This window comes from Moschus berezovskii, chromosome X, assembly GCF_049115385.1.
Source record: "Moschus berezovskii isolate FMDL1 chromosome X, NW_MosBer_1.0, whole genome shotgun sequence".
NCBI classification, from domain to species: Eukaryota; Metazoa; Chordata; class Mammalia; order Artiodactyla; family Moschidae; genus Moschus; species Moschus berezovskii.
Genome location: NC_142488.1, coordinates 137,129,652 through 137,201,740, shown reverse-complemented (window position 1 = coordinate 137,201,740; position 72,089 = coordinate 137,129,652).

The following is a 72,089-nucleotide window of genomic DNA, read 5'->3' as shown; positions in this document are numbered from 1 at the left end:
CATGGTCATTTTTTTCAGATTATTTATCCTAATAAATTATTACAAGATATTTAGTATAGTTCCCCCTTTGCTATACAGCAGGTCCTTGTTGGTTATCTATTTTATATGCAATAGTGTTTTTAATCTCAAACTTCTAATTTTTCCCTCTTTCTCTTTTCCTCTTCATAACCATTGGTTGGTTTTCTATCTCTATGAGTCTATTTCTGTTTTGGACATAAGTTCATCTGTATATTTTTTTTAGACTCCACATAAAAGCAATATCACATAATATTTGTCTTTCTCTGTCTGACTTACTCCACTCAGTATGATAATCTCTAGGTCAATCAGTGTTGCTTTAAATGTCATTATTTCATTCTTCTTATGGCTGAGTGGTATTCCATTGTGTGTATATATATATATATATCACATCTTCTTTATCCGTTCATCTGTTGGAGGACATTTAGGGTGCTTCCATGTCTTGACTATTGTAAATAGTGCTTCAGTGAACATTGGGGTGCGTGTGTCTTTTCAAATTATAGTTTTCTCCAGATATATACCCAGGAGTGTGTTTACTAGATCAAATGGTGTGTGCATGCTACATCACTTCAGTTGTGTCTGACTCTTTCCAATCTTATGAACTGAAGCCCATCAGGCCCCTCTGTCCATGGGATTTTCCAGGCAAGAATACTGGAGTGGGTTTCCCTGCTTTCCTCCAGGGAATCTTCCTGACCAAGGGATTGAACATGCATTTCTTATGTCTCCTGCATTGGCAGACGGGTTCTTTATCATTAGTGCCACCTGGGAAGCCCAGTTCATATGGCAGTTTTATTTAATTTATTTGAGGAAACCTCCATACTGTTTTTTCATAGTGGATATCCCAGTATGCATTCTTAGTGACAGTGTACAAGGGTTCACGTTTCTCCACATCCTCTCAAACATTTATTTATAGACTTTTTGATGATGGCCATTTTGAGAGGTGTAAGGTGATACCTCAATGTAGTTTTGGTTTGAATTTCTCTAATAATTAGCAATGCTGAGCATCTTTTCATGTGCCTGTTGGTCATCTGTATGTATTCTTTGGAGCGACTTTCAAGTATATAGACTGGTCTTGTTAACTATGGTCATCACTCTGTACATTAGATCCCCAGAACTTTAATTTAAATAGAAATCACCTGGAGATGTTAAAAAGCAGGTTTTGAAACAGTAGATGTGATGCAGAGCGCAAGGTTCTGCCTTTCTAATGCACTCTCAGGTGGTACAGATACTTCTGGTCTATTGACCATTGGTAGAGTAAGATGGCGGAGAAGGCAATGGCAAGCCACTCCAGTATTCTTGCCTAGAAAATCCCATGGATGGAGGAGCCTGGTAGGCTGCAGTCCGTGGGGTTGCTAAGGGTCGGACACGACTGAGCGACTTCACTTTCAGACATTGGAGAAGGAAATGGCAACCCACTCCAGTGTTCTTGCCTGGAGAATCCCAGGGACAGGGGAGCCTGGTGGGCTTCTGTCTATGGGGTCACACAGAGTCGGACACAACTGAAGTGACTTAGCAGCAGCAGCAGAGTAAGATGGCACCAGTATACTGCATGACTCTCAAAATAGTTTCTTCTTAAAACACACACACACACACACACACACTCACACACACCCATACATATGTTAGTTACTGTAATGTGCTAAGTTGTATGAAGAGAAAACAGGAGACTCTATAGTTCAGTTAAGCAAAAAGTCAACACCAATAATATAGAAATGTGTGGAAAGATATTTAAGTATTTAAAATATACCATCTAAGCAGATAGATATGTAAAATTAATTCCCATACCATAAATTATCTAAATGTTATATTTTGTAAACTGTGTCAAGGGTCTGCTTTACTTACTGAGAGTATGAGTGACAGGAAAAGCATGGCTTTTCTACATTAGTGGAAATCATGGACAAGCACTGTTAAATGATGTCCAGTGGGACCCCGATGTTCAGATTGGATACTTGACACTATTACTGGCTTCAGTTTAGTAAGATTCCTTAAGAGGACAAGAGGGCATATAACTGAAATTAATCACATTTCCAATAGATGAATAAAACTGATTAAACTGAATCTATAAAGAGACTCTCCCAATCAAAGCTGGATAGAAAGCACAATTACTTTTTTAAAGGAACTATGCATGTATATTTGATGATTCTATGAGCTCTTAAAGCCATGAAATTGTGACTTATTATTCATTGAATCTACATTCTGAGAGCTATGTCACGTCTCAGTGTAATTTCCGTTGCCTTTCTGCTAAACTTACCATTTCTAGTCATGCCAATTTTAAATTAACTACAATCAAGATTCTATTCTCTTCCCTCTTTCACGTGACCACCTTTTAAGCTTGCTTGGCTCACAATTCTTGCTGTGATAAAGATGTGAGACTCCAGTCTTCATTTTGAGATGTAATCTCAAATTCGCTCTTTGATTTGCAAAACTACTTTTGAACTTTTCTTTCTGCAAATTAGAGAATCTTTTATTGGTCTCATTTTTCAAATGCTCTTCCTTTATCATTTTATACTGTTCAGATATGGGGGGAAAAGAGATAGCTCCTCATTTAACTATATTTAGAAACTGACATACTCTATCATATTTATTCTGAAGTCTAGTAATTTTTGCCCTGAATAAAGTATTATACTGTACATATCATGGGATACTTCAGGCTAGATTTTAGTGTTAGGTAAGTTATAAATTCTTTACTCTTCCCTCAGTTTGTATATGCCTAAGAAAGGCAAGCAAAATTCTGTCTCCATCAAAGAATATAACATTGTCCTTGTCTTCCCCTAATGATCATTTAATGGTACCTATCCAAGACTTCCACTAACATAGAAAGGTAGTGCTTTCCTACTACTCATGTACTCAGTGGGCAAAATAAACTTTGGGCACAGTTTGAAAGACATCACCTTTTTTGAGAATTAGCTTTACCTAATTGCCAAGACGCTTACTCCTTGGAAGGAAAGTTATGACCAACCTAGATAGCATATTAAAAAGCAGAGACATTACTTTGCCAACCAAGGTCCATCTAGTCAAGGCTATGGTTTTTCCTGTGGTCATGTATGGATGTGAGAGTTGGACTGTGAAGAAAGCTGATCGCCAAAGAATTCATGCTTTTGAATTGTGATGCTGGAGAAGACTCTTGAGAGTCCCTTGGACTGCAAGGAGATCCAACCAGTCCATTCTAAAGGAGATCAATCCTGGGTGTTCATTGGAAGGACTGATGCTAAAGCTGAAACTCCAATACTTTGGCCACCTCATGCGACGAGTTGACTCACTGGAAAAGACTCTGATGCTGGGAAAAGTTGGGGGCAGGAGGAGAAGGGGACGACAGAGAATGAGATGGCTGGATGGCATCACTGACTCTATGGACATGAGTTTGAGTGAACTCCGGGAGTTGGTGATGGACAGGGAGGCCTGGCGTGCTGTGATTCATGGGGTCGCAGAGAATCGGACATGACTGAGCAACTGAACTGAACTGAAATGAACTGAATTGCCTACTTAGATAGTATATTTTAAATATATCTTGAAATTCTTCATTTTTAGTAATGTTCCCTCATGTGATTCTTTTGAAATGTGGTATTGGAGAAGACTCTTGAGAGTCCCTTGGACTGCAAGGTGATCCAAGCAGTCCATCCTAAAGGAAATCGGTCCTGAATATTCATTGGAAGGACTGACTCTGAAGCTGAAACTCCAATACTTTGGCCACCTGATGCAAAGACCTGACTCATTTGAAAAGACTCTGATGCTGGGCATGATTGAGGGCAGGAGGAGAAGGGGACAACAGAGGATGAGATGGTTGGATGGCATCACCAACTCAATGGACATGAGTTTGAGTAAACTCCAGGAGTTGGTGATGGACAGGGAGGCCTGGGGTGCTGCAGTCCATGGAGCTGCAAAGAGTCCAACACAACTGAACGACTGAACTGATCATTTCAATTTTGTCTGAATTCTAATGCGAGTGAACATAATGCAAGTGAACAGACCATCTACATAATTTATGGTGCCAAGTACAAAATAAAAATGTGGGGCCCCTTGTTCAAAACTTATTAATAGTTCCATGAAGGTGACAGCAGAGAGCCCTCAAGAACAGAGCCCTTTCAAATGTGCGGGCCTGTGCAACTACCCAGGCTGCACATCCATGAAGCCAGCCCTACGTGTGTGTGTGTGTGTGTGTGTGTGTGTGTACGCACATTTGCACATTAAATAGGCTAGGATGATACATACCATAATGTCAATGGGCATCTTTGAACGGTGAAATAATGGGTGATTTTCATTTTCTTCTTTTGTTTTCTTCTGAGTTTTATGTTTCCTCAACAGTGAAATCAGATTACAGTGATTAGGAAAACTACCAATTAATATTGTCATAAAAAGATTATGTGTGCATGAATGCTACGTTGCTTCAGTCATGTCTGACTCTTTGTGACCCTATGGACTGTAGCCTGCAAGGCTCCTCTGTCCATTGGATTCCCCAGGCAAGAATACTAGAGTGGGTTGCTATGCCCTCTTCCAGGAGATCTTCCTGACCCAGGGGTCAAACCCACATCTCTTATTTCTCTTGCATTGGCAGGCACGTTCTTTACCACTAGCACCACTGGGAAGCCTAACATATACACACTCAGTTAAGTTCAGTTTAGTCACTCAGTCGTGTCCGACTCTTTGTGACTCCATGGACTGCAGCAGGCCAGACTTCCCTGTCCATCAACAATTCCAGAACTTACTCAAGATGATGTCCATTGAGTCGGTGATGCCATCCAAACATCTCATCCTCTGTCATCCCTTCTCTTCCTGCCTTCAATCATTCCCAGCATCCAGGGTCTTTTCAAATGAGTCAGTTCTTTGCATCAGGTGGCCAAAGTATTGGAGATTCAGCTTCAGCATCCGTCCTTCCAATGGATATTCAGGACCAACTTCCTTTAGGATGGACTGCTTGGATCGCCTTGCAGTCCAAGGGACTCTCAAGAGTCTTCTCCATCACCACAGTTCAAAAGCATCAATACTTCGGCACTTGTCTTTCTTTACAGTTCAATTCTCACATCCATACATGACCACTGGTAAAACCACAGCTTTGACTACGGGGACCTTTGTTGGCATAGTAATGTCTCTGCTTTTAATATATTGTCTAGGTTGGTTATAACTTTTCTTCCAAGGAGCAAAGGTCTTTTAATTTCATGGCTGCAGTCACCATCTGCAGTAATTTTTGACCCCTCCCCACCTCGAAATAAGGTCTATCACTGTTTCCACTGTTCCCCCAGCTATTCACCATGAAGTGATGGGACCAGATGCCATGGTCTTAGTTTTCTGAATATTGAGTTTTTAGCCAACTTTTTCATTCTCCTTTTTCATTTTCATCAAGAAGCTCTTTAGTTCTACTTCACTTCCTGCCATAAGGATGGTATCATCTGCATATTTGATGTTATGATATTTCTCCAAGCAAACTTGATTCCAGCTTGAGCTTCATCCAGTCCAGCATTTCTCATGACATACTCTGCATATAAGTTAAATAAGCAGGGAGACAATATACAGTCTTGATGTACTCCTTTCCCTGTTTGGAACCAGTCTATTGTTCCATGTCATGTTCTAACTGTTGCTTTTCAGGAGGCAGGTCAGGTGGTCTGGTATTCCCATCTCTTTCAGTATTTTCCACAGTTTGTTTTGATCCACACTGTCAAGTCTTTGGCATAGTCAATAAAGCAGATGTTTTTCTGGAGCTCTCTTGCTTATACTGTGATCCAACAGTTGTTGGCAATTTGATCTCCGGTTCCTTTGCCTTTTCTAAATCCAGGTTGAACATCTGGAAGTTCAAGTTTCACATACTGTTGAAGACTGGCCTTGAGAATTTTGAGCGTTATGTTGCTAGCGTGTGAGATGAGTGCAATTGTGGGGTAGTTTGAAAGTTCTTTGGCATTACCTTTCTTTGGGGTTGGAATGAAAACTGACCTTTCCAGTCCTGTGGCCACTGCTGAATTTCCCAAATTTCCTGGCATATTGAGTGTAGCACATTTACAGCATCATCTTTTATGATTTGAAATAGCTAAACTGGAATTCCATCACCTCCACTAGTTTTGTTCATAGTGATGCTTCCTAAGGCCCACTTGACTTCACATTCAGGGATGTTTGGCTCCAGGTGAGTGATCACACCATTGTGATTATCTGGGTCATGAAGTTTTTTTTTTTTTTTGTACAGTTCCTCTGTGTATTCTTGCCACCTCTTCTTATCTTCTGCTTCTGTTAGGTAGGTCCATACCATTTCTGTCCTTTATCAAGCCCATCTTTGCATGAAATGTTCCCTTGGTATCTCTAATTTTCTTGAAGAGATCTCTAGTCTTTCCTATTCTATTGTTTTCCTGTTTCCTTGCACTAATCACTGAGGAAGGCTTTCTTATCTCTCCTTGATATTCTTTGGAACTCTGCATTCAAATGGGTATATCTTTCCTTTTCTCCTTTGCTTTTTGCTTCTCTTCTTTTCACAGCTATTTGTGAGGCCTCCTCAGCAATTTTGCTTTTTTGCATTTCTTTTTCTTGGGGAAGGTCTTGATTCCTGAATCCTATACAATGTCGCAGACCTCCGTCCATAGTTCATCAGGCACTCTATCTATCAGATCTAGTCCCTTAAATCTATTTCTCACTTCCACTGTATAATCGTTGGAGAATTGATTTAGGTCATACCTGAATGGTCCAGTGGTTTTCCCTACTTTCTTCAATTTAAGTCTGAATTTGGCAATAAGGAGTTCACGATCTAAGCCACAGTCAGCTTCTGGTCTTGTTTTTGCTAACTGTATAGAGCTTCTCCATCTTTGGCTGCAAAGGATATAATCAATCTGATTTTGGTATTGACCATCTGGTGATGTCCATGTGTAGAGTCTTCTCTCGTGTTGTTGGAAGAGGGTGTTTGCTGTGACCAGTGCATTTTCTTGGGAAAACTCTATTAGCCTTTGCCCTGCTTCATTCTGTACTCCAAGGCCAAATTTGCCTGTTACTCCAGGTGTTTCTTAACTTCCTACTTTTGATTCCAGTCCCCTATAACGAAAAGGACATCTTTTTTAGGTGTTAATTCTAAGTCTTGTAGGCCTTCAAGATGGTTCTTCATAGAACCATTCAACTTCAGCTTTTGGTCGGGGTATAGGCTTGGATTACCATGATATTGAATGATTTGCCTTTGAAATGAACAGAGATCATTCTGTCATTTTTGAGACTGCATCCAAGTACTGCATTTTGAACTCTTTCGTTGACTATGATGCCTACTCTATTTCTTCTAAGGGATTCTTGCCTACAGTAGTAGATATAATGGTCATCTGAGTTAAATTCACCCATTCCAGTCCATTTCCATCCCAAGATGGATGGGTCATGGTGGAGAGTTCTGACAAAATGTGGTCCACTGGAGAAGAGAATGGCAAAGCACTTCAGTATTCCTGCTTTGAGAACCCCATGAACAGTATGAAAAGGCAAAAAGATAGGACATTGAAAGTGAACTCTCCAGGTCAGTAGGTGCCCGATATGCTACTGGAGATCAGTGGAAATAACTCCAGAAAGAATGAAGAGATGGAGTCAAAGCTAAAACAACACCCAGTTTTGAATGTGACTGGTGATGAAAGCAAGGTCCAATGCTGTAAAGAGCAATATTGCATAGGAACCTGGAATATTAGGTCCGTGAATCAAGGCAATTTGGAAGTGATCAAACAGGAGATGGCAAGAGTGAATGTCGAAATTTTAGGAATCAAGGAACTAAGATGGACTGAAATGGGTGAATTTAACTTAGGTTGGTTAGTTTTCTGTGCTTGTGATTTTCAGTCTGTCAGCCTTCTGATGGAGAAAGATAAGAGGCTTATGGAAGCTTCCTGATGGGAGAGACTGACTGAGTGGGAAACTGAATCTTGTTCTGATGGGTGGGGCCATGCTCAGTAAATCTTTAATCCAGTTTTCTGTTGATGGGCAGAGCTGTGTTCCCTCCCTGTTAATTGACTTGAGGCCAAACTATGGTGGAGGTAATGAAGAAAATGGTGACCTCCTTCAAAAGGTCCCATGCTTGCAGTGCTGCACACAGTGCCCACAACCCTGCACCAGGCCACCACTGACCTCCACCTCCACCAGAGACTCCTGGACACTCAAGGGCAAGTCTGGGTCAGTCTCCTGTGGAGTCACTACTCCTTTCTTCTGGGTCCTGATGCACACAAGGTTTTGTTTGTGCCCTCCCAGACTCTGTTTCCCAGTCCTGTTTAAGTTCTGGTGGCTCTAGGGTGTTATGGTTAATGGCAAACTCCTCCAATAGGGCTTATGTCATACCCAGGTCTGCTGCACCCAGAGCCCCTATCCCTGTGGCAGGCCACTGCTGACCTGTACCTCCGCAGGAGACACTCACACAGTTCTGGCTCAGTCTCTGTGGGGTCTCTGGGTTCTGGTGGGCACAAGGTTTGTTGGAACCCTCTGAGCATCTCTGGCGGGTATGGGGTTTGATTCTAAACATGATTTCACCCCTCCTACCGTCTTGCTGGGTCTTCTCCTTTGCCCTTGGTCATGGAGTATCCCCTCAAGGTTGCTTCAGTGCCATGCAGCCACGCCTCCAGCACCTACAATCTTGCTGGGGCTCTATATATGATATAGAAAATCAACAAGGACCTGCTGTATAGCACAGGGAAGTATCCTCAATACTCTGTAATAACCTATAAGGGAAAAATGAAAGAGAATAGATACATAGATATGTATAACTGAATCACTTTGCTGTACACCTGGGATTAGCATGACATTGTAAATTACCTACACTTCAGTTTTAAAAAAAAACTTAAATGAATAATACTATCTTTCAGCTTTTTTAGTCCATAAAGTAGATAGCATGGATAAAAACCATTGTCCTGATTAGCGGACAGTGTGGTCACAAGAATCATAAAATGATAAATATATGTTAAGAACTCTAAAACCACTATGTTCCTGTGCTCACAAAGTCATTTAGGCCTGTGCCTGTGTTTGTGTAATAAAATCTGAGGGGAACATGCTAGCAATATATATCACTGGTAGGCCCGTGGTTTGGAAGCATACACACAGGGTAATATGATGTATCCATGATGGCTAACATGTGCAGATATTTGATGTTCTTCTCATTCCCACCTTGTGAAGTCACTCATCCAAGAAATCAACAGTGAAACTGAAAATCCAAGCCAGGCAATTTGACCCCAGGTTGTGGCATTCAGTTATAACACTGTAACTTGATTCAAATAAAACAATGCTCTTTCTAGACACTAACCCAATTATTTCAATCCAGGAATGCCTCACCAGGGAGAGAGAGACCTCACTAAGTCCTTAATATGATGTTGGCTTTAATAAAGCTTTGATTATTAGCAGGTGGAAGTTAAAACATCAAAAGTTCATAAAACGAGTGTGCATGAATTTTAAATCTTTCTACAAAGCACCCTCCTTAAATATGTCATGTTTGGATTTGAGGTTTGACAGGCCTATAACAAACGATATTTTCCACCACAATTGATGGCTACTGAATCGTCCTTGCAAATGAAATGGCTCAAAACATAATTAGGTGTGATAAAGCCTTCCAAATAGTAGGTACAGAAATTTTCTCTGATTGAAATGGCAGTCAACTTCCAACTTGGCTAATTAAATACTAATGAAGAGTTGTTCAACTGAACTTTAAACATTTGTTTACAACCTACATTGACAGGTTGGTACCACCAAGTGCCACCAAGACCTGATGGGGCTTTGTGTGGGTTTCCAAAACCTTTCCCTGTTTCCCTACCTGTACCAAAGCTACAGGCACTGCTTGACCAGAGCCCCATGTGTCTCTTTTACCTATTCATCACCTTTTTCTGTTAATTTGATTGTTTGGCATCAGCAATTTTTATTTTTTACATCTTTTTCCTTTCCTCTCTCACAAGAAACATACTCACCTGCTTGGTTCTTTTGATTTCAGGATTTCTCTACCATTTTTTTTTTACTGTCTCCTGTTTATTTTCATTTATTGTTGCTGTTGTTCAGTCACTAAGTCATGTCCAATTCTTTGCAACCCTATGGACTGCAGCACACCAGGCTTCCCTGTCTCTCACTATCTCCTGGAGCTTGCTCAAACTCATCTCCATTGAGTCCATCTCACCCTCTGTCATCCCCTTCTCCTCCTGCCCTCAATCCTTTCCAGCATCACAGTCATTTCCAATGAATCAGCTCTTCACATCAAGTGACCAAAATATTGGAGTTTCAGCTTCAGCATCAGTCCTTCCAATGACTATTCAGGCTTGATTTCTTTTAGGATTGACTGGGTTGATCTTCTGGCAGTTCAAGGGATTCTCAAGAGTCTTTTCCAGCACCACAGTTCGAAAGCATCAATTCTTCAGCACTCAACCTTCTTTATGGTTCCACTCTCACATCCATAGATGACTACTGAAAACAATAGCCTTGACTATATGGACCTTTGCTGGCAAAGTGATTTTCTATTAGCTAGCAAACATAAGTTTGCTATCATTGCAGCTTAGAAACAAAGCTACGATTTAAAAAAAAAGATGGCTTTCCTAAAATGTTGTTTTCTTTCTAGCCTTTCTAATTTAGAAGGCACATTAAATGTGATAATTAGGTGTAATAAAGTTATGGAAACTAAAAGTGGGAGGTTTAAACAGTGATGAACTATTGCATGCATGTTCCACATCTCTGCTCCATTCTTATTTGGCAGCTTAAGGAAAGACTCTAAGATACTGAAAACTAGAAGTTGGAAACTAGGAAGGAGGGGACAGCTCTCCTCAGGGATAAGGAGAAAGAGGGATGCTTAAATTTAGTGGGCAACATTCTGGGGGAATTTGAAGACATTTTTATCTCTTAATAGAATAGAAAAAATAAAAAAAAAAGAATTGGTTCACAGTCTTTTCTCAGGTGGTAAGTAAAATGTCAGATGAGGAAAAAGAGAAAGAGGTGAAATAAGAGAAGCTTATCTTGATCACAGAAAACAATAAGTAGCTACTGAATAGACATTTATAGTAACAACTGAACAGACCTAACTCAAGCATAACTTTTGAGCCATAAACAACACCAGTTACATGAACCTGAAAAAGAGAAAAACCAGCAGGAGACAACTGATTCTCAAGTTTACCCTAAACTAAAATAAAAATCTAATTCATTTGGAGGCAGAGAACACAAACATCAAAAAGCACCTGTAACTATGAAAAGATCTTAAGATTTGTACAAATACTAAGAATAAAAACTCCCCTGCCACTTATATAGTCACCAAAGATCATGTTGGAAAGGCAAGGAATGCAGGGCCAGATAAATGAAACCAGAAAGCATTGAGTGACCAGCCAGTAATGGATGGGGAGTCCTTAACAATGTGTGAGAAAGAGAAAGGAAGGATCTGAATTGTGCTTTCTTTTCCTTCCTAATTTATATATCTTTTAGAAATGGCAGATGTCTATATAGGATGTTTCCAGTGTACCCCCTCTTTCTTATGAACAGTTTTACTTGTATAGCATTGTGAACATGAAACTGTAAACAAGAGGGATCCCATATGGTATTCATCTGTGGCTGCATTAACACTCTATTGTGTCACTCATTCCGAGGGGGTTTGTTAAGGGATTCAGTGGCTTAGAGACAACTAGATCCCCCTGTGCCTGACATACCTCTATGTCATCAGTGATACAAAGTATAGTTCTATAGAAAGCACCTTAAGAAAGACACTGCTTTTTCCAGTCCTACTTGGTCGTCTGGCAGAAATGTGCCCACTAGTGCCAGGGGCCATCTATTATGGTGTTAGATTATACTCTGAATTTGGAGGTGAGAATTAAAATAAGAGAGGGACTACTTTAGCAGAAATACACATGTGATGATTAATTGCAAGTATAAAACTCCAAACAGAGGGAGTCCACTCAGCACACGATCATTTGTCAATGCCATTGCATCTACATTGCCATGTGTTTGCTTCAAGGGTGTGATATTAACATATTACAAGTTTAGGGTGTTTCCATGTTCAATCCTTTGACAGAAAAACTACATCCCTTAGTATTTTCATATTGCCAGGTGGAGAAATCAGCACTTATATAAGTCCACTTGGTTTCTCAGACTGCAAAGGGTAGATTTTATAAACACACTTATTGTATTCAACAAGAAAATAGTCAACAAATATTTATTGTGTGTTTTCACCATGCCAAGAGTGGTAACAAAAATGTTTGGGGATTTATGGTACGATTGTTTCCAAGCAAGGACATAAGGTGTTTACAGCCTTGTATAAGATTATTTTCAGGACACAGTTAGAGAAATAGAAGAGGAGGTTGGCTCCGTTTTCTGACAGAGGATGAAAAAAACTGACAGGGGCTCTCCAGAGAGATGACAGGTAAAGGAAATGCCAGAAACATTACTGAGGGAATGGAAATTGCTAGACTTGAGGTTGATTGGAAAGGAAAGGAAATTATACATAACCTAATTATTGTACTGCATCCTTAACTAGGTTAAGAGAATGTCTATATTTTAAAAGTTCAGAGATATTTACGCTTCTGCCAGAATCACCAGGGAGAAAGAAATGGGGCTTTGTTTATACATAAAGTGATAAGGAGCAGCAGCCTTTCCCACGATTCTAAAGGGATAAAAGAAAAAAATCACAGGATGTTAGTTTACTATTATTTTGTATATTTGGTGATCTCATGTTGAAACAGGTCTAAAAGGTTCTTCTTACTCATAAGGCTTTTCAAAAATTAATTTGTGTATTATTGAAGCCATTCTTCAGTCTAAATATATTTGGAGTTTATAAATAGTTCGATTTTTGCTCTAAATTGACAGTCTCCTGTCACATGTGAATTCCTTCAGAAAATAGGTTTTGTGTGAATTCCTCAAATGCCCAGCCTGTCAGAGCTAGTGAGGCTAGAGACACTTTTGGACTCCTGGTGGCAGCGCTGCCAGAGACCCTGGGGTTATCATTCAGAGTTAAATGAAAGTTATGACCAACCTAGACATCATATTAAAAAAGCAGAGACATTACTTTGCCAACAAAGGCCCACCTAGTCAAGGCTATAGTTTTTCCAGTAGTCATGTATGGACGTGAGAGTTGGACTATAAAGAAAGCCATGAGCTTAAGAATTGATTCTTTTGAACTGTGGTGTTGGAGAAGACTCTTGAGAGTCCATGCACTGCAAGGAGATCCAACCAGTTTATCCTAAAGGAAATCAGGCTGGGGTGTTCATTGGAAGGACTGATGTTGAAGCTGAAACTCCAGTACTTTGGCCACCTGATGCGAAGAGCTGACTCATTTGAAAACACCTTGATGCTGGGAAAGATTGAGGGCAGGAAGAGAAGGGGACAACAGAGGATGAGATGGTTGGATGGCATCACCAAATCAATGGACATGGGTTTGGGTAAGCTTTGGGAGTTAGCGATGGACACGGAGGCCTGGCATGCTACACTCCATGGGGTCACAAAGAAACTGAACTGAACTGAACAGTTTTAAGTTGATGCACAATCCCCCTAATAGAAAAAGTAGGTTTGGGCTGTGACTTCTATGTCAGGGATCGCAAACTGTATGCACCATGACATTTTCGAGTTTTGCACCCTTTTAGGACTTCCCTAGTGGCTCAGATGGTTAAGAAACTGCCTGCAATGCAGGAGACCAGAATTTGATCCCTGGGTCTGGAAGATCCCTTGGAGAAGGGCATGGAAACCCACTCTAGTATTCTTGCCTGGAGAATCCCATAGACAGAAGAGCCTGGCAGACTAGAATCTACAGTATCGTACAGTCGGACTCAAATGAAGTGACTTGGCACGTATGCAACCTTTTAGTTTTCTAACCATAGATATGAGTAGACAATAGGTACCTTTACAAATACATGCAAACCTTGGAGATACTGCAGACTTGGTTGCAGACCACCACAACAAAGCACATATTTCAATAAAGCAAATCATGCAATTTTTTGGTTTCCCAATGCACATAAAAGTTATGTTTATACTATATTGTAGTCTATTAAGAGTACAATGTGTACTCAGTGGCTTAGTCATGTCCTACTGTTTGTGACCCCATGGACTGTAGTCCACCAGGGTCCTCTGTCCATTTAATTTCTTGGCAAGAATACTGGAATGGGATCCTTCTCCAGGGGATCTTCCAGACCCAGGGATCAAATCCATGTCTCCTGTGTCTCCTGCATTAGTAGGTAGGTTCTTTACCACTGCACCACCTGGGAAGCCCCATTGAGTGTGCAATAGAATTATGTCTAAAAATAATGTATACACCTTAATTAAAAATACTTTATACTAAAACTACTAAACATCATCTGAGCTTTCAGTGAATCATGATCTTTTTGCTGATGGAGGGTCTTGCCTTGATGTTGATGACTACTGACTGATCATGGTATTGGTTGCTGAAGACTAGGATGGCTGTGGCAGTTTCTTAAAATAAGATAGCAGGGAATTTTGCCATTTGATTGACTCTTCCTTTTATAAATGATTTGTCTGTAGCATACAATGCTGTTTGATGGCATTTTACACACAGTAGAACCTCTTTCCAAATTGGAGTCAATTTTCTTAAACTCTATCACTGCTTTATCAACTAAGCTGATGTCATTTTCTAAATCCTTGGTTGCCATTTCAACAGTCTTCATAGCATCTTCATCAGGAGTAGATTCTATCTCCAGAGACCACTTACTTTGCTCATCTATAAGAAGCAACTTATCATTCTTTAATTTTTTCTCATGAGACTGTAGCCATTCAGTCACATCTTCAGGCTCCACTTCTAATTCTAGTTCTCTTACTATTTCCATCATATCTGCAGTTATTTTCTCCACTGAACCCCACAGAGTCATCCATGAGGATTGGCATCAGTGTATAAATTCCTATGAATGCTTATATTTTGACCCTTTCCCATGAATCATAAATGTTCTTAATGACATCTAGAATAGTGAATCATTTCCAGAAGGTTCTCAAATATACTCTTTTCAGACTCTTTTCTTTAATAGGTTATTACAAAATATTGAGTAGAGGTCCCTGTGCTATATGGTAGTCCTTGTCAACTATCTATTTTACATATGGCAACATGTATATGTTAATGCCAACCTCCTAATTTGTCACCACCCCCCTGCTTTCCCTTTGGTAACCATAGTTTGTTTTCTATGTCTGTGAGTCTCTGCTTTGGAAACAGGTTCATTTGTATCATGTTTTTAAATTCCACATATAAGTGATATCATATGGTATTCGTCTTTTTCCGTCTGACTTACCTCACTTAGTTTGATAATATAGGTCAATCCATGATGCTGCAAATGGCAATATTTCATTCTTTTTTCCTCCTATATTTCATTCTTTTTATATGCCACATTGTATATATATACCGCATCTTTTTTATCCATTCATCTGTTGATGGACATATTATCTTATTCTTATAATTTAAATTATAAAACTGTAAATCAAAGTCAGAGTCTACATGCTGTAAATGTTAACATTTTAATAGAATATATTTTCAAACCACATATTTTTGTCTAAAATTGATTTTAAGTTTTGTTTTTCCAGTGCAGCAAATTATTGTTGTTCAGTGGCTCAGTCATCTCCTACTCTTTGCAGTCTCATGGGCAGCAGCACTCCAGGCTTCCCTGTCCTTCACTATATCCTGGAGTTTGCTCAAACTCACGTATATTCAGTTTGTGATGCTTCCCAATGCAGCATATTAATTCCCACCAAATATGAACTTAAAACATGAATTTCATGGAGAGAATGATTGGAAACTTCTTCTGTTTACATGTACAAACATCCCCTACAAACCATACTCTTCTAGGGGCAATTTCCCCATCACCTTGGGCCTCAGATCTCAAACTCACTCAATGGCATTCATACTGCTTACCTCATACAGGCTGACCACATCTCCTGGTTTTAGCCCAGAAAGTACTACATCTCCTCAGTCCCAGGAAGAAGAGGACTATGTAGAGATGCTGTAAGGCTGACATGAGATGAAATGACCAGCAGCTAGCATGGCATCTGATACTGTAAATTCAAAAAATGTAACTCTCTTCTCTGCCTCTTCTACTCATGCCTCTGTTTCTATAAAGAGCACACTATTTTAAATCAAGGAAGATGTAGAACTGAAAAAAATACTGTTCTGAATCTCTTTGAGGAGATCAGCTTATTCTGAGTCTGGTATAAAATTAAACACTTTCTCTTGCCAATGGGAATTCAGTAGAATTAATTCCCTTTTTTGGTCACCTATCCCACTTTATGCTGTTATATCTCTTAATCCGATTTGGTCACTGGCTCATAATATTTTTTTTTAATTTATTTATTTTGTATTGAAGAATAACTGCTTTACAGAATTTTGCTATTTTCTGTTAAACCTGAACATGAATCAGCCATAGGTATACATATATCCCTTCCCTTTTGAACCTCCCTCCCATCTCCCTCCCCATCCCTCCCCTCTAGGTTGATACAGAGCCCCTGTTTGAGTTTCCTATGGCTCACAATATTTTAATGTTCATAATTAAACAAGAATTCACATACCAAGTACACACACACACATACACACACAAGAATGATTTATTTAAGCGAAAGTCAGCAATGTAATACTATGAAATGACAGATCCGGATTTTTATCTGGGTTCCTCTAAAGACAAGCTGAGTGACTTTGGGCAAATCATCTCCACTCCGTGCCTCAGTTACCTCATGGGGACAATAGTGATGATCATAATTGTCCTTACAGTTGTTACTATGATCAAATTAGATAGTGATTATAAAAGCACCGTCTAGGCTAAAAAGCATAGTAAATATGAGTGTCACAGTGATAGGCTTTCCAAATACTGTGATATTTGATGTGATAGTATCTTTATTCCTGTGTCTGATTTCAGGAAGCTGATGTAGTATCAGCCATGTTCACCTCTTCACCTTGAGTTAGGAAGTCTGCAAAAAGAAATCACACTCTGCTGTTTGATTCCTAAGTGGAATTGTTCCTAATTCCAACATTCCTCTCATATTCTGAGAGCATCAATACAGATACTGAAGCTCAGTTCACCATATTCTCCCAGATTCTAAAACCCCCACACTCAGCCACATTGTATGTCTTCCATTTGTTTTATAGCCTGGACAGCTTTTCACTATTTCAGGAAATATGCAAGCATATAATCAGCAGAGTGGCAGTAAATTGGAACTCTCTGCCACAGCTGGGGTTTCATCCACTCCCTTCCCTGAGGCCATGCAAGGTCATTCAGGGTTTTTTTCCTTGACTGGAAAGGAGAGTAAAGATATGGATGTATTTCCACTGGTCATAGAAAGAGATGTATGTCACCACTAGTAAAAAAAATTCAAAATTATCTTTCAGTCTTGATTAATCACATGGCCCAACAGGGTGAGACACAGTTATTTAAAAAAAAATGCAAGAGGGGCCTAGCATTAGGACTGTACTCCCTAATGCTACCAAGAGATATCAGAAAACTGTAGTTACAACTCAAGTTACATTAAAAATCTAGTTACAACACAAGTGAAGCAGACATTGTATTTTTTTAAGGGTTTTCATAACAAATACCCATTCCAAGATAATGTTATCATTAATGCCTGATACAGCATCTGGCACGTAGAATGTAACATAATGTAGTGAAAAGAACACAGAACTGGAAAGGCAAAGAAAAGCAAGATTTTTCCTCCTGGATCTGTTCTAGGAGAACTGTGTGACCTGGGGCATGGAGGCACTTGATAGCTATTTGTTGGCTAATGAATGCATTATACAAAATACCAGAAATAGATGTTCCTGTGAATCATAAGGGAAAGAAAAGCTTACCACTTCTCAGTTCTCTCAAGTCTGATCATACAAACTTACACATAAAGAAAAAAGGCAGTATGATTATCTCGGCTGAGGGAACAGCATGTACAGATTCAGTGAAACTTGGAATAGGACAGTGTGTCCTCACTAGTTAGTACCCTGAATGAATGGCAGGGGCAGGGTGTGGGATTGGAGAACTGGAGGAGAGGAAGATTGTGCTTCACTTTATACATTGTTTTAATGGCTCTAGTTTTAACCCTATGGTCTGTGGGAAAACTGGGCTGGAGGGAGCAGAGAAAGATTCCTATATTGAGAGCTGTTGTGTAGGAGAACAATTCCTCTGAGGGCAACACAAAAGATGGACTGGTCAAGGTGGCCAGATCGGGGCATGGAGAGACTAGAGGAAAGGAGATGGAAATCAGGTTAAGAAGTAGTTGCAGTAGACAATGCAAAAGATGTCCATGTCTTGAACAATAACACTTGTGACAGGATAAACACTGTGGATATAAAATTTTATAGGAGCCGCCCCCTCCAAGAAAAAGAGAGTCCTATATTTATTCTCTTGGTTTCTTCTCCCTCTCCCTTCCCCCACTGACACTTGCTCTCCTCGTTTCCCCTCCTGATGCCTAATGAGTTTTTTTTACTGGGAGGAAGAACTAGTAGATCTGTATTATAAGAAGCAGATGAGGTGATAGTGGAATAAATATATATTTTTTATTGGTTGGTTGGTTTTTAAGCCTCGTAAGTCAATATTTTAATCGGGTTTGGAGTTGGAAACAGAATGCTGACAATGGGGAAGACTATGGGGCAGATAGTGGTACAAGGGAATGAAGAAAGATGAGAAGGAGATTTTGAGGCATAATGATGGATTGCAAATTAGACCTTACATTAACACTCTGCAAGAGATGCTGATAAAGGATAAAATTATTTTAAAATCTCTTTTGGGTTGCTGAACAATGCTACTTGGCAGATCACATGATTTCATCAAGAATTTCAAAAGGAGTCTCCCATTCCTTGAATGTCTTCTGTCTCCATTATAGCGTGTGTTAACATGCAGAATAGGTTTTAGGATTACCATTTAACAGATGAAACAACCAAGGACCAAAGGTTCAGTCCTTCTACCAAGGCAACACAACAAGTCAGTGTCAGAGCTACAAACTGGTCCTGTGGCTTTGCACTCTTTTCGTTTTGCTTTTCAAGCTGGCAAAGATAGTTTTTATACGATGATTCTACAATTGATGAGATAACTAACTTATCACTCTCTTTTCTCTCTACTATGCTGCCTTCCAAGCCTGGGGTAAGGTAGTCTCAATAAGACTAGAGAGGAGGAAATAGATATAAAAGATATTTGGAAGCAAAATAAAACTAGTTAGTCCAATGGCTTGTTAGAGGTGTGGATGAATAGGGGAATATTTTGTTTTGTCTTTTGTTCCTTTGGTTTTTGTTTCTGCTTGTTTTTGAAGTAGATGGTAAGGCTGTAATACAGTGTTGCAAAGAGAAGGGAAGTAGAAACTGGAGTATGACAGAGAAAATATTAGTTTCATCATGATGAATGGAGGTGTCCAGGCCTCCCTAGTGGCTCAGTGGTAAAGAACACGCCTACCAGTGTGGGAGATGTGGGTTGGATCCTAGGGTTCGGAAGATCCCATAGAGAAGGAAAAGGCAATCCACTCCAGCATTCTTGCCTGTGAAGTCTCATGGACAGAGGAGCCTAGCGGGATAAAGTCCATGGGGTCGCAAAAGTCAGAGACAACTTACCAACTAAACAACAACAACGTGGGATGTCCAGTTGGAGATTACCCGAAGGAACTTGTAAGTATGGAATTTGAATTTAATAGAGGGTCAAGGCCATAGATACTGATTTAGAATCATCTACATACAAGTGGACATATGTAGAATTATTTTAACTAGAGTGAATGAGATCACCCAGGAATAGTATTATATTCTTCCTGGACTGGGGGCACTCAGATCTCTAGTAAAGATAAATCCAGAGGTTTATCATCCTCACTGAACCTCTCAGCTATAGCTTTCACCTAACACAGAATAATTATAATAATACTTGACAGGGAAAGCAGTTATTATTTTTGTGGTAGAAATTAATGTTAGCCCTGTCTTGAACATAAGGAAACTAGGTATAATGGAGACAAAAGGCATTCAAGAAATGGAAGCTTCCTTTTGAATTTGTTGATGCACATCATCCAATCTTGCAAATTAATGCTAGCACTGTTTTAACACAAGTAAGCTAGGGAACAGAGAGGGGAAATAATTTAGGACAAGTCACAGAGCTACTTAGCTGAACTTGGAACTGAAATCAGTTTGCCTACAGAGCCTATACTCTTAATCACTGTAAGACAGTTCCTCCCAAACACTGCCATCTGTTGAAATGAAATGGACTCATGTGAATATCATTGTTCCTTTCTTGGCAATTTGGAGAACAAATGAGGAAATTCCTGAGTTCCTTATTTTTCATGTTAGTCTCTGGTCATTCTTATCACATAGGCTACAACATAACCCATTTGAAGTCCAAAGAAAGGATACGATGTATGGGAGTTAGTTAGAGACATTCTCCAAGGAGACTTAGTAAGTAACGAAATTTCATTGTGTAACAAACAGTAGGGCTATGCTATACAGACAAATCATGTTTATATATATAGATACCCTTTAGCTATGTGACTCTTAGATGCTGAAGTCTAGCTCCACAGCAGCACTTCTCAACTCTGGCAGAATTCACTGGGGAAGTCTTTTTTTTTTTTTTTAATTCTGATGCCCAGACCCCGCCCCACTAATTATATAAAAATATCTGGGTGCCAGCACAGGTATAAGTACTTTTTAAAAAGTTTCCTGGTGACTTTAAGGTGAAAAGAGGTGCGCATCAGTCACTGGGATAAACCCACACATTGTTTGACTTGCCTTATGGAGATTTACCGTAGAAACCTGAGATTGATAGAGAAATCATATTTATAAAACTTTACGTGTCAACCTTGATAAACCCCAGGAAAGAACAGTCACAACTTTATTTGCTCTAGAAGAAAGATAAACAAATAAATACAGCATTTGATATTGAAACATTAAACATTGCTACACGATTTCATAAAAGAACCTTGTGTAGCTATGAAATTACCAACTATAAAATTATAATCCTCAATCCTCAGAGCAAATGGAATCTTAATCCTTAAGTGAAAGAGTGTTGGTCTATAATGACTGTTGTTAGTTTCATCTCTATACTACAGAATATTTCACTTGCACTAGTTATTAGGTTTTAGCAATGCATTCTGTCTCCATAGCTCTTTTTAACTCCATGTGATATTTATTTTATAGCCATCATCTGTGATATGACTCTGGCAGGCGGTACTTATGGAAACAGGATAAGCATGTTTGCCATCTCTGTGTCTAGTGACTGATTTATTCGGAAGTCTCTTTCTGAACTGAAATTCCTTTGGAATTGCTATAAAATCAGATTTGCTTCATTGTCAATCGAATAAAGATGCCTGCCCTAGTTTAAATCACTCCTCAAACTAACAAAATCCTTATCTTGAATATGTAAATGTCCCAGGATGTCAAGGGGACTTGGTCAGCCCAGATTCTTCCTCTAATAATCTCTCCCACTCTTTATATCTTTCTCCTGAAGCCTTCCATGCTCACCATTGCCCTGAGTTTCTGTGTGCCTCTTCTGATCTTGGGTACGTTACATAAGTTCTCTGAACTTCAGCTCCTTGCTCTGTAAACTGTAAAATGGGCCTGCTGCTGCTGCTAAGTCACACCAGTCATGTTCAACTCTGTGTGACCCCCTAGATGGCAGCCCACCAGGATCCCGTCCCTGGGATTCTCCAGGCAAGAATACTGGAGTGGGTTGCCATTTCCTTCTCTAGTGCATGAAAGTGAAAAGTGAAAGTGAAGTCGCTCAGTCTTGTCCGACTCTTCGCGACCCCATGGACTGCAGCCTACCAGGCTCGTCCGTCCATGGTATTTTCCAGGCAAGAGTACTGGAGTGGGTTGCATTGCCTTCTCCAGTCGTGGCCTAGTGATGCCTAAATTACAAGGTTGTGCAAATTAAGGATAATGATACAAAAGTACAGTGTCTATAGAGAATAGACTTGTGGCTGCCAAGGAGGAGGGAGGGGAGGGATGGACTGGGATTATATAGAGGATGAATAAACAACAAGGTCCTACCATATAGCACAAGGAACTGTATTCAATATCCTAGAATAAACCATAATGGGAAATAATATGAAAAAAGTATAATTGAACAACTTTGCTTTGCGGCAGAAATTAACACAACATTGTAAATCAACTATACTTCATTAAATAATTCTCTAAAGCACAGTGTCTAACTTATAGTAAGCATGAAATAATTTAGAGTATTTCTATCAGTCATCAACCCCTTTATTCATTTATTCAACATTTAATGAACACATTCTATGTGGTAGGAAAAGTGTTAACAAAAGACAAAAATGTGTCCCCATCATGAGACAAAAACCAAAATATATGAGTATATATAAAGATGTGAGCTTGTGATTAAATGCAATGGAACAAAACAAATCAGGAAGAGGGGACAGGGATTGCCAGAGAAAGGGTGAAAGAACAGTTTCAAGTTTAGGGTCCCCAGGAAAGCTCAGTGATAAAGTTATATTTGAATAGAGACCTAAAGAAACTGAGGAAAGAGGGAGCCATGCTGATAGTTGGAAGAAAAGCAATGCAGTCAGAGGAACAGCAAGTGCAGAAGCAGGCCTTGCATTTTCAAGGAATAAGGGTATGTGTGACTAGTGGTTATGCAAAAGCACTGACAGATGAATGGATAAGAAAGCTGTGGTACATTTTCAGCTCAGTTCAGTTCAGTCACTCAGTCATGTCTGACTCTTTGCGACCCCATGAATGGCAGCATTCCAAGGCTCCCTGTCCATCACCAACTCCCGAAGTTCACCCAAACCCATGTCCATCAAGTCGGTGATGCCATCACATCATCTCATCCTCTGTCATCCCCTTCTCCTCCTGCCCTCAATCTTTCACAGCATCAGGGTCTTTTCAAATGAGTCAGCTCTTCGCATCAGGTGGCCAAAGGATTGGAGTTTCAGCTTCAACATCAGTCCTGCCAAAGAACACCCAGGACTGATCTCCTTTAGGAGGGACCAATGGGATCTCCTTGTAGTCCAAAGGACTCTCAAGAGTCTTCTCCAACACCACAGTTCAAAAGCATCAATTCTTTGGCGATCAGCTTTCTTTATAGTCCAACTCTCACATCCATACATGACCACGGGAAAAAACCATAGCCTTGACTAGACGGACCTTGGTTGGCAAAGTAATGTCTCTGCTTTTTAATATGCTATCTAGGTTGGTCATAACTTTCCTTCCAAGGAGTAAGCATCTTTTAATTTCATGGCTGCAATCACCATCTGCAGTGATTTTGGAGCCCAAAAAGATAAAGTCTAACACTGTTTCCACTGTTTCCCCATCTATTTGCCATGAAGTGATGGGACCGGATGCCATGATCTTAGTTTTCTGAATGTTGAGCTTTAAGCCAACATTTTCACTCTCCTCTTTCACTTTCATCAAGAGGCTGTTTAGTTTTTCTTCACTTTCTGCCATAAGGGTGGTGTCATCTGCATATCTGAGGTTATTGATATTTCTCCCGGCAATCTTGATTCCAGCTTGTGCTTCCTCCAGCCCAGCATTTCTCATGATGTACTCTGCATATACGTTAAATAATCAGGGTGACAATATACAGCCTTGACGTGCTCCTTTTCCTATTTGGAACCAGTCTGTTGTTCCATGTCCAGTTCTAACTGTTGCTTCCTGACCTGCATACAGGTTTCTCAAGAGGCATATACACAATGGAATATTACTCAGCTATTAAAAAGAATGCATTTGAATTAGTTCTAATGAGGTGGGTGAAACTGGAGCCTATTATACAGAGTGAAATAAGTCATAAAGAAAAACACCAATAAAGTATATTAACACATATATATGGAATTTAGAAAGATGGTGACGATGATTCTATATGCAAGACAGTGAAAGAGACACAGATATAAAGAACAGACTTTTGGACTCTATGGGAGAAGGAAAGGGTGGGATGATTTGAAAAAATATCATTGAAACATGTATATTGTCATATGTGAAATAGATTGCCAGTCCAGGTTCAATGCATGAGACAGGGTGCTCAGGGCTGGTGCACTGGGATGACACTGAGGGATGGGATGGGGAGGGAGGTGGGAGGGAGGTTCAGGATGGGGAACACATGTACACCCATGGCTGATTCATGTGAATGTATGGCAAAAACCACCACAATATTGTAAGGTAATTAGCCTCCAATTAAAAAAAAAATCCACAATTTATAAATAATGGGTGTAGCCTTGTTCCAAAAGATGCTGAAATGTGCATTTCATGTGATTTTCATACAATGAAGTTTTCTTTTTCTTTTTATTGTATTATTTTTCAAGCATTAAAATATATAAAATACTATGCAAAATATGTTTACAAGTATTAGCTCACAAGCCACATAAAAATTAATAGCGGGCTGGAATTAGTCCATGGGTCACAGTTGGCTGACTCTGGTCTGGTGTCTTGAAGATCATTGTGAGGCTTTCACTGATTGAGATGGGGAATCATTGGAGAACATTTAGTAACTGAGGAACATGGCCTGGTTTGCATGTTTAAAGGATCCCTTTGGTTGCCATGTTGAATGGGGGCAAAAGAAATGGCAAGGATTTTATTATATTAACTCAGGCAAAAGGTGATGGTGCTTTGACTCAGGACCGTGGTGGCAGAAGCAGTGAGAAGTGGGCAGTTCGTGGACATATTTAATATCTATTTTTAATATTTAAGATTTTTGTATCTATGCTCATAAGTGGGGTTGGCCTCTACTTACTATTATTTTCATATTACTCTTGGCTTGCTTTGTTATTATGGTCTAGGACTCTTATGAAATGAATGTGTAGGTGAGGTGTTTGTTATTTTTGTTTGTTTACATTTACTGATGAATTTTGCAAACATTAAGTGTACCTCTTCCTTGAATGACTGATAAAAATTAATTATAAAACCATCTGAACCTGAGGTGAGTTTTTATTTTTGTGGAAAGACATTTACTTACAGATTCCCTTTCCTTAATGCTTATGGGACAAATCAGGTCTATTTTCTACTTATTCTTGAGTAAATTTGATGTTTCTTTTATAGGAATTTGTCCATATGCCACTAAATTTCAAGTATTTTGTTATAAAATTGTTCGTATGATCCTATTATCATTTTAATCCCTACTTTATTTGTCATGATGTCCCTTTTTTATTTTTATTATTTATGCTTTCTTTTTCCTTGTTTAATTTTACCAGAAGTTTATTGACTTTAACTATCTTTTCATGGAGTAACCATTTGCCTTTGTTGATTTCTTATATATACATATATATATGTTACTATATATATAGTGTATATAGTGTGTGTATATATATATATGTTACTATATGTATATATATAAGTTACTACTTAATGCATTCCTGTTTTATTCTTATTATTTCCTGCTTTCTCCTTTTTTGGGTTTCTTCTATTTTTTTTTTTTTTTTGGTCTAACTTCTTGTTTAGGACTCTTAGCTCATTAAGAATGTTCTTCTCACAGAAGTTTTAAGACCATCCTTGTCCCTCTCTGTACTGCTTGAACTGTGTCCAGTGAGTTGATGTCTGATATTTTATTCATTGTCCATAGGCATTTTCTAATTAATATTATGATTCATTCTCTAACCATGAACAATATATTTTAAAATATCTAAACCTATGACACTTAGTCACCTGCATTAGTATTGTTTGCATGTGTAGTCTATATGATAACACTTCTTGAAAAATTTAAGCCTAATTTATAGACTTTGTCATCATTAATAACTGAACTTCTCTGAAATCTCATTTTCAGTCACCCCAATTCATGAACCATCTTTTACCTTTCCAGCTTACTTAAATGATGACACCTATTCCAACAGTTCTGGGACCGCATCAAGACCTCTAACCCAATTACCCTACCACTTTTAAAATTGTCATCTCTCAATATTAGTCCTTCTCTTGTTTACCCATAGTGGCTTCCACAGTCTAACATCATGGCCTTTAACATACTCACCTTGAACTCACACATCCTTTTCTCTCTCTGACAAAACCTGAACATTGCTCAAACACAGATCTCTGGAGTTTTCACTTATGCAGCTAAAAGTGACTGGAGAAAAATACCAATGATACTGACTACTCTTACATGAAATTTAAGTTCATAAATCTCAAATGTATACTCAATACTGCCCAAGAACAGAATTCTTCTCTATAAACCTTCCCTTCCCTACGTCAATGGGTGATCAATCCTGGTGTTTATATGTTGAAATTAACACTTTATAATTAATTTATTCTTTAGAATACCATTTTAGAGTGTTCCTGGGATCCCATGCCCTCTTACCTACTCAAGGGCTTTTCTCTTATAATTAACCCCAGTGTTTTGCAAAATCAATATTTCACCATATAGTAGATAATACTCTCAGCATGCAGATACAACACACAAAAAAGCAAAAGCTCTCTTGGCCCCCACATCCCTTTTCAGCTTCTGTCCAATTTCTTTGCTCCCTTTTAAAATATAACTTCTTAAAACCGTTGTGTATTTTCCCAGTCTTAATTGCTCACTTATCCTCTTTTAAGCTTCCAACCACCCCTTCTAAAATCAGGCTTTTATCATCATCTACTAAAAAGCTCTCACCTTAGAAGGTCATTGACTATAATGTAGATATATGGAAATGGACTCTTACTTGAAAAAGAATTCATTAACATCTTCAATGTAAACATATTATTTTCATACAGAACAATTTATTTCACTGTCTATAATTTATTTAGCATTTATTTAAAATATGCTGGAGCAAAACATGTAAGGGAGAAAAATATGAGCATACAGTGGTTAAAAACTAAATAAAACACCCTAATGACCTTTTTGAGTGTCTTGATCCATATATACAAGATTTATATCACAAATGATATCAATCTTTTAAATAATTGTGTTTTATTGCTCATCTTCACTAATGCTACAGCATAGGATTTTTTCAAGGCTGTCCTCAGGCATTTGTTAATGTGTTTCGCATGATCTTTTCTTTTACTGATTCCTCCACTTATCTCCAAATTTTTATTCAGCTTGGAAGCATACCAGAGGTTGAAGCTTTAGTACTAGTAAAATACACCTGTGACTGATTCATGTCAATGTATGGCAAAAACCACCACAACATTGTAAAGTAATTAGCCTCGAATTAAAATAAATAAATTAATTTTTAAAAATACCAGAAAATACTCCCAAGCAGGCTCAAAGGCAACAGTACTCTCAAAGTGGTCTGCACAGTCTGTGGAAATATTCCATTAAGCTGAAGTCTCTTAAATAAATACACTGAAGTTTTCAAAAGTGAAGACAAACTTAAAGTAATCAAAACCACATGATACTGATCTAAGGATAAACCCATAGATCAGTAGAACAGAAATGAGAGTCCAGAAATAAACAAATACAGCCACAGTCAATTGATTTTCAATAGGGGTGACAAGACAAAGAACTGTCTCTTCTACAAATGGTGCTAGGACTTTCCTGGTGGTCCAGTGGCTAGGACTCTGCCTTCCCAATGTAGTAGGGCCCGGGTTTGATCTATGGTTGGGGAAATAGATCCCACATGCCTCAACTAAGAGTTCACACGCCCCAACTAAAGATCCTACATGCCACAATGAAGATCAAAGATCCTACATGCCGAAACTAAGACCCAGTCTACCTCAGTCCCTCTGTGGGGAAGTCTTGTGCTTGTCCTCTGGCAGCTGTGATGTCTGTGAAAAGGTGCATAAAGTAGTTTAAAAGAGGAAGATGTCAGAAGCCTAACCATCTGCCATCTTGAAACCAGCACGACTAGCCATAAAGCTGTTAATTTGTTGATTCCTATGGTCCCTCAAAATACTTGTCAGTGAATTCAGGCTTCAGAGGAAACAGGCATGGGTTGGGGGTGGGAATAGGTAGTTACTAATTAATAGGCATAAACTTTTAGTTAAGAAAGATGAATAAATTCTAAAGATCTGCTTATGAATATATCTGCCTATGGGTGAAATGATTGTATTGTACACTTGAAAACCTCTTAAGAGGTAGCTCTCATGTGGAGTATTCTTACCACATTAAAAAAATATCTGAAACAGACACACTCCCCAAAGGTGCTTGTTAGACTATTTTTTGCCCAAAGTTCAAACCTGAATCTCAAATCTTGTCTTAGCTGTAGAGAAAATGCTGGTCTAAGATGCACCTGTGAGTGTCAGGGTAAAAAAGAACCCAAAGAGAACAAGAAACCATTTTTCCAGCATTGCCTAGAGAAGAGCCAATCAAATCTTCAAACATGGCAGAATACATAGAGAAGGAAGAGCATAAGATAGACAGACCAGGGCCTCTAGAATTTGGGGGAATGGGTCCTAGGCTTCTCTTTGTTTCAACGGCCTCATAAATAGAAGAAAGAATAGAAGGGAGATGACTTCAGCCTTTTAACATCATCCTCATCATCTAATCATATGAAAAGATGTTAAAGTCAAGTTCCCTAGGTCTTTGAACAAAGCATATTGTCTCCAGCCACCATCACAAGGAACCAAATTAGTACCTTTGAATATCATGAACTTAGATCAACACACTTCTTCCTTGAGGGCAGAAGTAGAGGATCTCCATACACCTGGAGCAACAGTCCTTAAACAGGGACATTTGTTAATTATACAAATCCTAGATCCAGAACCTGACAGGGGTGGGATCTAAGTAAATGCATTTTTTAATATACACTAATGTTTCTGATTCCAGCTTGTGCTTCTTCCAGCCCAGCGTTCCTCATGATGTACTCTGCATATAAGTTAAATAAGCAAGGTGACAATATACAGCCTTGACGTACTCCTTTTCCTATTTGGAACCAGTCTGTTGTTCCATGTAGAGTTCTGACTGTCATTGGAAGGACTGATGTTAAAGCTGAAACTGCAATGCTTTGGCCACCTCATGTGACGAATTGACTCACTGGAAAAGACTCTGATGCTGGGAAAGGTTGGGGGCGGGAGGAGAAGGGGACAACAGAGAATGAGATGGCTGGATGGCATCACCGACTCTGTGGACATAAGTTTGGGTGAACTCCGGGAGTTGGTGATGGACAGGGAGGCCTGGCGTGCTGTGATTCATGGGGTCGCGGAGAGTCGGACACAACTGAGTGACTGAACTGAACTGAATGCTTCTGATAGAGACAGTTATGGTTCAGGAAACCACACTTTGAAAAAAATTATTAGACAGTATTAATATAACTGGGCAGGGGATGGCCTGTTAGGAGATGAATTAAATTGTTCAATATTGTACAAGTGGGAGCATTTCAACTGCATAGGAAATGTTTGTTTAGAAATGATGAACATGCAATTCGTGTTAGACACAGAGGTAGAAGCACACTGGGTTTAAAAGCAATAAAATATAAAGACATTTATAAAGTTACAAAACAATCATTTTAATTTTTAAAGCTTGAGTTTAAAATTTGTGATGTGTTCATTTCATTACTCATAATTCACTGTGTTGGATATTATAGAAATATAGAGACTTCCCACTCCCCCAGTAAACACCAGGAAATTCAACATCAGCTTTGGTAAAGATGGGAAAGTAAAGAATATTCTGACCCTGCAATGTTGAATTAAAACCATATTTTCTCATCACTCCCATGCCATAGTTGCTATTAGTGTTTCATGATGTTTTCTAGTATGTTAAGATCTTTTTTTTTATTTTTTTATTCTTTTTTATTGGAGGCAAATTACTTTACATTAATATATTGGTTGGTTTTGCCATACATTGACATGAATCCACCCCGGGTGTACATGTGTTCCCCCTCTTGAACCCCTCTCCCAACTCCCTCGTCCCCATATCCTCCCTCCAGGTCATCCCCGCGTAGCATGTATATTATCATATGTGAAATGAATCACCAGTCCAGGTTCGACGCATGATACAGGATGTTTGGGGCTGTTAAGATCTTATTATCCTGCCAGTTTGAAGTCTAGTCTTGGTTCTATTGTAACATAGAATAATTTTTTCATGCTCACCATAGTCCATTAGTTGGTTTTTAGCTTTTGCTCTTTGTGCTTTTATATTTCTAATTACTTCTTAATGATTTAAGATCTTATTAATTTAGTTTTACTCCAGCTTTAGAAACACATTACTTTAATTTGTGCAGTTTCTGAATATTACCATGATAGCCTCAGTTAGAAAAAAATGAACCCATATCCATTGAAATAATTATCATCCTGAAAACACAAAAGACCTGCGTTTAAGCAATGCTTTCTTCAGGGAGCAAAAAATGGCTGTAGTGATGTCTTGACCATCCAGAAGACAGGTATTCTCTCAAACCATGTCTCTATGGACTATTGGTGTTCTGTGACCTGAAACAGGGATTTATTCACATCAGTGGAATCATGGTGATCAAGCTAATTTGCATACATTTTATTAGATATAATTTTCTCATTTACACGGTTTTGGGAAAGTAACAGTTATTCTTTTCATTATGAAAGTTGTACATGCTTATTGTGAAGAAGAGAAAGGTGTAATGGCAAAACTAAAAACTGAAAATCACTCTTACTAGCCATGCTCCCATTGAGACAATCAGTGTTAATATATTTGTGCTTTTCTATACAGTTCTTTTTCTACCCATATGTATAAAGCTTTAAAAAATGGGACTACACTACATATTTTGGTGCATATCCTACTCTCCATTTAATATCACCTGAGACTTAAATTTTTCATTATTTTAAACTCAGGGATAAAGATTTGAGTTAATCATATCCCTCAGTTCACTGAGTATTTTCATCATTATGATAGGTTCAAGATCCTTGTGTTATTTTATTTTTCCAATTATCATTTCTAACAGCTATTGCCTTTTCTTTTATATATATATATATATATTCTTATGAAATATATACTATGGTTGAGTGTGTATATATGGCTTTAATTCATGTAACTTGCCTTATACTGTAGAATTAGTTTTCTTTCTTTTCCTTTCACTCAGTGATGTGTTTCAAAGATGTACCTGTATAAACCTAGTTCATGGTTTCTAGTATCTGCAGAACATTTTCTGGTGTGTCCCCACTGCATTACATTTGCTTACTCCATAAGTGATAGACATCTAGCTATCGTGCTACCATTTTGGAAGTTAGTAATTGGACTTGTATAAGAGTTTCTCTAAGGCAAATACCTGGATGATGCATGGGTAAATAGGCATAAACATTTGTTAATTTCACTAATGAATGCCAGATTTCTCTCTAGAATGGCTGTACCAAATTACAGTCTCACTAGCAGTTTATGGCACTTCCATAAACTGCTTCACTTTCTCCACATCTTCAACAACAGTTGATATTATTTGCATCTCTAAATGTTGCAAATCTGATAGATAAAAAGTAATACCACATTGTTGTTTGGATTTCTATATTTCTGGTTGCTAGTGAGGTTAGCAGCAATTTACTAATTAAGAGCTAATCCACAGTAGGATGGGCTTCATAGTTAAGGCCTCATATGATTCATTGTGACCAAATTAACCATCACACACACAAAAAAACCTAAATATGTCCTCCAGAAAATTTTCAGCATTATACTAGATGCTGTATGCCCTTTAATAAGGAAAGAAAAATAAATACAAGATATAGAGATTAGAAATGAAGAGATAAAACCGATTGGTTCATAGATGACATCACTGTCTATGTAGAATATTATAAGGAATCTATAGAAAAGCTCCAGAAATAGTAAGGAAACATAAACTCTTTCAAGATACAGGTCAATACAAAAAATAAATTATATCTCTATGTACAAAAATTAGATAACTAGAAAATGAAATGTACAAAGTAGTGCTTATAATGGTAACAAAAAGCAAGAAATATTTATAAAATATATCTAACACTGATGCTCTGAAAACTGCAAAACATTGATGAAATTTGTAAGAAATAACTTGAGACATGCCATGTTCATGGGTCAGAAAACTCAATGGTTAAGATTTAAATTAACCCCCAACTGGTCTCTCAATTCAATAAAACCTTAATCAAAATGTATGATATATTTTGTATAAATTTTTAAGCAAGTTCTGAAATTTGTACTGAGACACAAAGAACCAAAAATGGTCAAAATAATTTTGAAAAAGAAAAAAGTTGGTACTGAAAGCTATGATAATCAAGATAGTATAGTACTGGTGAAAGGAAGTGACATGTAAACCAATGAAACAGACTAGAAGTTCCAGAAATAAACCCAGATATCATGATTTTTGACGAAGTTGCCTAGGTAACTCAAGGAGGAAAATACTCTTTCGAAAAAACCATGCTGAAAAAACTGGATATCCATTTAGAAAAAACAATTAACTTTTACCTCACAATGTGTGTATGTGTGTGTGTATGTGCTTAGTCGTGCAGTTGTGTCTGACTCTTTGCAATCCCACGGACTGTAGCCCACCAGTCTCCTCTGTTCATGGGATTCCCCCAGCAAGAATATTAGAGTAGGTAGCCATTCCCTTCTTCAGAGGATTTTCCAGACCCAGAGATCTAACCCGGTTCTCATGCATTGCAGGCAGATTCTTTACTGTCTGAGACACCAGGGAAGGAAGCCCTTACCTCACAATATACATAATTAAGTGAAACAGATGACAGATCTGAAAGTGAAAGCCAAAACAAAAATTTCTTGATGAATTCTGAGAAGCAAATTTTCATAGGCAAAATTAGGAGTATTCCTTGGAAAGAGCACAACAAGAAAAAAAAATGGACAGTTTGAAATTTATCAACATTAAAATCATCTGGTATTGGAAAGACAGTTGAGAAAGTGAAAAGGCAAGTCACACACTGGGAGAAAATATTTATAATACACATTTCTGACAAATAGTAACCGTACTACATAAAGAGCCTCTATATATATCAATAAGAAGACAAACCAGTTACTAAAAATGGATAAATTATTTGTAAACCTCCAAGAAAATATGCTGTGTTGTGCTTAGTCACTCAGTCGTGATCGAGTCTTTGTGACCCCATGGACAGTAGCCCACCAGGCTGGGGATTCTCCAGAATCAGTTGGACATGACTGAAGTGATTTAGCACAGCACAGCACAGTAAAGAGTTAGGCAGTTTAACATAAAATTAAAAATGCACTTGCTATACTGCATAATAATTTCACCCCCATATATTTATCCAAGAAAAAAGAATATATATGTCCAAAGACTTGTTCATGAATGTTCAGAGCAGTCTTATTCAAGCTGAGAAAATGGAAACAAACCAAATGTCCACCAACAGGTAAATAAATTAATTGTGGTGCACAGGTACAATGAAATACTACTCAAAAATAAAAAGAAACGAAAAACTGACACCTGTAACAATATGATTGAATTTCAAAAGAATTTGGATGAATGAAATAAGCCAGAAAAAACTAACCAACCATTTGATTCCATTTATATGAAATCTGTAACCAGTCTAAACTATGGTGAGAGAAAGCAGATAAGCAGTTGCATAGGGCATTGATTTGAAAAGTGCATTCACTTGCAAAGGAGCACCAAGAAACTTTTTTGTTCACTGGTGGTTGTTCTTGTTGAGTCTCTAAGTCATGCATGACTCTTTGCGACCCCATGGACTGCAGCATGCCAGGCTACCCTGTAATTCACTATCTCCTAGAGTTTTTTCAAATGCATGTCCATTGAGTTGGTGATTTCATCCAACAATCTCATCCTCGGTCATCCCCTTCTCCTCCTGCCTTCAATCTTTCCCAGCATCAGTCTTTTCCAATAAGTCAGCTCTTTGCATCAGGTGGCCGAAGTATTGGAGCTTCAGCATCAGTCCTTCAGTGAATATTCAGAGTTTATTTCCTTTAGGATGGACTGGTTTGATCTCCTTACAGTCCAAGGGACTCTGAAGAGTCTTCTCCAGCACCACATTTTGAAACCATCAATTCTTTGGTGCTCAGCCATCTTCATGGTCCAACTCTCACATCTATACATGACTACTGGAAAAACCATAGCTTTGACTATATGGATCATTACTGGAAAAGTGATATCTCTGCTTTTTATTATGCTGTCTAGGTGTGTCATAGCTTTTCTTCCAAGGAGCAAGTGTCTTTTAATTCCATGGCTGCAGTCACAGTCCACAGTGATTTTGGAGCCCAGGAAAATAAAATCTGTCACTGTTTCAACTTTTTCTGCATCGATAAGTGATGGGAACAGGTGCCATGACCTTAGTTTTTTGAATGTCAAGATTTAAGCCTGCTTTTTCTCCTCTTTCACCTTCATCAACAGGTTCTTTAGTTCCTCTCCTTTTCTTCCATTAGGTTGGTGTCATCTGCATATCTGAGGTTATTGATATTTCTCCCAGTGATCTTGATTTCAGCTTGAGCTTCATCCAGCCCAGCATTTCACAGATGTACTCTGCATAGAGGTCTTCTCTGGTAACTCAGAGGTAAAAAAAAATGTAGAAGCTGCAAGAGAGGTGGGTTCGATCCCTGGATCAGGAAGATCCTCTGGAGGAGGGCATGGCAACCCACTCCAGTACTCTTGCCTGGAGAATCCCATGGATGGAGGAGCCTGGCAGGCTACAGTCCATAGGGTCAGAAACAGTCAAACATGACTAAAGCAACTTAGCACACACGTACTCTGCATAGAAGTTAAATAAGCAAGGTGACAAATGTACTTCTTTACCAATGATGTACTGCTTTACCAATTTTGAGCCAGTTCATTGTTCCATGTCTGGTTCCAACTGTTGCTTCTTGACCTGTATACAGGTTTCTTGGGAGACAGGTAAGGTGTACTGGTATTCCCATCTTTTTAAGAATTTTCCACATAGTCAAAGGCTTTACTTTGTTGTGATCCACATAGTCAAAGGCTTCAGTGTAGTCAATGAAGCAGAAGCTGATATTTTTCTGGAATTCTCTTGTTTTTTCTATGACCCAAAGGATATTAGAAACTTGATCACTGGTTCCTCTGGCTTTTCTAAATCTAGCTTGTACATCTGGAAATTCTCAGTTCACGTACTGTTGAAACCTAGCTTGAAGGATTTTGAGCATTACCTTGATGCTCAATGTGAAATGAGTGCAGTTGTATGGTAGTTGAACATTCTTTGGAATTACCCTTGTTTGGGATTGGAATGAAAATTGACCTTTTCCAGGCTTGTGTCCCATGCTGACTTTTCCAAATTTGCTGATACATTGAGTGCAGCACTTTAACAGCATCATCTTTCCAGATTTGAAATAGCTCAGCTGGAATTCTATCACCTCCACTAGCTTTGTTTGTAGTAATGTTTCCTAAGGCCTACTTGACTTCACACTCCAGGATATCTGGCTATAGGTGAGTGATCACACTTTCATGGTTATCCAGGTCATTAAGACCTTTTTTTGTGTAGTTTATCTCTGTATTCTTATCATTGCTTCTTAATCTCTTCTGTTTCTGTTAGGTCCTTGCTGTTTCTGTCCTTTATTGTGCCTATCTTTGCATGAAATATTCACTTGGTATCTAATTTTCTTGAAGAGATCTCTAGTCTTCCCCATTCTATTGTTTTCCTCTACTTCTTTGTATTGTTCACTTAAGAATTCTTTCTTATCTCTCCTTGCTATTCTCTGGAACTCTGCATTCAGTTGGGTATATCTTTCCATTTCTCCTTTGCCTTTTGTTTCTATTCTTTTCTCAGCTATTTTTAAGACCTCCTCAGACAACCAGGGCTTTCAGGTAGCATAGTGGTAAAGTATCCACTTCCTAATGCAAAAGACATAAGAAATTTGGGTCCGATCACTAGCTTGGAGAGATCCCCTGGAGGAAGGCATCATAATTCACTCCAGTATTCCTGTCTGGAGATTCCCATGGAGAGAGGAACCTGGAAGACTATATGGTCCTGGAAGTCCATGGGGTCGCAGAGTCAGACACAACTGAAGTGACTTAGTAAGCAGGCAGGCACTCAGACAACCACTTTGCCTTCTTGCATTTCTTGTTCTTGGAGGTAGTTTTGGTCACCACCTACTGTACAGTGTTACAAACCTCCATCCATAGTTTTTCAGGCACTCTGTCTATTAAATGTAATCCCTTGAATCTATTCATCACTTCTACTGTATAATCATAAGAGATTTTATTTAGGTCATACCTGAATGGTCTAGTGGTTTTCTCTACTTTCTTCAACTTAAGCCTGAATTTTGCAAAAAGAGCTTATGGTCTGAGCCACAGTCAGCTCCATGTCTTGTTTTTGCTGCCTGTATAGAGGTTCTGCATATTCAACTGCAAATAATATAAGCAATCAACTGGTGGTAATATGTATGTAAATTGTGGTGATAGTTACTCAAATAAATTATACCTTGATAAAATTGGCAAAAATATAATGTGAATTAGTTTGGCTATAGAACAGTATGAAAGGCAAATTATCACTACAACAAGATTCCGAGTTGGGGAAACGATGTCTTATGTACACCCCAAAGGTCCAGAATTATTTAAAATATTTTATCAGATTGATGAATGAGGTAAACTAGACATTGTATAGGATAGAAGCACAGTAGATTTTTTTGTTGTTCAGTCACTAAGTTTTGTTTGACTCTTTGCAACCCTAAGGATTGCAGTATACTGGGCTTCCCTGTCCTTCATTGTCTCCTGGATTTCCCTCAAATTCTTGTTGCCCAGTGGTAAAGAATCCACCTGCAATGCAGGAGACACAGGAGACAGAATTTTGATCCCTGGGTCAGGAAGATCCTTGAGGAGGAAATGGCAACCCAATCCAGTATTCTTGCCTGAAAAATCTGATGGACAGAAGAGCCTAGTAGGCTACAGTCCAACGAGTCGCAAAGAGTCAGACAGGACTGAGCCCACAGCAGATTTTAGGGAAGAAAGAAATCTTAAATGCAAAGAAAGCTTAAAATTGTGTATGTGTGTGCACATGTGTATGTGCATAGTTGTATATATTTCCAGGAGTAGAGCGGAGTTGTAAATTACCGATGTGGTTATTAAATTAGGTAAAGGATGTTTCAGTGATTATACTGTAACCTGAGTGAAAGAAATATGACAACAGCTACAACAGATGAATAATGTTGGGACTTCTTGATAAGCAATGATGAAATATAGACATATTAGAAATAACAGAGAAAAACATATTCTAAAGTGAAGAGGAACTAAAAAGCCTCTTGATGAATGTGAAAGAGGAGAGTGAAAAAGTTGGCTTGAAGCTCAACATTCAGAAAATTAAGATCATGGCATCTGGTCCCATCACTTCATGGGAAATAGATGGGGAAACAGTGGAAGCAGTGTCAGACTTCACTTTTTTGGGCTCCAAAATCACCTCAGATGCTGATTGCAGCCATGAAATTAAAAGACGTTTACTCCTTGGGAGGAAAGTTATGACCAACCTAGATAGCATATTAAAAAGCAGAGACATTACTTTGCCAACAGAGGTCCATCTAGTTAAGGCTATGATTTTTCCTGTGGTCATGTATGGATGTGAGAGTTGGACTGTGAAGAAAGCTGATCGCCGAAGAATTGATGCTTCTGAACTGTGGTGCTGGAGAAGACTCTTGAGAGTCCCTTGGACTGCAAGGACATCCAACCAGTCCATTCTAAAGGAGATAGATCATGGGTGTTCATTGGAAGGACTGATGTTGAAGCTGAAACTCCGATACGTTGGCCACTTGATGTGAAGAACTGGCTCATTGGAAAAGACTCTGATGCTGGGAAGGATTGGGGCAGGATGAGAAGGGGACAACAGAGAATGAGATGGCTGGTTGGCATCACCGACTCGATGGACATGAGTTTGAGTGAACTCCGGGAGGTGGTGATGGACAGGGAGGCCTGGTGTGCTGTGATTCATGGGGTCGCAAAGAGTCAGACACGACTGAACAACTGAACTGACTGAACTGAATGTCTTTGAAAGCAAAATAACCAGGCTTGATCTCTGCAACAGCGTAATTTTTTCTATATAATCAAAAGAGCAAAAATATGATTCATGTCAGAGACCGAAAAGTTCAAACATGGTGTCTGTCATCAGTGATGCCAAATAGCGTATAAATATGCTATTAAATAGGGCAATCCACAAATGTCTTTATGTATAACATTTCTCTTTTCCTGTTAAGGGGCTTAAGATTCTCAAATAGGCTTTTGTAAAGAATGTGACCAGTAAGTTGAGAGAGGGCAAGAGCCCTGCCACCTGTAAGCTGAAAAATACATTGTGAGGATTCTCTCCTCAAAGAGATAACATGTTTTGGTTATAAAAAAAAGGATACACCACCACCACCACCACATTGACCATTAATGTATATAATACAATTTATACCTAGGATGCCTTTATAAATAGCATAACATGAAATCCATGGTCATGAATATTTCTCGTACTTAAATGAAACTTCCTTGTTTTATTAATGCACTTTTTATTGGCTAGCTGTTTTTAATTTTGGGATCATTTTTCTTGATTCCCTCTTCTCTTGTCATGTCTCTACCACCTGGAATAGCCAAGATTAAAAACCCAGCACATATCCTACTTTTTTCTCCAAGTCTACATAATCCTATAACAAGCTATCTTTGTTAATCAAACAGATAGGGAGGTGGTTTTTAATCATCTTCTTATAAAAATTGTACACACCTTGAGACTTTTCTTTTTGCTTAAAGGACACCATGCAATCTTCCCAATTCACCACTCAATAAAGCCCTAATTTGGTTCTTTTTATGGTTTTATGATAATCTATAGGGTGGATGGAGCTTCCCTGGTGGCTCAGTTGTAAAGAATCTGCCTGCCAGTGCAGGAGACGAGGGTTCAATCCCTTGGTTGGGAAGATCCCCTGGAGAAGGAAATGGCTACCCATTCCAGTATTCTTACCTGGGACATCCCATTGACAGAGAAGACTGGAGGGCTACAGTCCACAGGGTTTCAAAGAGTTGGACATGATTTAGAGACTAAACAATAACAACAACATTTAACATACTATTTTAACGTACTATATTCTTATTCCTGGGGATTTACTTTTACTAAGCACATGCACGTATACATCCTTATAAACTGGGAGTTTTCTGTCTGTGTTGCAGAATTGCCATGAGTGGAATTGATGATTCAAAGGGAATGTAAAGAAACAAACAAATAAACAAACAAACAAAAAAACAAAACAAAACAAAATAAATAAACAAACCAAACTGAACAAAAACAAACAGGTAGATACAGATAACAGAGTAGTGGTTATGAGAGGGGAAGGGGCAAAGCATAGGTGAAATGGGTAAAGAGAAATCAACTGTGTAGTGATGAATGGAAACTAAATATTTGGTGGTGAGCACTGTCGGCTATACAGAAGGAGCGACTGAACTGAACTGAACATGAAACTTACATGGTTTTTATAAACCAATGTTAAATAAATGAAAAATAAATTTAAAAAACTTTGAGAGACTTGAAATTTATTTCCCAGAAGACTATAATAATCCACAGGTTAACAGCAATGTCTGAGAGTACTGTTATTCCTGAAGCCCACAGTCAATAGATGTTCAGTTCAGTTCACTTCAGTTCAGTCGCTAAGTCATGTCCGACTCTTTGAGACCCCATGAATCACAGCACACAAGGCCTCCCTGTCCATCACCAACTCCCAGAGTTCACTCAAACTCATGTCCATCGAGTCGGTGATGCCATCCAGCCATCTCATTCTCTGTCGTCCCCTTCTCCTCCCACCCCCAATCCTTCCCAGCATCAGAGTCTTTTCCAGTGAGTCAACTCATTGCATGAGGTGGCCAAACTATTGGAGTTTCAGCTTTATTATCAGTCTTTCCAATGAACACCCAGGATTGATCTCCTTTAGAATGGACTGGTTGGCTCTCCTTGCAGTCCAAGGGACTCTCAAGAGTCTTCTCCAGCACCACAGTTCAAAAGCATCAGTATTGTTTAAATTTTTGCCAGTCTGATCTGAATAAGTGATATTTCATTGTTATTATTATTATCATTTTTCCTTTGAGTTTGAACACTATTTAATCCATTTTCTGCAATTTGGGTTTCCTCTTTTCTAAATAGCCTATATATTTCTTTGCATATTTTTCAGATGGATTCTTTATCTCCTTGTTAATTTACAAGAACTCTTTATATATTACAGCTATAAGCCTTCTTTCTGACCTGTGTGGCAATCCTCTCTTTTGCAAGTCGATTGCTTATCTATTGACTTTCATTATAATTTCACATTACATTTACAAAATGTATATCACAAATAAGACTTCTTTTCCTTTGATGGCTTCTGAGTTTATAATTGTACTTTTCTCTTCTCGCAGGCTCAAGGCAGGAGTAATCAGGCCACTGTTGATCTTCTTTGGGGATTGTTGAGGACCAGGTAGGTGAAGCATACTAATGTGGGATGGCAAATGACATTAGCTTTCTCCAGGCATTTCATAGAGCTCTGCAGTATACACTCACCCCCAAATCCCTCTGCATTATAACTTTCATCCAAAATCTCATATACTTGTCTTTGGGATCTTTCCCAATCCCAGAAGAACAAAGGCCTGCATTAGTTCTCTTCTCCCATAATACTCAAAAACATTTGGTCCCAGAGGCCAATATTAACTTAGGAGAGGCAGATACAATCACCAGGGTCCTTTCTTCTCTAGAATTGTCTAGTTCTGCTTTCCATATGACTGGATAATATTTTTTAAAATATTAACCAATGTGGCGGTTTCCCTTGTAACCAATATGGTGACCTGAATGGGAGGGAAATCCAAAAAAAAGGGGATATATGTATACATACAGCTGATTCACTTTGTTATGCAGCTGAAACTAACATAACATTGTAAACCAACTATATTCCAATAAAAATTAATTAACAAATAAAAAAATAATAACCAATGTGAATACTTGCTTTTCCTACTCTCATGCTTTATTTTAACAATTTGAAACACTAGGTAATTTGTTTATTATTCAGAGAAGGGATGTGACAGCATAAATGCAAAGAATTATTTTCTAAGCTTTTGAAACTCAAAACCCTCTACTCTTTGGAGAATGAATTTTGGAAAAAAAGCTCAGAAGAGAATGACAGCATTACCCCCTAGGATAAAATAGTAGATTGAAGGCTAGGGAAAAGAGAGAATCATGTGGGCAAGAAGAAAGAGTGGATGTTGTTGGGTCCCCAGGAGAGGGACAAGTACCAATAGTAGGCAAATAGCCCTAGAACACATTTGTGAGATGTGAGGACAGGATCAACTCTGGCCCTGTGGCCAGGGGGCAGAATAAGGAAGTGGTAGACTGAAGTAGAACTGGCTATGTGGCTTGCTTGGAAAATTAAGCCTTAGATGTATGGATTTTCCTTCCCTCAAGTGTGATGCAAAGGCAACCCAGTACTTTCTATATGCCCCTACATGGAAAGAAGGTAGAGACAGAGAGATCCAAGGGGACCACTAGGTAATGAATGGTGGGTATGGTTCTGGTAACCCACAGGCTCCCTTCAACTGCAGACAGGATGGGCTGATGTGGCAAACGTCATGGTGGACATATGAAATAGAAGACAAAATGAGTCTCAGACACTTTGACACTCGTAGTTTCCTTCAGAATTCAGGAACAACTGCAAGGAAGGAAAGGAATCCTGAACTGACTCAGTAATTTTTGCTATTGTGGAGATTTGAATTTTAAAATTAAAAATTTGTGTTTTAGAAAATGTGGTTAAAGTTACATGCCTTGTTTGTAGACTGAAGTGAATTTACATCTAGAATGGTCATACTTTGACTTTCTGTAATTACATCTACATATTTCAGGTTTTCAGATATTAGATTTATATGATGAAACCTTTGGCTCCTCAATTTTCTAATCCTTATCCATTTATGTCACCATTTTTCATAGTATCTGCATACTAAATGCGGCTTTTCTAGTATTTTTATATTTTCAATGCATTCTCTCCATGTATCATTAAATTATTCAGGAAAATTTCCTCTAGGATAAATGTCTTACTTGAATCCAATCAATTGTTCTAAGTATGTGTAACCTTGGAAGGGGTAATATAAAAATCATGAAAAATAATTCAAATCTACTAGGAGAGAAAATCTGATATTAATAGCAGGCCTCTTTAAAGGGCATTCATAGAATCTGGTTATACATCACTAACAGAATGGAGAGATCAGTGCAAAGGAAACTTCTAAATGTTGTGCTATATTCCCTTTTCCTAAGGTCAGAGCTTAAGGGAAAAAACCTCAATCAAGCTTGTCAAAACCAGGGAAAGTTATTAGTCACTTGTAACAGTAATGATTTTCCTATTCTATGAACTCCCAAGTTTCACCTATAAAACCTCTGCTGTGGGGACTTCTCTGCTGGTCCAGTGGCTGAGACTCCAAGCTCCCAATGCAGGGGCCTGGGTTCAATCCCTGGTCAGGGAACTAAATTCCACATGAAACAACTAAAAATCCTGTATGCCACAACAAAGATCAAAGATCCCACATGCTGCAAATAAGATCTGGTGTGGTCAAATAATATCAATTAATTAAATATTAAGAGAAACCTCTACTGTAAATTACCTTACTTCTTAAAATAATTTAGTGTATTTTTTTTTTTGACTGTGCTGAGTCTTCACTGCTGTGTTGGCTTTCCTCTAGTTGCTGTAAGGAGGGGCTACTCTCTAGTTGCGGTGTGCAGGCTTCTCATTGTGATGGCTTTTCTTGTTGTGGAGCACACGCTCTAGGGCATGTGGGCTTCAGCAGTTGCAGCTCCCGGGTTCTAGACCACAGGCTCAGTAGTTGTGGTGCACTGGCTTAGTTGCTTCGCAGCCTGTGGAATCTTTCCCACCCAGGGATGGAACCCGTGTCTCCTGCATTGGTAGGTGGATTCTTTACCACTGAGCCACCAGGTAAGCCCTTTTCACAGTCCTTAAACTCATTAAATTGGTGGGTACCTCATCTCAGGCCACATGTATTTTCACTGGACACGGTTAATAGAATATAATATCAGCTTCACGATACCTTCAGAGAGATATTTCAATACAGCACAAACTGAAATGAAAACACAATTAAAGTATAAATAAAATAATACATGAAATTTTGAGGTTAATTGAGAAATAGTACAGAGGGATAAGTGCCACTACGTCATGTATAAAGATGAAAAGCCCCACAAAATAACACAGAAGCAAAAAGTTTTAACCAAATGATCCCTGTGTTTTTCAAACAAAGGACTCAAAAGTTTATGTTTCTATGTTACCAAAATTAAGCTTAATTAAATGTCTTTGGGGGAAAAAGAAATAAGAAATAACTGATTGGATTCACTTTCAAAAGCATTTGATTCACCTATATCCCTACTCACATACAGAATTTTCTTCATTTTTACAAATGAAATATTCTAAGTCAAATTCTATATTTCTGAAAGTGGCAAAACTTTCACATAAATCCTGATTCACACTCCCAATGGTCTCCTATTACAACCATAATTAACAGTATTATGCAGCTGGCATGTGTAACCTGCAGATGTTAATGCTTTATACTAATGATGTCAGCAATTTTCCTGTTAATTTGTATTTTACTAGAGCAGTTAATGGAGAAGGAAATGGCAACCCACTCCAGTGTTCTTGCCTGGAGAATCCCAGGGAAGGGGGAGCCCAGTGGGCTTCCCGTCTATGGGGTCACACAGAGTCGGACACGACTGAAGTGACTTAGCAGCAGCAGCAGAGCAGTTAAATGACCTAAATATCTGCCACCCTTCCACACAAGTTTCGTTTTGCATATTAACATGTAACAGGCAGGAAGAGAAGGTTGCCTGCCTGAAATGGATTTGCGAAATAACTAAACATGTCTGCCACAGAGGAGCCTGGGCCTGGAGCACCCCCCAGGTGAATATATCAATCTCAAGCCGTGCAACCTTCACAGGAGGATGTAGACATTGTTTAGTGCAAGTCCATCACACACAAAAAAGAATATTGCTATGTTTCTATTTTTTCAAACATCTCCATGTTTCCTTGAAAAGACCCAGAACATAAAACTAACACTTAGTATTCATGCACAGCCATATCCCCCATGAGCTCTGATTTTATTTTCTCAAAAACTTGGGCAAATGCTTTTGTTATGACACCTTTGCTAAGCTGCAATGAATTCAAGCATTTTAATAGGGAAAAACTGCCACATAACATTATAGTACAGGGACTCCCATAACATTTTGCTTGCCATCTTAGGGATGAGCAGTGCTTTGGCTGTGTGGATGCATATGCAGAATATTTTTTTTTTCTTTTAAGAAAAGGCTTTAAATTGGTTCAACAACTGGTTATCTTGAATACTGGTTATCCTGAAATTCAAGCAACTCCTTCTAACTAGGTTTTGGGACATCATGGGACACTTTATAACTTTTCATTAGGGTTCTTGGCAGAATGTAGTCTAGAAGTCAACCATACTCAAGTCCTTCCAAGGAAATACAGTCAGATACAAAGGTTGGACATCCATAGTAATAATGAACTGGCCAGGGGCCATAATTCAGGGTCACCTTACACTGAGTAGCCAAATGATGTTTGCAGATCTCCACCGTATGCCTTTATTGTGCCAAACAGTCAGAGCATATGTAATGTCTCTGTCCAATTAATAGTTATCTTAAATTCACAATATCTAGTAAAAATGTGTCAAGGTCATTTGAGAAAATTTCCCAATATATATTCAAATTTGTGGATGGTGCTTCTCCCACCCCTCACCACCACTTTCAGTGTTCCCTCTTACCTTTCCATAAGAAATTGATTTATGGCCCAATTCAGAGAAACATTATGTTCAGAAAATAGTCATTATTTTTCCTCACAAAAGTGAGAACCACCCTATAGGATCCAGCTCCAGTTACAGAAATGAACGATATGCAGCCCTGGTTTGCTTTGGTGGGAGTTCATTACTGGGTGGCTGAAAGTAGTAAATGGTTAGAACCAGAGACTACTAAAGAAGCATGGAAGGCAACGTAGCTATCAAAAAGAGGGAAAGAAGACAAAAGAAAAGCTGATTACATACTGAGGACTCAATTATAGTGGCTGGCATAAGGTAGGCAACTGAGAAAGACTGATTAAGTAAGGAACAAAAGCAGGGAGACAATGAGTGACATTTCTTGCTCCCAGTGAGTAACTGCCCTCAACTTGATCAGTCTTCAGTGTGGAGTAAAGGAGAAAATACTGCAAATTCTCCCACAAATATGTGCATTCTTAAATATTTTTTTATTTATTTGGCTGTATTGGGTCTTACTGGGGCTCAGTAGTTGCAGCACATGGACTCTGTAGTTGAACCATAAATATTTGCATTATTAAATGTGTAACATTGACAAGGGACTCTCAAACTTTGAGTCTGTTTTTTCATGTGTAAAATGAGACAGGATGATAATGTATGAATTGACTAGCTCCCTTGCGTTCATACATGCACAGATATGTGTGTATAGATGTGCAGGCGCACATTTAGGGATACAATGGCATCATGTTTACACCTGCCTTGTAAACTATTTCATATATAAAATGCTACATTTCTTTCATACTTTCAACATTCTTTCTTCCAGGGTTGATTGAAATCAAGTCTCACTCAGCCCAGGGCTTTCTGGTTCACATATTTTATGACAATACCTAGTGCTAATAAATCCTGCCTTTTTATATGATGAGGTTAAAGATGAGTAAGAAATATGTCAAGCTGAAATACTTTTCCACAGTTCCAATGAGGTGATAAGGTTAAAAATATAATTCATAGATTAATTAGATCAAGTGGGTCAATAAAATGACTCTTGCATTATACAGTAAACTTTAGCATGACAAAGGAAAAATCTAAATCTATGGCAGCCTAGAATATTATAAGGTGTGTTAGGATCATGCCCTAAGAAATAAATTATCTTCTAACATCCTTTAAATATGGGTCTTTGCTCTTTTAAACTCTTGTTAAGGATGTGATGCTGGGAGCTGCTGGGTAGAACAGAATTCTTAGTATGGTTGCAAAAAAAAAAAAACAAAAACAGTAAGTAATATCTTCAAGCTCAAAGGATTGTGCTAGGACTTGCTTCAGATGGATTTTAATCTTTCTCCTGAAATTGAAAAAAAAATGTAAACATAGCATGTTTACTTGAAAATAGTATGGTGATTTTAGAAAAATGAAATAATAGTTAACTGTCCAAACTGAGAAAGTTGTCAATTTTTAAATATCAATAATGCACTGTTAGCTATCATTTGAGAAAGAGAAGTACTATATATCATATATCAACTGGTCTACACATATGTATATATTGTTTCAATGTAAAAAATATTTTTCTAGTAAAATTCTACTATATCTAAGTTTTCAAATTTATTGACATGTTGCTGTTTCAAGTATTCTCTTATATATTAAATATCTACACTATTTGTTATATTCCCTTTTAAATTCTAATTCTTTTATTTCTGCCAACTCTACTATTTTTTTCCTGGAGCAATCTTTGTCAGATGTTTATCCATTTTCAAAAGAATAACTTATGGGTTTGCTGATTTATTGATCTAACCAGAAAATTCTTTTTTATTTAATTAATTTCTGTTTGTACTGTTACATCCTTCAGTTTTCTTTACTTTGACTTTATTCTTCTATATTTGTGAGTTGAACATTGCACTTGAATTCTCAGCCTTATTTTATATATAACACTTTATAGCTAAAATTTTCCACCAATGAACCAATTTAGATGCAGTGTTCATCTTTGAAATGATGTTATTCTTGTCATTTAATCATCACTAAATCATAATTTCTATTAGGGTTTTTTATTGACTAATGAGTTAATGAAAGGTGGAATTTTCATTATGAAACATGTGAGGCAGTGGTGATGTTGGCTCTCATATTGCCATTTATTTTGTTTTATTTAATGTTGTAATCATGAAATTTGATCTGCATGATACAAATTCAGCCTAGTCCATGGTAAGTTGAGGGGGTGTAAATATTCCATGTGTACTTAAAATAGATGTGTCTTCTGTTTGTTGGATGAGATGCTCTACACTGTCCCTTAATCAAGCTTCTTTACTGAGTTGGTCAAATTTTCTATATTCACGTTATTTTTTCCATTTTATTTATTTATGTTCTGTTTGTTCTTTTTCAAAAAAAATACTGTCCAGTTCATTCATTACGACTTTTAGATTCTGGTTTAATACTTCCTCATTTTAAACATACTTATTTTATATTCTTTTACAGATTATTCTGTTACCTGCATTTCTTGGTTTGCTAAATCTGTTGTTTTTGAAATTAGCTGTCTCTTTTTCATGGTGACTAATTTTATGTGCTTTGTACTTCTTTTTTTTTAATGTGGCTAATCCCCAGTTTAAAGTTGCTTTATATGTTTTTGTTTTTCCTCATTGAGTCTTATGTGCCTTGGGTTGAAAACACGCCCTTACAAAAGTGGTTTTGTATCTCCATTTAGAGAGACTCCCATACAGACTTTAATGGCCCCTGCCCCGTTTTTATTTTAAGAGCTTGTAGGATTTAACACACAAGCATTATGAATCCATGCCTGTACACGGCATACGTTTGGAATTCCTCATGGGTGATTTTTCTATTTCACTTCCACACAATATGAGCAAACAGACATCAGTTGAGTTTACTTGCTACTTTCAAGGTCAGTCAGTAACTATTTTTAACTTATTTATTTTAATTGGAGGCTAATTATTTACAATATTGTGGTGGTTTTTGCCATACATTGACATGAATCAGCCACGGGTGTACATACGATCCCTAGCCTGAACCCTCACCAACCTCTTTCCCCACCCATTCTTCTGGGTTGTCCCAGTGCACCATCTGTGAGTGTCCTGTTTCATGCATCAAACTTGAACTGGTCATTTATTTCACACGGTAATATACATATTTCAATGCTATTCTCTCATATCATCCCACCCTCACCTTCTCCCACAGTGTCCAAAAGTCTGTTCTTTATATCTGTGCTCTTTTGCTATCTCACATATACGGTCGCCATTACCATCTTTCTAAATTCCAGATATATGCATTTTAATCATAAATGGATGTTGAATTTTGTCAAAGGCTTTCTCTGTATCTATTGAGATAATCATATGGTTTTATCTTTTAATTTGTTAATGTGGTGTATCACATTGATTTGTGAATATTGAGGAATACTTGCATCCCTGGGATAAAGTCCACTTGGTCATGATGTATGATTGTTTGGATTCTGCTTGCTAGAATTTTGTTGAAGATTTTGCATCTATGTTAATCAGTGATATTGGCCTGTAGCTTTCTTTTTGGGGGGCATCTTTTTCTGGTTTTGGTATTAGGGTGATGGTGGCCTCATAGATTGAGTTTGGGAGTTTATCTTTCTCTGCAATGTTCTGGAACAGTTTGAGTAGGATAGGTGTTAGCTCGTCTGTAAATTTTTGGTAGAATTCACCTGTGAAGCCTGGGTTTTTGTTTGTTGGAAGATTTTTGATTACAGTTTCTATTTACTTAACGGACAGGGAAGCCTGGTGTGTTCCAGTCCATGGGGTCACAAAGAGTCTGACACGACTGAGCGACTGAACAACAACAACAACATAAAAGAATTTTTATAACTATTCAGCTTAAAGAATTTTCATAAACTTTCATTTGTGTAATCAGTACAACAATAATAATAATGCAATGAAATATTACGTATATCCCAGAAGCCACACCCCATGTCCCTTTCCATTCACTGTTTTCTCACCAACATTGTTTTGTCTTGACTTCTAAGGTCAGAAATTAATTTTGTCTGTTTTAGAACTTTATAGAAATAGAGTCGTATGGCACATACTCCTTTGTGTGTGACTTTTTTCTTCTCCTGACATTATGTTTCTGAGATTCCTCTATTTTGTGACATAGAGTAGATTTTAGCACTTGCTGTGTTGTATTTCATTGTGTGACTGCATGACAATTTATCCATTCCACAGGAGATGGACATAAGGGCAATTTCTCATCTGTACCATATCCTTTTGTAAACATGTTAGCTCTACATTAAAGGATAGGTTGTTCTCCAAGGGTCTTACTTCCAGCCTTCTTGCCTCCTCCACTGTGATACAGGAATTCTTAACCCTGTGGGACACCATGACACAGAAAGTCACAGTCACTTTTCAGGCTTTAACATTTCTCATTATTTCTGGTAGCTTAATTTGAGGTCAGCACTCCTTCTCTTTTAATATATAGACAATAGAGTTCAAAGTTATATACGTGTATATATAGACACAGATAACTCTTGAACTGAATTTTACCCAAAATATGTACATGCTTGTCGAGGGTTAGGCCTGTTCATATTTGCTTAGTCTTCCTTGAGCCCCCTTTCTCTCCAGTACACCATGTTGCCTGGAGCCTGGACTCACTCTTCCCTGACCAGGTAGGTATGCTTTTTCCCATCCCACTCCCAACCCTATGCTTTCATAGCAGTGCAAATCTTCAATCATAGCAATAATCCCACCCCTGCCATTATCCTCATATGCTTTTTTTCTCACTGGACTGTGAATTCTTTAAAGACACAAGCTGTGAACTCTTTTCAGCACTTTCGATGGTGGGGTGTGAAAATGTACCAGAATAATGCACTACTGAATAAAACCAGATATTCCCCCAATTCTGCCTTTATCATGGTTTTTACCAACTGCTGTAGGGAAAATTTTGGAGAGTATTCTCCTAATTAAACAAATAAAAGAAAGTCAGGACACCATGAATATACATCTAAACATACCTGTTACAACCCCTGCATGGATCACAGGCTTGTCATGGCAAAGGGGCTTGTATAACTCAATGAAGCTATGAGCCATGCCATGCAGGGCCACCCAAGACAGATGGGTGCAATGTGTGTAACATGTTTGCAAATGTGTATGCATTTGTTTGGCATGAATCTTGAAAGAGGAAATCTGACCATTTGTGTAAGATTCCCATATCAATATGCTATTGTTGAACCTGAATGCTGCCTTGAGTATAGCCAGGCAGTGAAGTAGAAACTTCAGCAATTAATTGTTGAATCTGATAAATAAGTTTAGCCAAGTGGCTAACTTCTGTCAACATTTCCACTTTTACTTTGAAAGTAATGGTCACTTTAGTTCTCCACTTGTGTAGACAAGCCTTAGTAGAAAAACAAGGGATACTACTGGCCTAACAGGAGGAGTATTTATCTAAATGAAATGCTTTCTACAGCAGTGTACTTTTATATTCCTCACAATACAGTCTTAGGGCCAGTGGAGCAATTTGGTTACTTAGCAACTACTGTGTTGATTCTCTACAACCAAATATTTATCACAAATAAAGAAAATTAGGAATTCTGTATACATCAGGACAAATCAAAGCTCATATTCTACCAGTGAAAGGAAGCTACAGCAAATAAACCATACATGCTCTCCAAATAATGTAAACCACCATATAAATGGTAACCCTGCATCTTCTCCACTAACGCTGGCTCCTGACGGGTTAAAATTACACCTCTGATCACCAGAAGAAATGCTCAAAATGCAGAAATCAGCAATGCAATAAAGATAATGAATGTAATGCAATAATACCTTTAAGAGAAGACAGTCTTTTCTCTAAGAAATGCCAATGGTCAAAAAAATATGAGAGCCTCAAGGCACTCCTGAAAGGTTACCAACACTGTTACTATTAGAGATCAGGCCATTCAGAAGAGGATATAGAATTTTTTTTGAAGGTATCTCAGTATGTAGTTGGTGAGGGAGGTGCTCACGTGACCTGACTATATGCTCCATGAGAGTAAAGACAACATTTGTCAAGGTCACCACTGCATGCCCAGCCCTAGTACACAGTGCCTAGTGCATGTTAGCCACTCAGTATGTGATGAATTAATTTGAGAGGAAATTCTTTCTGGAATAATTAGAGATTGAGCAAGGAAAATCTGAACACAATTCATAGCTGCTTTCAAAAACCCTGGACATTAAACAGCTCTGGGATGAAAGAAAATTGAAATCATTAAATAAGAGAACTTGCTCCTATTTACTTGCTGTTTCACAGTTGTAAAGCCCCTTTGGCCCTTTATCTCAAGGGCACCTTCCATGTCTCTGAGAGGATCAGGGCACCAGCAGTTTACAGATGCACAGGAACAGTAGTGATATCATGGATATTTTATTAGGAGTGCTAAAACCAAAAGAATTTGTTTTTCATTAGTAAGTATAATCCCATGTATGACATCTATGCTCCTGGGAGCATAAATTCTTTATGCAGGATTTCTTCAGCACATCTCCTCTACCCCTCTGCATTCATGGTATAGGTACTGAGTTGTAGAACGTCACACCCATCATCACCTTTTTCCTATGCAACTTTCCAGAACAGAGTTTAAAGAAGGACATGCAATCCCATCCCTCACAGAGAATCCTTGGAGGCAGGCATGTCCATGGTGGCTGGCTTTCCAAAAGCATTAGAGGAGAGTTGTATGAAGAAAAGGACAGAGATCACCCCTCTTGGGAATCAGGGAGAGAGATATAGGAAAGCCCCTACTATATGGGAGATTAAGCAAACACATGACAACTGCCATATTTGAGTCCACCACACCCTCATTTTTAGAATTTTCTGATTTAAAATTTCAATAAGCCTCTTCTGCCTCCGCAACATATTTCTGCTTTCTCATATTTGCCAAGAAAGTTTTCCTAAACTTGCACTCCAGAAATATCAAGGTTCGGTTCATCCTTTTTTCCTAGCTCCTGAAAGGGATGGAACATAAGAATTTTAGGCACTTGTGTGGTCACCTCTACTAGGCTGAACTAATGCAAACATTGCAACAATTTTATCCTTGTCATACTTTAGATGTTGCTATAGCAGGAGGTGTTAGCCCTTAACATCTGTGAGTCTCTCTAACTGGCCCCCGCAGACATGAATGATTCCCATAGTAGACATATTTTAGGCTCAAGCTGGGACCCTTGCTGAAAAATGTTTGTTGGTATAATATTGAACACCATACAAATTGGTCCCACTGTACATGTACAACCATCAGATGCAAATGGGCCCTCAATACTGCCTAGCAAGCCTGCCACATTCCTTTAATCAACTCTTCACAAACACCAACACAATTCCTTAACTCCCCTACTGCTTTATCCCCTCCCTCTCACACATGATCTTAAATGCTACTTTCCAGAGAAAATGTAAGTCAGAGAAAATGTAGCACACCAGATGGGAGTGTTTTTATCTCTCCGCTACCAATCATATATTTATACTTAATTCATACTCCGTTTCTATCATCTTTAACATTAGAGGATCCACTCTTTATTCTACAGGGGTTTCTCCACCCATGTTAGGATCACATCTTTTTCAGCATCCTCCAGCTTCCCCGGTGGCTCAGTGGTAAAGAATCCACCTGACAATGCAAGAGATGTGGGTTTGATCCCTGGGTGGAGAATACTCCCTGGAGGAGGAAATGGCAACCAACTGTAGTATTCTTGACTGGAAAATCCCATGGCTAGAGGTAGCCTGGCGGGCTACAGTCCATGGTGTCGCAAAGAGTCAGAAACAACTTAGCAACTAAATAACACCACTGTACACTAGCAATTCCTTCTTTCTTTTGTATATTCAATCACTCCTCAAATAGATCGTTCCATTTAATCATGCTCAAGCCTCCACTATTAAAAAAATTTAAACCTCACTGAACCCCATATTCCTTCTAATTACACTCCTATATCTTTTCCTTTCAAAAGCAAATCTCTTAAAAGAATTCTGTGTACCATTCGTTACCAACTCAGTCAGGCTTTAAGCCAGATCACAACTGACAACATCCACATTGCTAAAGCAAATGGACACTTTTCAGCTCTTAAAACTCTTCAGCTCTTCAACAACATTTGATATCATTGGCGACGCTTCTTCCTCTTGAAACATTCTCTTCTCTTGGAGAATATAACACATTATCTTTAATTTTTCCTTTCTCTTTCTGGGCATTTTATAATGGAGCGCATCATGACCTGATTCTAAGCTCACTTCTTTCCTGTACCCAAGTGAAGTCACCCACACTCACGACTTGAACCACCCCCTGTATTGAGGCATTCCCCAGTATTTCATCCCCACAGTGGACTGCTTTTCAGAGTATTAGGTCTGTATTTCCAATAGCTTATTTGAAATCTCTTCTTGAATGTCTTAAAGGCACCTTGAAATTAATATGTTCAAAATAGAGCTCATGAGATTTCCAATCATTTTTTTTCTCTTTTTCTGCTGTTCTCTCTCTCAATCAAGAGCCCCACTGTCCATCCCATTATATTAGCCAGACATTCAGGAGTTGTCATGGTCACTTCTAGCTCCCTTACTCTCATATCCAATAATCAACAATTCTTGTTTATTTTACCTTCTAAATGGAATCCAGCCACCACTCCATTTCCACCACTACTGCTCTAGTAAAAGCTGCTACTGTAACTCACCTAGACTTTTGTAATAACCTGTTAATGGAAGCTACTCTGGTTTCCATCGACTCTATTCTCTTCCTACAACCAGGGCAATCTTTTAAAAGATGCAAAACATTGTTACTCCTTTGCTTAAAATTTGCCAAGGACTTCTCTTTACTATTAGGATAAAGAGAAACACTTCTTCCATCAAACTCACCCTTCTCACTCCCAATTCTTCAATCAAATTCACCCTTACTCTCAACGCTCTGGCCATAGTGGTATTCTTTTAGTCACTGTTTCCTCTCATCACAGGGCTCTGCTTACATTGCCCTCTTGGCCTGCGATACCACCTTTTCTTTTTTCCCAGTCATACTTCATACCTCAGCTCCATTATCTCTTCTTCAGGTAATCCTCTCCCTAATTATATGATTCATCATTGTAGTATTTGTTCCAGCTACCATTTTACATTTGCCTTTTATGATTATTTAATCACTCTCTTCACCCACATGATTATAGGCTCCAAGCGGCTAAACATTTGTATCTTGCCTACAACTACTTATATAAAGTATAAGCACTTAGCTTAGTACTTGGCACACAGTGGATGCTCAAAAAATATTTACTGAATGAATACTCAAATAAATCAGAATAATGAGTAAAGGCAGGGGAAGACTCTAACCACCATAAATCTTGATTAAAATAACATAAAAATACAGTGAAAATAGGGACTTCCCTGGTGGTCCAGTGGTTAGGACTCTACTTTTTCACTGCCAAGGGCATAGATTCAAGCCCTGGTTGGGAAACTAAGATCCTTCAAGCCACACAGGGTGGCCAAATAAAAAAAAAAAATTGCATTTGGCTTACATTCTAAGAACAAAATGAGAGTTGAACGGATTACACGGACTATGTCAGAAGTCGTGAGTTGACTATTAAACATAATAATCTCTAAAAATATAGTGAAAATAGATACATCTTTGTTGATAAGAGGCAAAGACATTCTCCTGGTGAATAGACACTACGTGTGACATGACATTAATTACTAGGAAGTACCAAAAATAGAATCCTGATATTGTTCAAATCTTATTAATAATTATAATAAATTAATTAATTTATGGCAATACATAATTTTATAAATTATTTATTACAAATTCAATTTGTTTCTATGTTTATTGTTAAACATTTTCTACAGAATCCAGTAGATTTTAACTTCTAACAAATATTATTTTGGTTCCTAAGGCTTTCCTTCTGTTGTACTCTTGTTTCATTTAAGTCTCCTCTATACATATTTATAAAGTATATCATATATATATATATATATATATAGTATGTGTGTATATATTTTTTAAAAAGTATATATTTTTTTCATATATTAAATCTCTTTCAGGAGAAATATATTTCTGAACCCTTTCCTACTTTTGTTACTACTCTTTTGTTGTAGATTTTTTCCACAGGTTGTATGTTCTTCTTCCCTTTCCCTGAGTTTCAATTCATTAATAGTGACAATGATAGTAAAGTAACAATAATAAACATAGCAACTAGTAATCAAATACATTTTATATAACTGAAACAATATTTTATACTTAATATATATTATGTCATCTTTTCCTAATAACAAAATTGTGAGGGAGACAAATGTTATTACTATATTCTTACAGAGAATAAAAAATGATGGCTCAAATGGGCAAAACATATTGCATAAGGAAACAATTAAAATAACAAAAAACAGGGAAGCATATCTTGTCATTCAAACTACTCATTTCTAAAGGGTATTATGATCATTCCAGATATGAATATCCTTCACTTGGGAAATTCTGTTGTCTTGAGTGTTTTCTGAATATTTTCTGAGCTTCAATTAGGTTTAGACTGTCTTTTAAACATAAAATATTCTATTTACAAGAGGATACAACCTAACTAATAGTTAATCTTTCATTTGTAAAAACATTACATGGTTTTCCTAGATTGCAGAATGTTTCCCAGGTAAGCTATTACTTATGGGAAAATTAGGGGCTTCCCTGGTGGCTCAGACAGTAAAGAATCCTCCTGCAATGTGGGAGACATGGGTTATATCCCTGGGTCAGGAAGTTCCCCTTGAGAACATGGCAACCCACTCTAGTATTCTCGCCTGGAGAATTCCCATGGACAGAGGAGCATAGTAGGCTACATGGGGTTGCAAAGAGTCAGACATGACTGAGTGACTAAGGACACATGGGCAATTTAAAATTTGTGCTCTGTGAAAATAAAAAAAAATTGAGTTTATAGATAAATCTCTTAATGACAAGCTTCTGAACTTTGCTTCACAGTATATCAAAGTTAATATTTACTACCTTCCTAATTGTAGCTATTTTACATGAGGCAAGAATTGATTTAGGAAATAAACGTAGATATAATTTGATTAGAATGTTATGGAAGTATTAAAAGTCTTTGGCCTTTCATTTTAAATAATGTTCAAAACTCAATATGGTTTTTGTTTTCTTGACATTTTTGAAGGTGATCTCTGATGGATTAGTAGTGCAAAGACTCAATGATGCATTACAAAATATGAATCTTATTTATGTATGCTTTAATGACAAAGTACAGGTAAAACTAATTTTTTGAACTGTAAAGCAACTATATCCCAAATTTTTCAAAAAAATTATCTTTGTATCTTAGCACTCTTCCTGAGTCTGGTGGTCAGTCTTGCTAAACTGGGATTGTAATTTTATAAACTCAGTTTTCCTTGAAATGCATAATGTAAACAATTTGATCAATATTTTTATGAAATAAATTTTATTAAAGGATAGCACTCTTTATTCTGCCAACAAGGATGTATGAATTCTGACAAAATTCTCTAATCAATAAACAGGAAACCATTTGTAAATCAGATCTATGTTTATCTGCCCAAACTTACATATGGCTACATCATTCCTAAATCATCCTTAACTCAGGACATGAAACCATTTTATCTTTCAGGGACAGGGAAAGACAACTGAGTAAACGTTTCTCATGACTCCTTTATCTCTCTGAAGTTTTTGATACATTACAAAGTCAAAATGATATGATTTGCCAATGATATAAAATACAAGAGGACCAATAAAATAGTTACATTTGAATTTCAGATAAACAATGGACATTTTTCAGATAAGTATATCCTGTGCAATATTTGAGATACACTTACATATAAAAAAGCATTCATTGTTTATCTGAAATACAAATGTAACTGGGAGTCCTTTATTTTTGATAAATCAGGCAACTTTACCTCCTGCCCATGATTTTAGCTATTACTCTATTTTGTTTATTGTTCTTTGTCTTTCCACTGTGGGTACTAGAGGTAAGCCTTATGTTCTTCACTTCTCATTTTCCTACTTACAGCAGCTTCCTCTGAACTTTATCCTGTTGTTGTTGTTCAGTCCCTCAGTGCTGTCTGACTCCTTGTGACCCCATGGACTGCAGCATGCCAGGCTTCACTGGCCTTCACTATCTCTTGCAATTTGCTCAAACTCATGTCTATTGAGTCAGTGATGCCATACAACCATCTCATCCTCTGTTGTCCCTTTCTCTTCCTGCTCTCAATCTTTCTCAGCATCACAGTCTTTTCCAATGAGTTGGCTCTTCACATCAGGTGGCCAAAGTACTGGAGCTTCAGCTTCAGCATCAGACCTTCCAATAAATACTCAGGGTTGATTTCTTTTAGGATTGATTGGTTTGATCTCCTTGCTGCCCAAGGGGCTCTCAAGAGTCTTCTCCAACACCACAGTTCCAAAGCATCAATTCTTCGGCACTCTACCTTCTTTATGGTCTAACTCTCACATCTGTCCATGACTACAGGGAAAACCATAACTTTGGCTATGTGGACCATTGTCAGCAAAGTGATGGCTCTGTTTTTTAATATGCCGTCTAGGTTTGTCATAGCTTTTCATCCAAGGGGCAAGTATCTTTCAATTTCAAGGCTGTGGTCAGCATCCACAGTGATTTTGGAGCCCACGAAAATAAAATCTGCATTTATTTCCACCTTTCCCTCCACATATTTGCCATGAAGTGATGCCAACAAAGGTCCATCTAGTCAAGGCTATAGTTTTTCCCATGGTCATGTATGGATGTGAGAGTTGGGCTGTGAAGAAAGCTGATCACCGAAGAATTGATGCTTTTGAACTGTGGTGATGGAGAAGACTCTTGAGAGTCCCTTGGACTGCAAGGACATCCAACCGGTCCATTCTAAAGGAGATTGATCCTGGGTGTTCATTGGAAGGACTGATGCTAAAGCTGAAACTCCAATACTTTGGCCAACTCATGCGACGAGTTGACTCACTGGAAAAGACTCTGATGCTGGGAAGGATTGGGGGTGGGAGGAGAAGGGGACGACAGAGAATGAGATGGCTGGATGGCATCACCGACTCGATGGACATGAGTTTGACTGAACTCCGGGAGGTGGTGATGGACAGGGAGGCCTGGTGTGCTGTGATTCATAGGGTCGCAAAGAGTCGGACACGACTGAGCAACTGAACTGAACTGAACTGAACTGAACTGATGGGACTGGGTACTGTTATCGTCGTTTTTTGAATGTTGAGTTTTAGCCAGCTTTTTCACACTCCTCTTTCACCTTCATCAACAGGCTTTTCAGTTCCGCTTCCCCTTCTGAAATTAGGGTGGTATCATTTGCATATCTGAAGTTGCTGATATTTCTCCCGGCAATCTTGATTCCAGCTTGAGATTCATCCAGCCAAGCATTTCGCATGATGTGCCCTGCATATAAGTTAAATAAGCAGGTTGACAATATATAGCTTTGACGTACTCCCTTCTCAATTTTGAACCAGTTCATTGTTTCATGTCTGGTTCTACTGTTGCTTTTTGACCTGCATACAGGTTTCTCAGGAGGCAGGTAAGTTGGTCTGTTATTCCAGTTTCTTTAAGAATTTTCCATAGTTTGTTGTGATCCACACAGTGAAAGGGTTTAGTATAGTCAGTGAAGCAGAAGTATATGTTTTTTCCTGAAATTTCCTTGCTTTTACTATCATCCAATGGATGTTGGCAATTTAATCTCTGATTCCTCTGCCTTTTCTAAATCCAGCATGTTCTCAGTTCACATACTATTAAAATATATCTTGAAGGATTTTAAGTATTACCTTGCTATCAGGTGAAATGAGCGCAGTTGTAGGGTAGTTTGAACATTCTTTATCATTGCCCATGTTTGGGATTGGAATGAAAACTGACATTTTCCATTGCTGTGACCATTGCTGAGTTTTCCAAATTTGCTGACATACTGAGTGTGGCACTTTAACAGCATCATCTTTTTGGATTTGAATTAGCTCAGTTGGAATTCCATTGCCTCCACTCACCTTGTTTGTAGTAATGCTTCCTAAAGACCACTTGACTTCAGACTCCAGGGTGTCTGGCTTGAGATGAGTGATCACACCAGCATGGTTATCCAAGTCATTAAGACCTTTTTTTTTTTTTTTTTGTATAATTCTTCTGTGTATTCTTTCCACCTCTTCTTAGTCTCTTCTGCTTCTGTTATTTCCTTGCTATTTCTGTCCTTTATTGTGTGCATCTTTGCATAAAATATTCCCTTGGTATCTCTAATTTTCCTGAAGAGATCTATAGACTTTCCCATTCTATTGTTGTCCTCTATTTCTTTGCATTGTTCACTTAAGATGACTTTCTTATATCTTCTTGCTATTTTTTGGAACTCTACATTCAGTTGGGTATAACCTTCTTTTTCTCCTTTGCCTTTTGCATCTCTTCTTTTCTCAGTGATCTGTATAGCCTCCTCAGACAACCACTTTGCTATCTTGCATTTCTTTCTTTTTCTTTGGGATGGTTTTGTTCACCACATCCTGTACAATGTTATGAACCTCCATCCATAGTTCTTCAGTCATTCCAGCAGATCTAATCCCTTAAATATATTTGTCACTTCCACTGTATAATCACAAGGGATTTGATTTAGGTCATATCTGGATGGCCTAGTGATTTTCCCTACTTTCCTCAATTTATATCTGAATTTTGCAATAAGAAGCTCATGATATGAGTCATAGTCAGCAGCAGGTCTTGTTTTTGTTGACTGTATAGAGCTTCTCCATCTTTGGCTGCAAAGAATATAATCAATCTGATTTCGGGTGGACCACCTGGTGATGTCCGTGTGTAGAGTTACCTTGTGTGTTGTTGGAAAGAGGGTATTTGCTATGACCAGTGTGTTCTTTTGGCAAAACTCTGTTACCTTTGCCCTGCTTCATTTTGTACTGCATTTTGCACTTTGTCCTTTCATCTCCTAAACTGAGAGTTCTCTTCTAACATGTTGTATCTGCCTGCGGGCTACTTCTGCTTGAGTATTTCACCTGCATTTCAAATCTAAAATATCAAAAATGAATCCTATATATTAGCCTCAAAAATGTGTCCTCCAATCCGTAATTATCATTGATTCCAGGGGTACCACCCTTCTCAAGGGCCATAAGGCACTTTTATGAACTTTTATCTGAGTGGCTCCTTCCCCTTGACCATCTTATCCGGGCAGTTACTTATTCTTGCTGTTCCTTCCTTGATAAGAGTTTATCTTTTCTACATTGCCACTGTCATCATCTCATCTCCAAGGGCTCCTTACAATGTGCCAAGAAATCTGTTCCTCTTTGGACAATCTTCTTTCAGGAAGAATTATTTACCTAGACTATTCAATCTGTGAAATTAATCAGGTGAGGAAGTGCTATAGTATAAATTGAAGATACTTATAATTAGCATACATGATATCAGGCTTCCTGGGTGTCTCAGTGGGTACATAATCCACCTGCAAAATAGGAGACTCATGTTTAATCCTTAGGTTGGGAAGATCTCCTGGAGGGCCTAGCAACCCACTCCAAATTCTTGCCTAGAGAATCCCACGGATGGGGATCCTGGTGGGCTAAAGTCCACGGAACTGCAAAGAGTCAGACACAACTGGTGCAACTGAGTGCGCGCGCACACACACACACACACACAAACGAGATATCTACAAAAACAAGAAATTCATATGTACCTAGATGAAAAATCATTATTATCAGCTTTCAGCACTGTTCAAGGATAAACATAGCATGGATTTTGTGTTAAATATCAACCACTGTTATGTGAGGCAATGAGAAAATGGAAGTGTATTCTCTCACATTTGTGTTGGTGTGGATCTTTTTCTTCCTTTGGAATTCTGCTCAGAATGCCTTGTATTTATATCTGTCATGGCTCCACATCAATCTACACATATCTGTAAGCCATAGGAGATATTTGAACACTAGATTTCCCTTGGTGTCAATAACTGCAATCCAATCACAAAGGCCCTTTTGCGTTAGCTACACAAATTTCAGTTGTCTACAGTTTAGCTATTTCTGGGGCTGTTTGCTCTTTAATCCAGATGCATGCCTATTCTTGAAATTCAGAGGTGTGACTCTCCTCCAGTGTGAACTCAAGCCACCATTTCCTTTTACAAATTGTCCATGAATGTGTCATATAATATCACTTTTGTGAAGTGAGTGGAGGTTTCTGGACATCAGTGGATTCAAATGAAAAAAAAATCTAGGTGGAGAAAGAGTGATACTGTTAGACTCCAAAATCATTTCCTCTTTATTTGTTTCTCATTTTTCCTTAAACTTTCCCCCAGTTAGAGTTAACTGGGGGATAAGACAAAATGACTTCTCTACAGCAAACTGCTGTCTGCCTGACTGTGGGTTTATTCTTTGAGTATCTCATGTGAAATGCAGTTACAATTGAAATATCAGTTTCCTCCTTACAGGTTCTCCTGCTGGTTTATCTTTTCCCAATTCATCTTATACTGTTGCCAAGCTACTCGTCCTCAATTTCCCCTGTTTTATTTGTCTATTAGATTCTGATGATCCCCTGCTGCTTAGAAAGTCATAGGCAATGCCTGAGCCTGACCTATGAAGCCATACATCCCCAGCCCCATTTTCCTAACCCACAAATCCTTTCATGACATCTTGCTTCCATTCCTTCTGCCCCAATCAACAGTGAGAAAATCGATTTTGTACTCCAAACCGTTGCTTCTGCTGTTTGTCACCACAGCTCATAATTACTTCAAGAATAGTATACTACTTTCTTGTTCATCTGGTCTTCATGGAAAATCACAAGGTCAAAATGACAATTTCCACTGTTACATATGACAAGATATCAGGGCTTCCCTGATAGCTCAGTTGGTAAAGAATTTGCCTGAAATTCAGGAGGCTCTGGTTCGATTCCTGGGTCAGGAAGATCTCCAGGAGAAGAGATAGTCTACCCACTCCAGTATTCTTGGGCTTCCCTTGTGGCTCAGCTGGTAAATAATCTGGCTGCAATGGAGGAGACCTGGGTTTGATCCCTGGGTTGGGAAGATCCCCTGGAGAAGGGAATGACTGCCCACTCAGTATTCTGGCCTGGACAATACTGTGGACTGTATAGAGGGGTTGCAAAGAGTTGGACATGACTGAGTGACTTCCACTAGTGTTCACTCACTCACCAAGTTTGTAGTTCTAACTGAATGGATGAATAAGTGAGTAGTGTATTGGAAAGATCATTGGATTTAAATTCATCAGATCAGATTGAAGTCTCGGCTTTCCTATTTATTAACTTGCATTTTTCTACACAAGTGATTTTAGACAGGAGTGGCTATTCCTTTACCTGCAAAAAGGGGATAAATTACCCATCTTAATTAATCCATAATGTTGGTTGTTGTAAAGATAAAATCAGGTAATATTTCTGAAAAGCATCAACCTGAGGCTAAATGGAAATATAAGTTTTGGTGTCATTGTTTATCCAATTAATTTACAGGTGAGAGGCCCAGCAACTATAAAGGCAAGGCCGTCAACTGATCCTTCCAAGAATGTGGAAATAAACAAACATTTTGCCTAGCTTTTCTAGCTGTAAGTCAAACCACTGTAGTAGATTTTCTATTTTCCCATATTTCATTATGGTAATACAAAATCAATCAACCTACCCACGACTTTATTCAGGGATGATTTTTGTGTTGGCAATATGCCTTCCACATAAATTCATATTTTTCTCTTCCCAAAGGTCAGCTGTATTACTGAACATCTGCTCTAAAAAAACATTTGTGGAGTCAATGGTGTTACAGAATAGGGAGCCACTTAATGCTCCTAGAACACATCTCCTGTTGTCTGTCCCTTGTCAAATGCCCATGCCTTATTGAACATGGTATTTCAACGGACACGTTAAGCATGTTGGGATATGCAAAACTATTTTAAAGAATTTTATCTATAAGATAAAATGGCCAAAACATTTCTGAAAATGCAACAATATATAGCTGTTCTTACCTGGCTATAAACATCAAATAGATGATAGAAAACATTTATATAGCATTTACAGTATGCCAGGCATTGTTCTAAGTGATTTGCCCAATGATTTAGCTACTACTATGATCTATATTTTATAGAAGAGGAAACTGATAGAAAAGAGGTTAAGTGACTTATCCAAGGTCATGCAGTCAGTAGGTGGCTCTCCAGAATGCTAACCCAGGTAGCTGGGATCCAGAATTTATACTAATAACCACTATGCTATGTGCCTACAAGAATAATTAAATTTCTTTCTTTTTTTATAGAAGAGAGACCTCTTAAAAAACATTTTTTTTTTTTTGGTTGCAAAGAGAGTCTTTGTAACCAAGAGAGGGCTCTCTAGTTGTGGTGCAGGGGCTTAGTTATCCCCAGGCATGTAAGATCTCAGTTCCCTAACCAGGGATTGAACCTGCTTCCCCTGCATTGGAAGGTGGATTCCTAACCACTGGACCACCAGGGAAGTGCCTATATTTCTTTTAAAATTGGCACAATGACTGCATTATATAAAATGGATCACAATTTGTGTAACCTATCATCTATTAATGAACATTTTGGTTCTTTTTCCCATTAAAATTTTTTCAGTTAACATCCTAGTACAAAAAAATGTTTGGGATTTTTAACAGTTTTTCTCCTGTAATTGATATATAATCTTACTGAATTGTGGTCAGAAAAGATGCTTGGAATGATTTCAGTTTTTTTTGAATTTACCAAGGCTAGATTTATGGCCCAGGATGTGATCTATACTGGAGAAGGTTCCGTGTGCACTTGAGATAAAGGTGAAATTCATTGTTTTGGGTTGAAATGTCCTATAGATATCAATTAGGTCTAACTGGTCTATTGTATCATTTAAAATTTGTGTTTCCTTGTTATTTTCTGTTTAGCTGATCTATCCATAGGTGTGAGTGCAGTATTAAAGTCTCCCACTATTATTGTGTTATTGTGAATTTCCCCTTTCATACTTGTTAGCATTTGTCTTACATATTGTGGTGCTCCTATGTTGCATGCAAATATATTTATGATTGTTGTATCTTCTTCTTGGATTGATCCTTTGATTATTATGTAGCATCCATCTTAAAAATATGGAACGCTTCACGAATTTGCATGGGAGAGGGTGAGGGCGGGATGATATGGGGGAAAGGCATTGAAACATGTAAAATATCATATTTGTAACTAATTGCCAGTCCAGGTTTGATGCATGATACAGGGTGCTCGGGGCTGGTGAACTGGGATGACCCAGAGGGATGGGATGGGGAGGGAGGTGGGAGGGGCGTTCAAGATGGGGAACACATGTACACTCATGGCAGATTCAAGTCAATGTATGGTAAAACCAATACAATATTGTAAAGTAAAATAAATAAAATTTTAAAAATGTTTGTATATTTGTCCAAATATTTCCTTGGGATAAATCATTATACTTTCTGGAATAAAAAGTGTTCTGGAAAGCTTTTGCCTAAAGATGTTGTTTTCACATTTCTCATTTCATGAGCACTGCAAACCCAAAACTTGGGTACATCTAATTATCTGAATTTTAGGCAGAAAGAAATTGGGAATCAGAAGGGTCAAGTGAAGTGCTCAAAGCCAGATAGCTAATAGGTAGTACATGTCAGATTCTAATCTAGGGAAGTCCAAGGTCAAGCCTTCTACTGTTGTTATTATACTTATATTTAACTGTTTTTCTTCAGCCAAAGCTCACATCTTCTCAGATTACATGCAATGGACTTAAAGTTACTTTTTCCTTTGGATCCAGGCCCACCCTAGTGGAGCTCATTCTATAACTACATATCTGCATTTTGCTCTCCACAGAAAATTAAAACCAAAGCAAAAGCAAGAAAACATATTTCACTCAGAGCTTCTAATGTTTCACTGAATTTTTTTTTCAGGTTTTGAAAGTTTAATGAGCAGATTTTATTTAAAAAAAATTATTTCTATGTCATATTACAACCATAAAATTCCTCTAGGTGAAAAGCAGTGAAAACAGTAATCTAATTAGAATCAAGCTTAGTTATGTGCGGATGTAGTTATTTGTGACCTCTTAACAAATAATTTCCAAATAAGTGCTGCTGATATAGGAGGGTAGTTCAAAGAGATTTTAAAAAGGAAGAATAGCGATGCCTGGTTTAAAATTAAGAATTAAACATATATGATTGTCACCACTTATTCCAGAATCTTCAGTAAAATGATAAGAAAAGAAAGAGAAAGGAACAGACAGAACAGACTAGTGGTTGCCACAGGGGAGGGCAGTGGGGGAGGAATGGATTAGGAGTTTGGATTAGCAAATGCAAACTGGTATATATAGGAAGAATAGGACAACAAAGTCCTACTGTATAGTACAGGGAACTATATTCAATATCCTGTGAAAATGATAATAGAAGAGAATTATGAAAAAGAATGTGTATATATATATATATATATATATATGGGTGTGTGTGTAACTGAGTCACTCTGCTGTACACCTGAAACAAACACAACAGTGTAAATCAACTATACATCAATAGAATAAATTCAAAAAGTAAGAAGAAAGAGAACAAAAAAATGAGAGAAAACAGCAGAGAAGAGAGATTAACAGCATGTCCAAGGATGGAAATGGGATGGGCCTTTGTTTATTAAGCAGATCTGAAAGCTAAGCGTTTACTGAAGGAGTATGTCACTGAGGTAGTCACCAAAACACACATGGTTGGTACTCAGAAGCTTATGTAGTTTTTTTTTGGTTTGACTCTGATTTAGCTTTGTGATCTGCTTTAATCAACAGAGTACAAGCAGAATGATGCAGTGTCAGTTCTGAAGATCAGTTGGAAACCAGTTTTTTTTTTCTTTCTCTCTCCTGGACATTTAGAATTTTCATACACATCTCCTAAGCAGGTGATGAGACAATTCTCAAAGAAGAAACTGACCAACCCAATGGGGAATCCAATTCAGGAGAATAGTGAAGGAGTTTCTGACACAGAAGTCAATGGCAATAATAGGATTACAGCTATGCAGTAGGTCAGAGGTCTCAAAGAACACCTGTGACCAAGGGCTCTAAGAGGGGAAAAACCCTCATAGAATACTTGATGTGTTTTGAAGAAAGATTTTACAGTTACTTAGGAGAGTTTGCAGTCATGAAATTAAAAGATGCTTGCTCCTTGGAAGAAAAGCTGTGACAAACCTAGACAGTGTATTACAAAGTAGAGACATTATTTGCCCAACAAACATCCGTACAGTCAAAGCTATGGGTTTCCCTGGTGGCTCAGATGGTAAAGAATCTACCTGCAATGAGAAAGACCTGGGTTCAATCCCTGAGTTGGGAAGATCCCCTGGAGGAGGGCATGGTAACCCACTCCAGTATTCTTGCTTGGCGAATTCCCATGGACAGAGGAGCCTAGCAAGCTACAGTCCATGGGGTCACAAAGAGTTGGACATGACTGAGTGGCTAAGCCTAGTCAAAGCTTTGGTTTTTCCAGTAGTCATGTATGGATGTGAGAGTTGGACCATAAAGAAGGCTGAGTGCCAAAGAACTGATGCTTTTGAACTGTGGTGCTGGAGAAGACTCTTGAGAGTCCCTTGGACTGCAAGGAGATCCAACCAGTCCATCCTAAAGGAAATCAGTCCTGAATATTCATTGGAAGGACTTATTTTGAAACTGAAGCTCCAATACTTTGGCCACCTGATGCGAAGAACTGACTCACTGGAAAAGATGCTGGGAAAGATTGAAGGCAGGAGGAGAAGGGGGTGACAGAGGACGAGATGGTTGGATGGCATCACTGACTCAATGGACATGAATTTGAACAAGCTCCAGGAGATGGTGAAGGACAGGGAATCCTAATGTACTGCAATCTATGGGGTCGCAAAGAATTGGACACAACTGAGTGACTGAACAACCACCACAATAAGGAGAGTCTGGGGGGGTGGTTAATGAAGAGTAATCAAGTGAAAAGTCAAGTCAATATTTAAGTGTAGGCAAAATAAAGCTTCCCAACGGATAAGAGATACCTGTATGACTCTTTTGTGAACAAAATAAAGCAAACACTGAGTAAAAGGTTTGGTAAACCAAATTTTCTATGGTAGAAGGAAAATGACTAATGTCTAAAATTGAAAAAAATAAAGTACTGGAAGCATATGCATATTATTTAGAAATAACGGAAGCAAAATCCAGGAGCAGCAGGACAAAGATTTGGAAATAGGTTGCCTCTGAAGAACAGGACTGATAGAGGTGGGCAGAGGAGGGCTCTTTTTCCATAGAAGCCTTGAAATATTTATTTGAACTCTGTACATATCTTGCTTTAATTTAGATACACATAATGTTAGAAAACCAAAAATAAAAACAAAAAGGGAGAAAAGGAGAGCTATATAAAATGTGGGAAATGTGTTAATCTGCTTGTAACACAGAATGTGTGGACTTAATCATTTTTAAAAACCTCTTCAAAAGATGTTCAATAGAAACAGTGAGAAACTAAGTGCTGATTTTCTCTTCCAGCCTCACTGACAATGTCATTTACATATCCAAGGTTCAGATATTGAGTAAAAATAAGCTGCAGACAGTTTAGTTTCTGATTACAATTTATACATTCCTGTAATTTTTTATGCCAAAATAAAATCTTCATTTTATTCCAGAAACTGGGCAAAATTAACCATACATGGGAGTAAAGATTATTTCCGTTAAAAATAACTTTATAGCAGTTTTATTTAGTGTTTCAGCTTTACCATCCTGGATCACTAGATTCAAAAAAAAAAAAATAGCCTAGAATTTGTCTCCAGGCAACTACCCAAATGCAGCAAGCTGAGGAGCAAATGAAATCAGCAAGTGACAAGCTATGGGCATAAGCATAGGGAGAGATGGTGAAATGTGACTAATTGAAGAACTTGCACAGTGTAGGGGAGATATCCAATGAGTGGAGACAACAAAGAATCAAATAAGATCTTAGAGACAACTGGAAATGTTCCTTAAAATAGAATTGAAAGCATAATTAAGTCAAATGGCAGCTCTCCATTTTTTGATAATATACAAAAATAATCATCTGAACTGAGTGTAAAGAAGGCTAGTCAAAGAAGAATAAGCCAACTAAAGTAAAGAGATCAAAACACCCAAGCAAAAAAAGTGAAAGAAATAGGAAATGTGGAAGAAAAATAGCAACAGAACAACACAAAGTAGAAAGACTCTTCAGAACATAATTGAGCTGCAAATACCCCATCATTGAACTTCTAGTTATTATGGTCAGCTAAGAGAAGAGACAAAGCATCCCCTCTGGCTTCAAACATAGAGAAGTACTGAGTGAAATTTGATTTTCATTTTTTTTATTTTTATTGGAGGCTAATTATTTTACAATATTATATTGGTTGGTTTTGCCATACATTGACATGAATCCGCCCCGGGTGTATATGAGTTCCCCTTTCTGAACCCCCCTCCCACCTCCCTCCTCTCCTTATCCTCCCTCTGGATCATCCCCGCACAACAGCCCCGAGCATCCTGTATCATGCATTGACCCTGAACTGGCGATTCATTTCACATATGATAATATACACGTTTCAATGCCATTCTCCCAAATCATCCCACCCTCGCCCTCTCCCACAGAGTCCCAAAGACTGTTCTATACATCTGTGTCTCTTTTGCTGTCTCGTATACAGGGTTATCATTTCCATTTTTCTAAATTCCATATATATGCATTAGTATACTGTATTGGTGTTTTTCTTTCTGGCTTACTTCACTATGATTTTCTTTTTAAAAGTGTGGACCCAAGACTAAAAGCAAGAACAGGAAACCCCTGGTAACCAAAATGAGGCAGATCTCCAAGCCAGAAAGAGACCAAGAAGCGTATGAACTTGAGAGAAGCCCTGAGGCATGTGTGTGATTACAGAGGTAGAACTGAGCTCCCCAAATAAAGTCTATCAAAAGTGGAACAAGAAACAAAATTGTTCCCGTAAGTCTAAGAGAAGGCAAGGAACCTTCCCTGTCCTGTCTTGCCAGACTCCCATCTCTATAATATTCCCAGGGGGGAAAAAGGGAGGGGGATGACCTTGATAAAATGGAACTCTAATGTGCACTGTCTCTTATTTGCTTAAAGACTTACACTGAGAATTAACACAAAACTAGAACTGAGGCAATCCTGCAGCAGCTAATATAGAATCCACCAGAGGTAGGCCCCGGAGAAGGCAATGGCAAGCCACTCCAGTACTCTTGCCTAGAAAATCCCATGGATGGAGGAGCCTGGTAGGCTGCAGTCCGTGCGGTCGCTAAGGGTCGGACATGACTGAGCGACTTCACTTTCACTTTTCACTTTCACACATTGGAGAAGGAAATGGCAACCCACTCCAGTGTTCTTGCCTGGAGAATCCCAGAGACGCGGGAGCCTGGTGGGCTTCCGTCTATGGGGTCTCACAGAGTCGGACACGACTGAAGTGACTTAGCAGCAGCAGCAGCAGCAGAGGTAGGCCCTGACTCTAAAGGCACGAGGCACCTCCAATAGACTGGAAGATGCAATGGGAGTGTTTGAATTCAATCTTTCTGAAGACTTGAGGAACAAAGCTAGCGAGCAACTTTAGAGTTTAAACACTTGTGTTAAAAAGGTTAAAGGGTTGACATGACAAGAAAGCACATAGAGGCACTTCCTTGGTGGTGATGCGGTGGCTAAGACTGCAACCTTCCAATGCAGGGGCCATTCCAGCCCTAATCAGGGAGCTGGATTCCTCATGCCACAACTCAAGATACCTCATGCTCCAGCTTAGACCCAGTACAGCCAAATAAAATAAATAAATGTTAATTTAAAAAAAAAAGAATACAGATGCCTATGCTGAATATTTCCCCTTTACCCATTAAGATCAGTCTCCATTCTTCTCTGTCCTACTCTGTGCATCTAGAGGCTTAGCTCTAACAACTACAACAACCGGCCTCTCTGGCTTTCTGGCTTCATGGTTTGTTAGTGGCTGAGGTAGCTGTAGGCCACAGCTCTGATGGGATGACCGTCTATCACAGCCGGGAGCACTTGCTGGGCCCTGCGAAAGCCTGCCTCCTCTTGCCTCTCAGACTTCTGAAGTGCTAGCATCTTCCTCCGGTCTCTCAGATCCTATTGAAGGAGCCTCAAGATGACCCATGATCCTTTGTTTTTGTCAACTCCCCCCCAACACCTTTGAGTGCCGCCCTTTCACTAATCTATTCAATAACCAATCTGGAGCTTACAATTTGTGTATTTCCCAATGTGTTGGACCCTTACCATACAAAGACAGAACTTCCAAATCAGTTTGAGGAGGAAGAAACAGGGCTGGAGAAGGTAAAGACAGCTCTAAATTCTAGGGAGCCAGAGGAAAAATAAAAACTAAACGAACAAACAAGAATGAAGCAGCACTAACTCATATGATTGAAGTAAGTCAAAATGATATACATTTATGTATCTTTAAAATGAACAGAATGATACCATATACTGATCATAGCTACATTTTGCATAGTAAAATTATAAAACCATGGCCTGGAATTTTATATACCAAGTTCAGCCTAATGGTTGCATCCAGGAAGGAATAAAAGAGGATTCAAAAGTAAGACATTTGAATATATCTGAAATACTTTATTTCCTAAGAAAAATATTTGAGGCAAGTATGTGATTTATTAACACTTTTGCTTATTTTGAGTGGTATCTATGTGGGTGTTATAAAACTTTCTGCAGTGTTCTATGTGTCTGTTTCATAAAAAAATCTATTATTCCAAATGAGGGCTGTTTGGTTCATACTTAAATCCTGTTGTATCTTGATTGGTTTCCCTTTTGTTAATGTATGACCCACACAATTATCTTAGAATGAAAGAAGTCTTAAAATGTCACAGGCATAGCAACAAAGATCTTTCCCCCATATATATTAATAAATACCTTTGCTGTGTTACTATTGACATATAAAATGTCATCCTCAAGTGCCTCTTAAGATCCCAGGTGCTATGGGATTTACAAAGCACTAAGAAGCTTGTACTGCAAAGAGATCCAACTAGTCCATTTTAAAGGAGATCAATCCTGGGTGTTCATTGGAAGGACTGATACTAAAGCTGAAACTCCAATACTTTGGCCACCTCATACGACGAGTTGACTCACTGGAAAAGACTCTGATGCTGGGAAAGTTTGGGGGCTGGAGGAGAAGGGGCTGACAGAGAATGAGATGGCTGGATGGCATCACCGACTCGATGGACATGAGTTTGAGTGAACTCCGGGAGTTGGTGATGGACAGGGAGGCCTGGCGTGCTGTGATTCATGGGGTCGCAGAGAGTTGGACACGACTGAGCGACTGAACTGAAGAAGCATAATCTCAGCCCTCAAACATCCAATAATAATGAGACTTTATCATCCCCAGATGATAGTAATTAAATAAGAAAAGATAGTTACATTACACCGGGCTTCCCAGATGGCACTTGTGGTAAAGAACCTGCCTGCCAATGCAGCGTACATAAGAGACACAGGTTTGATCCCTGGGTCAGGAAGAAACCCTGGAGGAGGGCATGTCAACCCACTCCAGTATTCATTTTGGGCCTCCCTAGAATTGATGCTTTTGAACAGTGGTGCTGGAGAAGACTCTTGAGAGTCCCTTGGACTGCAAGGAGATCCAACCAGTCCATTCTAAAGGAGATCAATCCTGGGTGTTCATTGGAAGGACTGATGCTAAAGCTGAAACTCCAAAACTTTGGCCACATCATGCGACGAGTTGACTCGCTGGAAAAGAGTCTGATGCTAGGAGGGATTGGGGATGGGAGGAGACGGGGACAACAGAGAATGAGATGGCTGGATGGCATTAGCGACTCGATGGACATGAGTTTGAGTGAACTCCGGGAGTTGGTGATGGACAGGGAGGCCTGGCGTGCTGTGATTCATGGGGTCGCAAAGAGTCGGACACTACTGAGTGACTGAACTGAACTGAACTGAACTGAATAGCTCTGACAGTAAAGCATCTGCCTGCAATTCAGGAGACCCCGGTTCTATCTATCCCTGGGTCGGGAAGATCCCCTGGAGAAGGAAATTTCAACCCACTCCAGTATTCTTACCTGGAGAATTTCATGGACAAAGAAGCCTGGCAGGCTACAGTCCATGGGGTTGCAAAGAGTCAGACACGACTGAGCGACTAACGCACACACACTATGTCACATGCTAGATTGCTAAATCCATCCATGGGCATTTTAACACGAAGCCATACAATGATTTAACAGGTTGAGAAAATAATAGCCAGGTCCCACTGACTTTGATATATCTTAATAAAATAAGATGGATTCAAATGACTGTCTTTCTAAAAACTAACTATATTATTTACATTTTTCATTTTGTCATATGACACTGTAGATATATTAAAATGCAATTCAAATTTCCTTTCAATCTTCATAGGGCTTTCTGCTCCAGATATAATATTCTGTTATGCTCTAAGAAAGAGAATAAATATAATAAAAATTGGTATAGTGTTACAATGAGAATTGTAAATATATTTGAATTTAGTATTCTAATCCTTATTCATTTTCCTTGTGTACTTTTATGGTCTTAAAAGATAGATCTCACTGAAACTCATGTTTAGGAAGGATATCCATAAACCTGCAGATTATCTAATACATAAGAGAGAATATTTTCAATTAGCAAAATGGGCTGATTTTACCAAGTTCTCTATTACACAAAACCCTTTGAGTCCCTTCTGATTACCAAGATTTCAATATGTGGCAGATTTCCACTCAGTTGTACTGCCAGTCCTCTTCCAAATATGAGTAAAATTTGTGAAAGGAAGAAATCTTAGATAAGTTTGACATAATATTTAGATAGATTTTCTTACAGAGAAAGATATTAATACAAAATGTAATTTGGAGACTACATAAATTCATTCTTGATGCCATCTTCTGTAAGTGTGGAGAAAAGGTTGACTACCACGTGCTTAACCAACAGCTGAGTAAACAGTGAAATGCACTCCTATTCTCTAAGAGGAAGATAGAAAGGAGCTGAACACTAATTTATCATCTTCTGTG